Source organism: Manihot esculenta, chromosome 3, assembly GCF_001659605.2.
Source record: "Manihot esculenta cultivar AM560-2 chromosome 3, M.esculenta_v8, whole genome shotgun sequence".
In the NCBI taxonomy this organism is placed as follows: Eukaryota; Viridiplantae; Streptophyta; class Magnoliopsida; order Malpighiales; family Euphorbiaceae; genus Manihot; species Manihot esculenta.
Genome location: NC_035163.2, coordinates 17,299,657 through 17,368,731, shown reverse-complemented (window position 1 = coordinate 17,368,731; position 69,075 = coordinate 17,299,657). Strand labels below are relative to the sequence as shown.

Sequence of the window (69,075 nt, the reverse complement as noted above, 5' to 3'; positions counted from 1 at the left end):
GATCTTCAAGAGGTAAGTGTAGATCCTTATCTATTCTTATGCTTTAAATGAGTTTTGAGAAGGGGTTAAGGGTTAGTAATGTATGTTTTGGTTACATCTAAAATGTTAGGGTTTATATTAGTTTTATGATAAATGTATGCTATGTGTTGTTTTGTTGGGGTTTTAAGCTAGTTTTTGTACCCCTTATGCATGTGGGTGTGAGAATGCATGTTGTAGAAAGCTGGATGTGAGATTGGAGAGTTTTGGGGCTGAAATGCATAGGGCGGAATCGAGTTCCGCCATTCTGGAGAACCCAGGTTCAGCCGCCGAAGCAAGGTTCGACCGTCGAACCTGCCTGTGGATGCAGCCTTTGGCTGCCTAAACTGCCCCCGAAAGCATGGACTTTCGGATCTGGAGGGGAGTTTCGGCCGCCGAACCTTGCCCCTGAAAGTGCCTGACTTTCGGATCTGTAGGGACCTTCGGCCGCCGAACCTGCAGCCGAAAGTCCCCTGCCCAGCCTTCTTTCGCTTGTTTTGTGTACATGTTTTATGATGTTTTAGAGGTTTTTGGGGAGTTATTTAGAGTCTTGATAGAGTTATGTTTGGTCCCTCATTTGAGTCTACCTGTATAGGTTTGGACCCGAGAGACCGTAGAAGCCAGCAGTGAGTTAGCTGCTCCTTTGTCAGCCAGAGGTGAGTAGAACTAAACTCATTTATTGTTTTAAAAAAAATTAAATTTTAAGCATGCTCATGCATCATGAATAACATGTTATGTAATAGGTTGCTTGCATTAGAATTCACGAATATGATGCATTGCATAATTTGCTGTTGTTGTGGATGGATATTGGATGACTCACTAACCCTCGATATGACATGATATGATATGATGTGATATGATATGGAAGTCCAGGTGTGGCCTGCACTATGCCCCTGGCAATATGTAAGAGAAAGACCAGGTGTGTCCTGCACTACGCCCCTGGCACAGTTGGATATGTTATGATATGTTATATGTAAGAGAAAGACCAGGTGTGGCCTGCACTACGTCCCTGGCACAGTTGGATTATGTAGAGGGTTACTGGTGACATGTCCATCCTTGATGTGAATTGTTTGTGATGTGACGCATTTCATATGAGCATACGTTTATTTAAATTGTTTTTATGGTTCTGCTCACTAGGCTCTTGTAGCTTACCCCTTTCCCCTAACCCCCAGGGTTGCAGGTCAGAGATAGCACAGGAGGTAAGCAACGGTGATATTTATGTTGATGTAATAGAATGGTAGTGGACATGTATTATGTAATGGATTAGATTTGTGCTTTGCCCTAGTTTATGTTTTTTTAAATCTCTGTTGTACATGATCTTTATGTAAAAAGTTTTAATGATGAGTTATGTTGGAACCAAACTTGAGGCATGCGATGTTTACTATACTAGAGTATTTGATGAGGACTCTAGTGTGGATTTTATGTATACAGTTATGATGCATGCACAGGTCAGGTTTTGGTTCGTGAAATGTTCAAAGTTTTATGTAAATGTATGATCATGTATGGGATTTTATCAGGTACACAGGTTGTATAGTAGGCTTGCTACGGGTTCCGGCGACCTTAAGTCGACCTGAATCCTAGCGCCGGTAGCGGTCCGATTTTCGGATCATTACATTTTATTTTAGTTAATAGTACTCCTACTGCTCCTTTTTGTCCTTCTAGGGATATCAAACAAAGATATCTTATTTCTCTTTATCTTTTTTTGTTTATTTCTCAAGCCCTTTCTTACTTACTATTACATTCTCATGCCAGAGATCTCATTTAGGGTATCAAGGTCTTACGGTGTGCTCCAACAATTGTTGATGCTTTATTTTGCAGATGATATTCTATTGTTTGCTCGTGCAACAAGATAGGAAGTGAATAATTTTTTTCGTATAATACAGTTCTATACTATAACTTCCAGTTATTCGATTAATTTTCAGAAATCTCATATTCTATTTAATAAATATACACCTTTTGGTCTTAAACATGAGCTTCTTTTTAAATTTTACGTGCAAGAATTGTCATCTTCAAATTGTTATTTGAGTCTACTGATTCTTTTAAGATATTCTAGATAGCAGACATTGGCAATTGTGGAGAATAGAATCTGCTCAAAACTAAGGCTTCAAAACAGAAAATTTTATCACAAGCAGGTCAAGCTACAATGATTAGATTAGTTTTATTTGCTATTCCTACTTGATGCTATTTTTCATTATCTCAAGTAATTTTCAACAAAATTTATAGTCTACTGTCAAATTTTTGGTGGGATGGTGATGAGAAAGTTAGAAAATTACAATGGCTAGTTGGCAAAAATTCTATTAGTCAAAGTTTTAGGATGGTTTAAGATTCAAAGATTTTAAAAATTTTAATCTTGCGTGTTTAACAGAGTAATGTTGAATGCTTTTACATAATTCGTCTCGCTTATAGGTCAAGATTTTAAAAAGGTTGTATTTTCCACAATCTTCATTTTAGCAAGCCAGCTATAGGCACTGGGATTTAGCAAATTCTATAGGTTGGTTTCAAATAAGAACTAGGATGAATATAGAAGATGGTTAGAGTACTTTTAGTCAGATATGTGGGTGCCTAGGTTAGATAATTTTATATTGCTAATCCTGTAACTCATACAGAGAGCGTTAATAGAGTGGCAAATTTAATTTGTAACGACCCGGAAATCGGACCGCTACCGGCGCTAGGATTCAGATCGACTTAAGGTCGCCGGATCCCGTAGCAAGCCTATTATACCTCCTGTGTACCTGATAAAATCCCTTACATGATCATACATTTTCATAAAAAAAAACTTAAACATTTCCATGAAACCGAGCTCAACCTGTGCATGTATCATACTGAAAATATAAAACCCATACTAGAGCCCGCATCAAATGCTCTAGTATGGTTAACATCACATGTCTCAAGCTTGGTTCAAACATAAAACATATTTAAAACTTTTACATAAAGGTCATGTTAACAGGGATACACAAAACATAAAATAGGGCAAAGCACAAATCTAATCCATTACATAGTACATGTCCACCACTATTCTATTACATGAGCTTATACCAGCCTCTAGCCGACTTCCCGAGCTATTCTTGATCCTGCAAACCTGGGGTTAAGGGAAAGGGATAAGCTACAAGAGCCTAGTGAGCAGAACATAAAAACAATTTAAAAAACATATGCTCTCATGGAATGCGTCACAACACAAACAATACACATCAAGGATGGACTTGTCACCAGTAACCCTCTACATATCCAAATAATGCCCGGCCCTCGACGGAGCTCCTCAGGACTTCCTCTTAAACATAACATAACATATCTAACTGTGCCAGGGGCGTAGAATGGGCCTCGACCTGGACTTCCGTATCATATCATATCATATCGAGGGCTAGTGGGTCATCCAACATCCATCCACATCAATAGTAAAATTATGCAATGCATCATATTCATGAATTCTAATGCAACAACCTATTGCATAACATGGCATTCATGATGCATGAACATGCTTAAAAGTTTGATTACTTTAAAAACAATAGATTAGTTTAGTTCTACTCACCTCTGGCTGACGCTCGACTGACAAAAACGCAGCTGGCTCACTGAAGGCCTCTACGGTCTACCTGGTCTGATTCTACACAGGTGGACTCAAATGAGGGACCAAACATATCTCTAATAAGACTCTAAACATCTCTCCAAAAATTCTCTAAAATATCATAAAACATGCATTCAAAATAGGCAAAGGAAGGCTGGGTAGGGGACTTTCGGCGGCAGGTTCGGCGGCCGAAGGTCCCTATAGATCCGTAAGTCGGGGTCCTTCGGGGGCAGGTTCGGCGGCCGAAGGTCCTCCACAGATCCGAAAAGTCAGGGTCTTTCAGGGGCGGGTTCGGCGGTCAAAACTCCCTTACAGATCCGAAAGTGCATGCTTCCGGGGGCAGGTTAGGTGGCCAAAAGGCTGCCTCCCATGCAGGTTCGGCGGCCGAATCCTGCTTCGGCGGCCGAACCTGGGTTCCCCAAAATGGCAGAACTCGATTCTGCCTCATGCATTTCAGCCCCAAAACTCTCAAACCCTCACTCCCAACTTTCTACAACATGCATACTCACTCCAACATGCATAAGGGGTATAAAAACTAGCTTAAACCCCAACAACAATCACAAAACTCATCAAGAAAGCATACATTCATCAACAACCCAACTCAAAACCTATAACCTTAAATCTAGCCATATCATGCATTTTTAACCCTTAACCCTTTTTAAAACTTACTTAAAACATATAAAAAGGCAAGGATCTACACTTACCTCTTGAAGATCTAAGGTAGATGCAACCCAAGCTTGGAGTTGAGGAGAAACGGTCTCCCAAATTTTAAAATCTTGGATCCAAGTTTAAAACTTCAAAAACAAGCGAAGACTCATGAAAATTTGAAGGAAAAACATAAAATCATCAAAGGAAGGGCAAGAACTCACCTTTGCCCGAAAATGGAGAGAGAAACTCCCCCATTATCGGACTGGAGGCCTCTTATAGGTGGCTGGCCAGACCACCTTTTGGGGCTGAAAGAGAGCTCCCGCAGCAGCAGCATGTTCGGCGGCCGAATATGAGGTTTGGCGACCGAACCTGGGCTTATCCCTCAAAAACATTTTTCTTTCATTTTAAAACTTTAACTCAAAACCAATCAATAAAATCATGAAAAACATTTTGTAAAAACATATTTTACCCTTCTAAGAGGTTCCGGTATCCGAAATTCCATATTCCAACGGAGATTCCGTCGGAAGGTTAAAATTCCGACACTGGAGTCTAGCCGGGTATTACATTAATCATAATTAATCATAACATATTGGACCGGAATCATTAGCGGGTGAAGTGGTTATTCACTCATCAACAAGTTAGGGCTATTTTTTCTATTTTGGTAGCCTCTATTAGTACACCGAATTCTTTTACTTAGCATTATATATGAAATGGTTAATATAGTATCCAGTCCAGTTATAGGCAGCTTATGTGCATTTCATATACTCAACAAGAGATGTCTACACCCGCCTCTTCCTCTAGTATACACCCATGTACATGGAAATAAATATGGCCCCTTCAAGTCTCTCCAAAATTATAAATTTTCATTTTGTAACTTTTTTACAATGCATTACTAGTTTTTGTTAATTTGGTTCGGCGATGTGTCTTACATGATCCTAGGTACTCCATTTATCAGTATTCATCTGAAATCTTAGAACATATTTTCTTTTGGTGTTCGCATACTCGTGTAGTTTGGCTAATTGGTCCTTGTAGTTATAAACCTGATCCTATAGGCTTTTCGAGTTTCACCATATGGTGGGAATCATTACTATAAAGGTTTCAAATTGTAACAGAGGGTCCTCTATTACTAACATTGGTTATACTCATCTTATGGTATATATCGGAAAAAAATAAATAAAAATATTTTTTTTATTTGCACAGTCTGATCCAGTTGCAATATCACCATATTTTTTTTTTTACTTTAACTTACTTTAACGGAGTTATATTTTTATTGATTCTCCCACTAACCACATCGGTCTAGTTTAGTTGTTGTTTGTGATAATCTCTCTATAGGGTGTGTCAAACTTAATTATGATGTGACATGGATAAATCAGTTTCCTCTTCCTGCTATTATTGTGGTAGCTAAAGGTAGTGTAGAAAAGAATATGCATAGTATTACAATGCGGATATAATGTTCCTCTTTTGAGGTTGGAGAAGCATGTATTGTATTAGTAGCGGTCAAATTAGTGTATAATGCAGATTTTCATTCTATTGAATGTGAATTGATTCTGCTAGTATGTATAGTGTTCCTCACAATGCATCATCTTTAATACTGTGAGAAATTAGAATTTCGATTGTTAATAATATTTGTTTTTACATTTTATATGTTTTATTTCGATACGTTTCTTATTAAGTAAATACCATTGTAAATATGGTAGCTAAATTTTATTTATGAAATTTATTACCATAAAATTGACTGTAGTATTAATTGATAGATTTAGTTTTGTTATTGTAATAAAAATTATATAGAATTTGAAAGAATATTTAATTTTAAATAATTTTTATTGTAAAAATCAAAACTTAATTGGCAGATGAGAAAACGTCAAAACCTCTCTAACTATATTTTGGACTTTTATTATATTGAAAACCTTCGAACTATACTTATTTTTTCAAAAGGATTATTCATAATACACTTGAAGCATTTTATTTTCTTATTTTTTCTTTATTTTATAAGAAACTATCTTATTAATAAAAAAAAATCTTCTTATTTATGTAAGGACAATATCGATATTGTAGAAATTTTTTTATAGAGAAAGAATATTATTGATTTAAATACTGACCCTTTGTTTGAATATTAATTGTGTAAATGAAATAAAAAAAATTAAAAAAGAGAAATAAAGAAAAAAATTAAAAATCCTATTTTATTGTTTGGATATCTTATTATATTAGATGGAAAATAAAATTTATCTCTTAATTGAATTTACTTAATTGACATAAACTATTTCCTTTTTTTTCTCTTTAAATTAGAGAAAATAATTTGGATGAATGAAGAGAGGTCTCCTCTAGTTTATTCTACAAATTAAGAAAAATTCTCTCTATTTCTCCCTATCACCTAATCAAATAAAATGAAATTGGTTTAATTTTTTTGCATTAAACTCGTGTGACGGCTGAATATAAAATAAGAAACCGATAACGAGACCCAAAAATTAATTTATTTATTTTCTCTGAACAATAATCATTTTAAAATTCTGTATCCCAACGGGCAAAATTTCAAATTTTATAATAGGGAATTACAGAGGGACAATTTCGTCATATATTATATTTTGGGAGGTAGACTCTGCGCCAAAAAGTTTTTATTCCCAATGAAAAGCCGCTCTTTTTTGCTTCCTCGTTACAGCCAAAAAGGAGAGTCGTCGCCCTTTTTAACGCTGTTAATTCCCTAACCCGTCTGTTATCGTAACTCGTTTGGAACTGACGGTTCGATTCAATTTAAGGATCGAATTGAAATCAGTTCTATTTATGACGGTACTGATATAGTTTCGATTTATTTAGTCTTGATCCATTTTCGGTTTGATGTTATAACTGTTATGATTTTAATTCTGATTTTAATTCTTATTTTATTTTATTTAGGATTATTCATTTTAGTTAGGATTATTCATAATGCACTTTTTTACGGTTTTAATTCTGATTTTAATTAAGTGCAAATTCTAAACAGTTATTTGATTTCACTTTGAAAATTTTAAAATAAATTAAATAAATTATAAAAAAATAAATATAAATCTTAAATATTATAAATTAATATTTAATTAAATAAGTAAATTATATAAAATATCCCTATTTGCATAATATATAAAATAAAATAATATTATATTTGAATAGAAATAATATTTTTTATAAATAAAAAAATAAATTTAGTTATTTGATATTAATTTTAAATGGTATAATTTTATAAAATAATTTATTTTAGAAATTTAAAATCGAATTAAATTTTTTATTCAGAGAAAGAGAACCGATCATTCTGGTTTAAGATTTCGATCCGATTCATAACTAAAACTGATTAACCGATCCGGTTTCAGTTCGAACCGAACGGTGCCAGGTCTACCTCCATAAACGCCAATGTACTGTGAAACTGAAAACCAACGCAATGCTCGTATTACACGTGTGGTTGCATCATAAACCGTACACGTGTAAATGGGACCCAATCTGGCAGGTAAAACCCACCCGTGAGTGGAGAAATGACATCACGAGAAGGATAAAAATGTCAAAAAAAGTGAGAATGAAAAGAGAATCCAAAGAAACGGTTAGATAATGGATGATGAGATTCAAAACAATAGGGGCCTGTTTGTTTCTCTCTCTAAAGCTAGAGAGGGAGACATTCGTTTTCTCTCTAGAAATGTCTGTATGCAGCAGCTGCACATGGGAGCTTGTGCGGATGAGTTGTGGGCTGTTTGGTATTTTGTCAGTGATTATACAGAACATGTTATCCATTAATTTGTTTGATGCCTGTTCTTGCATCATCATGATCATCTGGTCGTCGATCAAGTGTAAGATTTTGAACCCCACAGCATGCTCACATAATGCAAATTTCTATTCACTAACACTTTTACACGTGTTGGTTTGGACCCTTTTTAATATGATTTCTTTAGTTAATTTTTACTTAATACTATAATGCCCCATCATTATTAATATTTTTTTAATTATTAATGCTTATAATTGTTGTGGAACTTACGTCGGATTTTTACAAATATAATATTTAAGGGCAAAATTATAATTTATTCCTTCACTTTTTTATAAAAATTTATTTTACCTCTTTATTTTTATTTTTATTTTATTTATTTTTTTTAATTTTTAATTTTTAAATAATTTAATTTTTATAAAATGAGAGAATATACATATTATTTTTTTAAATTTTAATTATTAAATAATTTAGTGTCTATGAGAAAATAAAGAGAAAAAAAATCTTTTATGGATCTTTCTTGAGAATATGAATGTTACTCTATTTCTATAAGAAGAAGCCTTATACAGTGAATAAGGCAAACAACACTATCAGTCTTTACTTGTATAAAAATAAGACATATAAAATAGAAATAAGTAAAGATAGTAAATATAGTAATTATAAACAGTAAGACGATAAGAAAATAAAGTAAGTACAAATTGATCTTATCACATTAATCCTTGTTAAATAAGAATGGAAGCAGATTCAACTTGTTAGATAAGAATTGGTGCCTATCTGCAAGCAAGGCTTTGGTGAAATAGATTTACTAATTGGTGTCGGATAGAAATATGACTATTATTGATTAATCCTTGTTGAACCCTCTCTCGGACAATGTGACAATCTATGTCAATATGCTTGGTCCTTTCATGGAAGACTAGGTTAGCAACAATATAGATTGCAGCCTTACTATCACAATGGAGTGGGATAGGGAATACAACTAGTACCTGTAAATCTCAAAAATATAAGTAATCCAGAGAATTTCGGAGTGGGATATGGAGTACAATTAGTACCTGTAAATCTCAAAAATATAAGTAATCCAGAGAATTTCACAACAGTGTTAGCCATAACTCTGTATTTTGTCTCAGCAGAGGACTTGGATACAATGATTTATTTTTTTATTCTTCTGGATATAAGGAAGAGCCCAGAAAGATACAAAAGCCAGAAAGAGACTTCTTGAAATATGTACAAGAGGCCCAATCTTAATCACAATAAGCTATGAGGGCTAAATCAGCAGTCACAGGATAGTAGAGACCTTGATGCAAGGAACTTTTTAAATATCTCAAAATGTGTAAAGCAGCCTTCCAATGAGACTGGCGAGGCATGTTCATAAACTGGCTAAGTTATTGCATAGTATAACTAATATCAGGCCTCATCAAATTAATATAGCGGAGCCTGCCAAGCAGCCTTATATAAATATCAGGCTCAGGCAGAAGGTCCCCACTGTCTGGGGTTAAATGTAATTCTTGAGGCAAAGGGGAAGATGTTGATTTACGGTACAACATACCAGCATCCTTCAAAACATTTGAAATAAATTTAGTTTGGCTAAGAACTGTTGCCTTAGAGGACCTTGCTATCTCAAGGCCCAAGAAATATTTTAAAGGACCTAAGTCCTTGATAATAAACTTAACATGTAATGTTAGGAAATTCAGAGATTTACTGCAACCCAAACACGCAGCGGAAAAATTAAAATATCTGATTTCCTTCTCGGGATCCGTGTGCTTCGTTTAATTTGAAAGGAAGGATAAGCTACTAACTTGTTAGACACGACGAGAAGATACAATCCTGGACTCAAGGTGCTGCTTTTTCAACGAACACCCGCTATAGTATCCACACGAACGTCTCTTATTCTTCTAGAGTGCTAGCTCTCTCTGATGGATATGCTATGTGTTTCAATCTGCAGCTTCAAAACGAATTCTCAAGAAACGTCTTCCCCACTATTCGCAGCAGGAGTTATATACGTTTTAAGTCTTTCAGTTTTTCCACACTTCTTTTCGCAAAAGAGTTGTGTGCGTAACCCACTATCACAATCTTACAGATGCTCTAATATCTTATGTGATAGTTTATTTTAATAAGGAAACCGAAGAATCTTTTATCTGTAACAGTTACAGATAAACTGCAGATCTTTTAAATATTATTATCTCATAATAATATTTAATATTAATAATAATAACATTTTTAATATTATTAATTATACTAATAGGCTTTTAGCCTATTAATATAACACATCAACAACGTTCTTTTGTGTGTGACCCAATAGACTCATATTAATTGGCAATAGGCCCAGTCCCACAAGGTCCATAAATCATAAGCAGCCTCTAGCTTGGCATTATGACTACCCAATTAATATGAGGATCGATAGTCCGATAAAGCTTATTAAATAGAACATATATTAATCCCTCTGTCACACGGTATCTAATTTGAACACAAGTCATGGTCAATGTCAAACTTATAATGTTCAAACTTATGATTTCTCGATCTCTAAGTAGACTGATAAATTCAAATGATATTGATCACACTATCAATTCATTTGAGCACGGCAATGCATTTCTCAGTCTCACTTATCGAGGGGCCCAGAAGATATCTCTCTCAAAAAGAGAGACAAATTCTATCTTGATTGTTCAATATCCTCTACATAATTTCTATTATGCTCAATCATAACCTTTATGATTGTCCGATTAAAGACAATGTTTGGTTATGTCAAAACATAATAGTTCTTATGTTGTAAACTATGACAATCTCAAGTCAAAGGATTAAGACATAACTACTTTGATATTCACTTCTGACAATAACCCATATAGTGGTCTCAGTGCAGGTCCATCGAATACTTTATTCTCTAATAAGTATCTATGATTATTGAATTATATCAACATATACATAATCATCTCATGATTATCAATCAATAACCATACTAGTTATATTTTATTATTATCAACATAATAATAAGTAACCAGGGATATTAATCATTATTATGTAACATGCAAACAAATAATAATGATAGTAAAAACCTCTTTTATATTAATAACCAAAACAACATACAAAAGGTCCAAGATAATGGTTTAGGGCAAATACACTAACATGTAAAGCTTGTTTATAGTGATTCAAGTTATTAATGGAACTCCCAATCAATATCACATCATCAAAATATATTAGAAGAGCAACAAACATATTGGCAGTATACTTAATAAAGAGGCAGTGATCATAAGATGATTGAATAAAGCCTAATGACTTAAGAAAGTTAGAGAATTCAATATTTCACTGTCTAGAAACTTGTTTAAGACCATATAAAGACCTTTTGAACAAACACACTTGTGCTGGTTGCGTCTTTTGATACCCTTTAGGTGTTGTCATGTATACTTCTTCATCTAAGTACCAATGCAGAAAAGCATTATTAATGTCCAGTTGGAAGAGGGGGCCATCGTTTGGAAGTGGCCAAAGCAATAAAGATTCTCATAGTGGTCAATTTTGCCACTGGAAAGAATCTATCTTTGTAATCTGGTCCTTCTATTTGGTTGCATCCTTTAGCAACCAAATAGGCTTTGAATCTATCAATGTCAAAAGAAGGTTTACACATAACTTAGTAAATCCATTTATAACCTATGGCTTTCTTTCCTTTAAGTAATTCAGTTTACTCCCAAGTTTGATTTTGCTCTAAGGCTAAGAGCTCCTATTTCATAGCCTCTATCCAATAGGGATCTTTAGATGTGTGAGCATAGATACCGGGCCTATGAATTTTAGAAACATTATAAATATAACTAGTGTGTGAGGGACAAAAAGAGAAAGAGGCATAATGTTTAGAAGTCCCTACATAGTTCTGCATATAGACAAGTGAATGTATAGTTCTAGCAAACCTCTTGGGGGGAGGCATGTTATCTTGGTTGAATGTAGGAGCAGCAGGGCTGCTGGGCTGAGGGTTGAAATCCATAACAGGCATAGGAAGAATGACATCTTCCTGAACATCATGTTCTTTGAAGGGAAATGAGTGCTCATAAAAAGTCACATCTCTACTAATAAAGAAGCACTTATCAACTATAATGTACAATTAATATCCTTTATGGCTTCCAGTATATCCAATTAGGACTGCCTTAATGGCTCTTGTGCCAAATTTATTCTTATATTTGCCTACATTAGTTGCATAGTAGAGACACCCAAATTTTTTAAGATGGGTATATTGAGGTGGATAACCATATAATCTTTTATATGGACTCTACCAATTAAGTTTCTCAGCAGGCAATCTGTTTATTAGGTAAGTAGCAGTGAGTATACATTCTGACCATAAGATTTTTAGGACATTAGATTGGATCTTTAAAGCTCTATCTATGTCAAGGATATGTATATACTTTCTTTCTACAATCTCATTCTATTAAGGAGTACAGGGACAAGATTTTTGGTGAATGATGCTCTTGTTAGTGAGCATAGTGATACAAGCTTGACTAAGGAACTCACTACCATTATCAATTCTGATGGCTTTGATTGAAACTCCAAATTGAGTTTCAACCATTTTTATATACTTATAGAGAATATCGAAGGTCTAACCCTTAAGACGCATCATAAAGGTTTATGTGGCCCTTGTATGGTCATTAACAATAGTGAGAAAGTATCTAGCACATGTAATTGATTCCTCTTTATAAGGCCCCCGTATATCAGCATGTATTAAATTAAAGGGGTTTTGAGATATGCTATTACTAAAAGGAAAGGGAAGTTTAGATTGTTTAGCCAAATGACAAACTTTATAGTGTAAGTCAGAGGTGTCCTTAATGTCTAAATTCTTAATGTGTCTTAGCTTTCCAATAAAAATATGACCTAGTTTATCATGCATATCAACTATAGACATAGCACATTGTTGTAAGCTTTCTTTATTGATGTCATTCATAGAAAGTATGGTATTTACAGATGGTATTAGAAAGGTAGCAACATTCATAATATGGTGCAAACAAGTATGAATCTCAGTAGGAGAGAAATTCAGCTGATTGAGTCTGTATAGACCTTTTTCTTCCTTTGCCACAACAACTACTCTTTTATTCAGATGGTCTTGTATAATGCAACAATTATGACATATTATAACATTGTAAGCAAAATTGTTCACTAGTTTACTAACAGATAGGAGGTTATAATGAAATTTAGGAATATAGAGAACATTATCTAGAGTAATAGAATTAAACAGGTTAACATATCCTAAATGTGATACTTGCATTGAAGTTCCATCAGGGAATGGGACAATAATACATTTATGTAGTTGTTCAAAGGAGATGAATAATGACTTATTTAAGGACATATGGTTAGTGACACCAGTGTCCAAGATCCAGTTAGCGTCACTATACAATTTAAAAGTGCAAGATTTGAGTGAATGAGATTTACCAATAAAATCCATGAGATAGGGTTTGGAATCACATCCAGATTGAGTAGAGGTACTAGTAGTGAAGGTTATACTACCTTTCATCAGTTTAGTCACTTCTTATTGTAGAGAACTTAGCATCACAGTAAGTTCATCAAATCTTTGTAGCAGTATCAGGAGGATCCAAAGGGTTATCATCTTCAATGTTGGATCCTTCAACTGTAGCTATAATCCTTAGACCTTTATGTCCTTTGTTAGATTGTCCACTAATCCTGGTTTTAGGCTTATATCAATTAGGATAGCCTATCAATTTAAAACATCATTCTTTTGTGTGCCTATCCATATTACAATAGGTACAGTAACCCTGTTTGGTCTTAAACCATTTATATTTCCCTTGTCCCTGTCCTCATGCTCAGTTAAGAAGCACAAGGGAGTCAATAGTCTCATTCATAGCCCCTAAAACTTCCCTTCTGAACTCAAACTTGACAACCATTTAGTATACTTTATTAACATATGGTAGAGGGTCCATCCCAAGGATCTGGTCTCTTACTGATCCAAAAAAATCATTGAGTCCCATTAGAAACTGCATTAGCTTGTTTCAATTTACTACCTCAGCCATAGCCTTGGAAGCCCCATAGGTATAGGGAGATAAGGTCTCCATATACCCTAGCTCGTCCTAAAGCCTCTTCAGCTTAGTGAAGTATACAGAGACGAACTTATTTTCCTTATTGATGAGTGATATTTTCCTATGTAATTGAAAGAGTATAGGACCATTGCATTCACCGAATCTTTCTGAAATCTCTAGCCAGAGATCTTTAGCAGAAGCAGTGTAAATGAAACCATAGACTAATTCTTTGGAGATAGAGTTCAAGATCCAAGATGTGACTATGAAATCACATCTTTTCCATTTTTCATAATATTCAGAACCTTTTCCAGGCGTCGAAACTATTGTTTCAATAAAATCTAACTTCTACTTGGCTCCTAGCCCTACTCCAAGATCCAAAGTTAGTTCCCATAAGAGGCTAAAAAAACTAAGACTGTACCTGGATGATCGGACAATTGGAGGCTAAGCGAGTCTTCGATTCCTTGTACCCTAACTTGTCCTTTGTTGACAATCATCACTGATGTCTGATCCTTGTTATTGTTTCCATATCCCAACATGTTTCTCTTTGAGCACTAGCACGATGTAGGTTTCAACTCAAGAAGAAAAATCGCTTGGGTTCAAACTCTAGGCTCTGATACTATGTGGGAGAACAGAGAGAAAAAGAAGAAAATCTTTTATTGATCTTTTTTGAGAATATGAACGTTACTCTATTTGTGGAAGAAGAAGCCTTGAATAAGGCAAACAATACTATTAATCCTTATTAGTACAAAAATAAGACATGCAAAGACAGAAATTATAATAATTACAAATAATAAGACTAAAAAAATAAAATGAGTACAGATTGATTTTATCACATTAATCCTTAACAATTTCTATATGTGGTAGCGTGTAATATTTCACATGTATGAATTAAATTGTTTCACTATTTGAAAATCGAAAAAGTAAATAGAATATAATTAAAGTTGAGTAGTAAAATAATTTTTCATGAAAAGATGGGAGAAAAAATTATGCATTTTGACATATTTAAACTTTATTATTTGATTCAATTAATTTTAAGACCCCTCACATTATTTTATAGATTTTTATATTATTTATTTATATTTTGTATATTTATTTAGTGTTTAAAATTATTTTTAAAATTAAAATTTCAGTTAATGTTTTTTTTTTATCTAATTTGATGCCATACTTATTCTGGATATTTATTTCAACTAATTTTAGTTTTAAATTAAATTATTTCACATTTTTTAGTTTCAATTTAGCTTAGCCTGAAAATGAAGAAAATTTTATTTAGCCCAAAAATAAGAGGGGCTTTTTCTTAATTTTTTATGCTAAATTAATTTTAAATAGAAAAGTTTAACTAATTCACAGAAAAAGTTGAAAGTGAAATGAAGTAAATAATACAAACAAGTAGAAAAAGTAAAAATTAAATAATTAACCTTTTTATTTAGAGAATAAGAGAATAGAAGTCTATATTATTAAGTTATAATCAAATAACTGAATTAAACTATTAAATTTGAGTTATTTTAGAAGAAATATGTTTCAATTTGATTGATTAATAATTTATAAAATATTTATTTTCGATTATCGTTTTGGTTACATTTTATTTAGTAACTAAAATATTTAATTATAATTTTATCAATAAAATATTTTTTTATAATTAGTGATATTTTAAATACTCATAAAAATAATAATTATTGAGAAATTATTTAAAAAATAATATAAAATTAAATAGAGTATAATATTCTATCTATATATCACTATAATATAAAAATAAAAGGTAGATAGTAATTTCAGAATAAAGATAGATAAAAGTTATAAAATGAAAGGAATATTATTTTTTATAATTATTATTTTATTAAAATAAATTATGTTTATTATTTTTATAAATAATTTCTTTGATAGTTTTTTCGTTGATTGCTTCTATAGATTTTTTTTTTGCTTGAGGGAGAGTTTAAATGTTTCGAGGTTGATATTTTGAGATCGTACTGATTTGTTCAATGATTACCACTCCTTTTAAGCGTTTTATTATGTGTTTTGATTTTATATTGATACGAAATCTATTTTTTTTATTATTACCGAGAGTTTTTCTTCTATTTTATTTTTTATCGTGTTTGATCCGTTTGTCTAGCACGATCAATCGCTACTTCACCTCTAGTATAAATTGTAATTATTTTTTTTATTTTGCTTTTAATGTCGTGATCTCGTAAATAAATTTTAAAATATTTTTACTTTTATTTAAAATTTTATAAATTCAATTTTTACCGATTAAATTTATATTTTCTGAATTTAATTATTGATTTAGGCCTATTAGATTGTTGATTTTCTAAATTTCGTGTACATTCATTATTGTAGGTTTTTGCCCTCATGGCTCATGAGACTTTTTACATATAAAAAAAAAATAATTCAAACAAATCAAGACATCATCTAGGATTTAGAGCACATTCTTTAAAAAAGATTATAAGTCATAAAATTTATATAATAAAGTAAGGAAAATTTTACTGTACAATCATTTTATTCATTAATTATAATGATTTTCATGTCATAATTAATTATTAAATTTTGTCCGAATGAAATGTTTATTTTGTTCAATCTTAATCTAACCTTAGAAATTTATTTTAATTTTAGCAACTAAATAAATAAAAAAAAAACTTATGTTCTAATAATAATAATGAAGTGTATAGTTAATGTAATTCAACTGAAATTACCTTTCTGAATCTAATGAAATTAAAATAATTTAAATTAATTAAAGTTAAATAATCATCGTATATATTATTTTTAATATATAAAATTATATATACAATAAAAATAAATAAAATATTTTATTTTATAATTTAGATGAATAAAAATACGGTAAATTTGAATGAAAATTTTTAAATAAAAGAACAGAGAATTTAAATTCACAATTGTATTTTAAATTAAATATTTTGAATATTTTATTTATAATATTAAACTCAAATGTAGAAACTAATAAAATTTGCTTTTACCCTTTTAGATGTTTGTCGGTGGGTGGGTCACCATTTTGGCTCAATGCATTGATTGCAAAAGAGTTGAGACTCATAATGATTGTTATCTCAATTTGTAGAATATCCAGCTAATTTCTATATTTTAAAAAATACGTTAACTCATTTTTATAGTTTCTTCATTCTGTTAGATTTTAATAATTTTCTTTTATTAAAATACATTCTCTTTATAGAAATCAAATTTCATCCATAAGAATCTTAATTTTACAGATAAAATTTATTTAAAATATTAATAATTAATAATTATTGTATATTTTTTATCAATTAAAATTTAATATTTATATCATTAAAAATAAATTGATAATGATTTCAATTAAAATAAAATTAAGATAAAAATTAAAAAAATTAAAAAATAATATAAATAATAATTTTTAAATATATTTAATAGTAAAAAAGAGTAATTTAATAATTTTATAAGTTTCCAACTATTTAAATAACCGTAAGGTGCATTTAAACAAATATTAAAAAAAAAGAATTTAATTAATAAAAAATAAAAATATAGAGTGAAATTATAATAAAAATGAAGTATATATTTTTTGACGATAAGTAAAATTATAATAAAAGTATCATGATAATTTTGTTAGTTTTTTTAATGATATAATTAAACGATAGTGTAGGATTGAAGCGATTTTTAAAGATTAAATTTTAATTGATAAAAAAAAAATATGTTGTAATTGCAATAAAATAAAAATTACAGAATTGTTTTAGCTATTAACATAAAAATTAAATATATACTATTGAATTAATAATTTATGGTATAAATAGATCAAATTAAATTAATTTAAAATTTTAATTTAATTTTTTATTTTTAAAAAAATCAGTTAAATTTAATTTTATTCGATTTTAGTTAAAAAAAATCAATAAAATTGAGATGAACCGATTAGTGAGTAATGAACCGATTAGTAAGTAATGAGTCAATTAATGAGTAATATTATGTTATTTTAATAATATAAAAAAATAGTCTCTGACCAAAATTGAAATATTTCAATTAAAATTTAAAATAATAAAAATAATGTGTAATAAAATAAAAAAAACTTAATTCATCAAATTAAACTAAATTAAATCGAATCAAATCAATTTGATTTGAATCAAATTTTTTTAAAAATTAATTTTACTCAATTTTTATAAATACTAAATATTTAATTTATTGATTCAATTCGATTAAAATCAAATCGATACAATATTTACCATTATCTATGAGCAAATTCAGCTTGAGGAGGTTTGGTTGAGAGACCCATGAGATGAGCACTGAATACCAATTTGTGGTGAGTTGAGAAGCATAGTGTGGATATGTATGATTATTACATGTATGCAATATTTGAAACACAACTTTAATAAAATTTTGATCCTATGGGACCTATTCATAATTCTCAATTTTATTTCTTGTATTTCCTTTTTTTTTGTAAAAAAAAATATATCTTCCATGAATTCAAAATTTTATAAAAAGTCGAAAATTCAAAAAAGTTAACTTAAATTTAAGGAATTATTTTCTTATAAATATTAAAACTTTGTAATTAAATTATTATGAAAAATGAAGTGTAAGAGACTAAATTACTTCATTATAATAGCACATTTAAATAGAATTATAATTTTAATAATAATAATAATTAATTAAAATTCATAATTGTTTGTTTTGCAAGAAAATCATGGAGCAATTCCACATGCTAATCATAGGTCATAGAATAATATTATTTGCTTCTTTGCAATATTTAGATATTTAGTTTCATCCACAAGAGGAAATTGAAAAAGTTGCATAATTGACTTAAAATTTGATAAAATCTTTCATTTAAATCCCTAAAAGTAAACATTATCTCAAAGATTAATGTGAATACCTTTTATAAAGACAACTTTATACCTAAATTTGCTCTTCCATTTGTCATCTTAAATTTGATTCTTGTAAAGATAGATTAATTAAAGTGAGTGTAAAGTTGAAAAAATCATTTTTTTTCTTTTTTTAAATACTAATATTCATAAAAATGAAATTCATGTCATGAAAATTATATCTGTGACTATACCTATTTTACCGATCCGTCTATCCCAATAATTTTACTAATTTTCGTTGACTATAGAATCATCAAATAGCAATCATAGTCTATTTAGGGTTGAGCTCTAAGATTTGATAATAGACTTAAAAGGCCACTTACTAATAATCGATAATTTATTTAGTCTTTTTTCACATTTAAGATTTAGAAAATAAGTAAAGTTTCGACTTTGAATATTTTCACTTATTTATTTTGAGATAGGATATTCATCTTGATAGTGATAAAAAATAATGTTATCTCTTTTATTCGATTCATCAATTATACTTAGTTTTTTTTTTACTTATTTTGAATTAAAAAAAAATAGTGTGTAAAACTTATTTTCACAGAAAAATAATAATAATTAAAAAAAATATTTATTTAAAAAGTTACGACGGTATAAAAAAAATATAAAGAAATTTTTAAGTATTATTAGTGGTGGGCAAGGGAGGGAGGGGGCATAATTTAAGACTTGACCTTTTAATTTGGTAAAACAAACGACACCACAAACTCACAAGTGCACAACTTTAATGTCTAACACCCCACCAACACCAATCAAAATATTGGAAAGTTAGGGGAGGAATAGGAATTGCCTTTATACATGGAAAAGTTTGGTATCTAATTTGCCTTTTTTTTTTTTTTTTTTTTCTTTTTTTAAAAAATTCAAAATGGGTTATGTGCATATATTTATATTTAAATATATGAAACAAGGATGGATGGAGTGGAGCCTTAACCTTTTATCCTTCTTTTTTCCTCCATTATTGTGTGATCTAGTTCTTTTGAAAAGTGCTAATTGCACAAAGCTATCCACTAATTGGATTAAAAAAAAAATTAAAGTCCCTACATGATTGGTGATAAATTTAACATAAAATGCTAAAGAACATAGAAAGTGAAGATCCAAATCTTGCACCGCATGCTGAAATCACCCCAGCAAAAGGACTAAGAGAAGCAGAGTGAAGGAGCAGCCAATATTGCTCCATGATAATCTCATTCTTATTTAGCTATTGAGGAATTGGATGCGTCTATAGTGGGCATTGGTAGAGTCTCTAGAGGTACCAACTATACTAAGCCTATAGTGCTCTTTGGCAATCTCATTCTTTAGCTATTGAAGGACTGAATGCATCTTTTGTAGATATTGATAGTGTTCTAGATGTACCAATTGCACAAATCCAACGATCTCATAAGTCAGTTAAAATAGATTAACTTTAGCTAATATGTCTCGCTCATATAACTCATAAAATGGACAGGTAAAGAGGAGAAATCAAACCTCTTGATTTCAAATTAGAACATGCAAATTCAAAAAAAAAAATTTTATTTAGAAGTATTGATCTACCGTAAAAATACTAAAAATAATCTATTTACAATTTTATTTCAAAAACAGGGACGAGAGACCTACTCTTTATTACTGGCGGATGAACATGTAAGGAGGAGAAATCAATTTAGGAGAAACCAAACCTCTTGGTTTCATATTAGAGTATGCAAATTTGAAAAAAAAAAAAACCATTTATTTAGAAGTACCAATTTATCTTAAAAATATTAGAAATCATCTATTTACAACTCTATCTCAGAGATAGGGAGGGAAACCTACTATTTAGAACTAGAGAGAGACCATTACTTGTCCAAATAGAGGGGAGCAATTAAATTGATTGGCAGAATAAATGGACATGTAAGGAGGAGAAATCAATTTAGGAGAAACCAAGCCACTTTGTTTCAAATTAAGACATGCAAAATCAAAAAAAGAACATCTCTTGAAGTATCTGCCTACAGTAAAAACACTAGAAATCATTTATTTATAATTTCATCTTAAAGATAGGAAGGAAAATCTAGAGAGACCATTGTTTGCTCAGATAGAGAGGACCAATCAAATTTATTGACAAAAAAAACAGAAGAAAATTTTCAAACATAAAGAGAATTCAGAAAAAAGTTGTTATTTTTTTAGAGTTAGGCAAAAAAAAATAGAGCCAATCAACATTAAATTGTAAAAAACAACATATAAATAACTTGATTTTGATTTTGATTGGCATTGATAATGCTGCCATTGAAGTTTGAGAATTTCAATATGGGGGTGGATAAATAACTTGATTTTCAAAAGATTAAGATATGTAATTAAAAACTAAAATATATTAATAAAAATATATATGAAAAATCACAAACCTATAAGTTATATGAAATTGGCCTATTTTATTTTATTTTTTTATAAAAAATAAGATGATTTTATTACAGATCCTAAATTAACCAGAAACAATATATAACAAATAGTCCAAAAGAAAAATTTTAAATACTAACTCAAAAAAGACAAACAAAAATAAAGCCCATAAGCCCAGTCTACTAAAAAAGAAAGGGAAAACTATTGTTGAAGACCAGCATCGCTGTTGTGGTCTCCTCCTTAGGTATTAAGCAAAGTCATTATTACTCATTTGGGTATAAGGAGAAAATTAGAAAAGAATCCCAAAACTTAAATTCTTGATGATTGTGAAAGGAACTATAGATCATGTGAAGCAGTCAATCTCAATGCCTGGCAGCCACCACCAATGCCTACTAATTCAGCATTAAACATTGACCACTTATATTTATTTGTTGTCCATCTTCTGAAGTTTACACAAATTAAGTGGGATGAGACAGCTAGAAAAAGAATAGGCAAGTCCAAACAAACTACCATCAATATCCTCTCTCATTAATTCATTCAACAATACTTTTTATATATATAGATAGCATTCCTTGGTAATAATAAGACAAACTCAAAATCCAATACAAGATTAAGGATAAAATCAAATATGTAAAAAATAAGAAAAATAATAAAATTTTAAAATATCTGAAACCTTAAAACTCATCCATGAGAATGATCCGTTAAAAATTCAAAAACTATCGCAATCAACACCGCTTTTCCATAGACCTCCGGCTCCCTAAACATGTACAAACCCTCTAAAGGCGATAAAAATGAAAACCTCTCTAACTAACTACATTCCTATTCACATCTTGGTCTGAAAATCTTTTTTAAAAAAATAAGAAATTTTCTAAATATAAACATTCAAATAAAAATGATTTATTTGGTATATTTATAGTGAAGTCCACTGCCTCTAAAGCAAGTCCAATACTTGCCCCAGCTGCTTTATCATAGAAAACTGAACAGAAGACTGGAGTTCGATGCATTTTTCATCACTGTGAAGAAGGAAGAACGACAGAACACAATTGGTTGAGTCTTCGTATGTTGCTCTAGAGGATGCCGCTAAAGAATTCATATGTTGACTCCAATATGCATGGTGGAGCCTAATCGAGTATTAGATGGTAACAAAAAAAAAAGATGCAATGAGAATGTGTTGTCTGAAAATCACATAACATATAACATCATCAAAAACTCAAAATTTGTGAATGTTGAACAACGTAGAAGATTTCTAATTAGGTGGATTCAAATTTTTAGAATTCTAATTAGACTAGATTATACGGATTTTATTTTTATTATAAATATTTCTAAATTAGATTGATTTTTTATATCTAAATACTCAAATCTTGTAGAGGTCAATTCAATTAGAATAGAATAAAAAATTCATTCTAAAATTCTTAATGGTATTATTTGATACAAGTATTTTTAGTATTGTTCACAAAATTAGAGTTTTTATAGATCAAGCTTCTAGACAATATTAGTGAGGGAGTTTTTATAGGTCAAGCTTCTAGGCTATATTAGAGAGGGAGTTGATCGACACCTCCCATACCAGGCGAAGACCCATCGATTTTCTGGCCTTTTCTCGACAACGCAGCGCTATTCTGGCCGCGCGCGCCACCACCAGTTTTGACGCCCTTCTCCATATGCTGGTGCATGAGTCACTCTCCGACACTTATCCGACGGTGCTCTTTTCCACTGATCTCCCCATCACGTTGCACCTCTGACTTGCCCAAACTCGTACTTTTTTGCCCAGTGAATAGTAGCTTTTCTCTGTAAACAGTAAATTTTTCCTTTTTTTGATAGAAAAAAGTTTTTTTTTTCTCATTGAAATGGCAGATAAGAATGTGACTAGTGTGAGTAATGTAAGGACTTCTAATAATGCTTTTGTTTCGTCTCTTGATACTACTCTATGAATTATTGATTCTGGTGCAAATAGACTCTTCTAAAGATTTCTTTAATTATCTTCCATATCTACAAAAAGATACTATCAGAATAGCATATGGTTCCTTCACTCTATCTCTAAAACTATCTCTGAAATCAATTTTATTGTTTGTACTCCAAATATCAAGCTATCCTCTATTTTTCATATTTCTTGTTTTTCTGTTAATATTTTATCCATTAGTTGCTCTCACCAAAGTATTTAACTGTAAAATTGAATTCTTTCCTGATCATTGTATTATTCAGGACCGTACGATGACTTGTAGTTGTTGGAAGGGAATCTGAGTTTGAATTCACCTCGGACTTTTTTTGGAAAAAATCAAGATGTCAACGAGGAAATTATACAGTGGCATCGACGGTTAGGACACCCATCTTTTTTCGATTTAGAGAAACTTTATCTTGATTTATTTTTTTAGATTTAGTGTGATTCTTTAATTTAAGATGCTTGTTAGTATGGTAAGCATACAGAAACCTCTTATCCCTCAAGTAACAATAGGAGTACAATCCTTTTGTAATTATCTATTCTGACGTTTGGGGAACTAGTCAAACAGTCTCACTGTCGGTTCGTTATTTTTATTAACTGCTACACTCGTATAACTTGAGTTTATTTGATAAAGACAAAGAATGATCTATTTTCTTATTTTCAATCTTTTCATAATATGGTTTGTACTCAATATGACACAGAGTACATGGATGGTCATTTTTCTACTTATCTGGAGTCTAATGAGATACTACATCAAACTAGTTGTCCTTACATTAGTGCTCAAAATGGTATTGCTAAAAGAAAAAATAGGTACTTGGTGGAAGTAGCCAGATCTCTCATTTTCACCATAAATTTTCCAAAAACCTATTAGAAAAATGCAGTCCTAGCATTAATAGCCTTTAAAAGTCTTTTAGAGATGCTACAAGGTAAAAATACTTATACTGTTCCACCAAAAGTATTCGGGTGCATGTGTTTTGTTCATATTAGGACAGGTGAAAACCTCGATCCAAAGGCTCTTAAATGTGTGTCATGTGTGAATTTTAGCTAAAAATAAAATAAAATAAAATAAAGTAAAATAAAATAAAATAATGCCATGTGTCAAATTTATTTCTAGTCAAAATTAAATTAAAGATTTGCTATAATTACAATAAATTTAAAAGTTAGACTTTTTGATCTAAAATTAAAAGTTTAAGCTATAAACATGAAAAAACGTAAAGCCAAGAGCCGATGGGCCCATTTTATATAAAGGTATGTTTACGACTTGATTTGTTTGATCACAAAGTTTATGGACATGTAAACAAGTCAACAAGTTTGCAACACAAGTCTCTGATAAGGTCTGAAGCAATTCAATTGCCTAAGAAATGTTTTTGTTACAACTCAAGTTAGGAGTATCCATTCACATGTTTTCAAGATATATCTTAACAATTCAAATTGTATCTTCATTTTCTATCGCCAAAACAACCTACGTATGTTTTTCATATTTTGATGACCAGAAGCATCTATGGAATTGAGATAAGCCAAAACAAGGATCCTTGGAAAATATTGTTAACGGAATGAGATCCAGATGACATCTGCAAATTGGTAAATAACATGAAAGTTGATTTGAAGAATTAATTAAAGCAAACAAATAAGAAACAAGTACTGAAAACTTTTATATACCAAGTTATTCTATTGTGCACTCAGTTTTACAAGTAGGTATCACACAACAGGAAAACTGTAATCTCAAGAAATCTGAATTTAACAATATAGATTCAACACTATTAGCAGATAAGTATACAAAGAGGACAAGCCCAAACATAACTTAGATCCGTCAAATTGTCTTACTTGAAAAAGAATTATATTTTTATGATCCAGTACCAAGCCTATGCCTGTGCAGAATGCATCTCTCCCAATCCTCTTTTTCTAGTCAACTTGTACAATAGACTACATGGTACAAAGACAAACTTCATCAGCAAGTACTTGAAAAGTCAAATGATTATTCACAGTTTCACTTTCAATCAAAGCAAAAACTAAAGGATCTGTACATGTTCAATAAGGTCACAGATTCCTGTATCACACTAACGAACTTCAACTTAGTGGAAGCAATCGAGGAGCTCTAGAATATATAATCTCAATTTATACTCTCTTCTAACAAGTATACATTCCTCTTATGTACTTTAAGATATCTTGAAAAAAGGAGTTTGGGCCTTCTCAACATTCTTTTTTCCCATGAAAAAACAACCAGAGCATAAAATAGTAGTTTTACTCAATAAACGAAGTAAAAGTATTCTGCTATTTAAAGTTGATGTAGATGAGAAATACATATTGTAATACCCGGCTAGACTCCGGCATCGGAATTCCTACCGCCCGGTGGAATCTCGAATATCGGAAATCTCTAGAAGGGTAAAATCATGTTTTTATAAAATGCTTTAATGGATTTCATGGGTTTAAACAAGAAAGAAATTAAGTTTTGAATGAAAATAGTCTTGAGAGGAAGACTCAGGTTCGGCCGCCGAACATGCATGCACTTCGGGAGTGCTTTAGGCCCCCGAAGGCATAAGTGAGGGAAGTCCAGGTTCGACCGCCGAACCTAATGTTCGGCCACCGAACATGGCATACATGCGGAGGCACGTTAGGCCCCCGAAAGTGGCCTGGCCAGCCACCTATAAAAGAGTCCCCTTGTCCGAATGGGCGAGCTTTTCTCCCCATTTTTGGCCAAGGTGAGTTTTCCGCCGTCCCTCGCCGATTTTGAGTCCCTTCCTACAAATCTTTCATGATTTTCATGAGTTTTCACTTTGTTTGAAGATTTTTGAGCATTAAAGCAAGTTTGAGGCTTGGAAGACTCAGGAGCTCTTTTCCTTGGTTCTCCAAGTTTAGGTCGTCTCTCTCGATCTTCAAGAGGTAAGAGCCGATCTTGACCTTATGGTATGTTTTAAACAAGTTTTAAGTTGATTCATGGGGTAGAAAGGCATGTTTAAGTTAGTTGAGCTTTGTTAGGTTTTATGTGATTATATGGACAATGTGTGTTGGATATGCATGTTTGATGTGTTGTAGTTGGGGTTTAGGATAGTTTGAGACCCCTAGGTGTTGATGTATGTGTGTATGCATGTTTTGGTTGAGTTGGATGCATGATTGGAAGTTTGGGAGGCTTTGGGAGCTTGTTGAGCCGAGTTTCTGCCCTTTGGGAGAAACCAGGTTCGGCAGCCGAAGAGACTTTCGGTCGCCGAACCTGTCTGTGAGGCAAGCCTTTCGGCTGCCGAAGCCTGTCCCCGAAAATGGACTTTCGTCTCTGGAGGGCACTTTCGGCCGCCGAAGGTGCCGCCGAACCTGCCTGACTTTCGTCTCTGGAGGGACTTTTGGCCGCCGAACCTGCCGCCGAAAGTGCCCTGTGCAGCCCTCCTTTGCATGTTTCCTATGATTGTTTTAAGGTGTTTTGGGGGGTTTTTGGGGAGTATTTTAGAGTAATGTTCATGAATGTTTGGTCCCTCATTTGAGTCCACCTGTGTAGGTTCGGACCCGAGGAACCGGGGACCCTAGCAGTGAGTCAGTCGCTTCAGAGTCAGTAGAGCTTCAGCCAGAGGTGAGTGGAATAAACACTTATGTTTTAAAGAAATTTAATATTGATTTGAGCATGTTCATGCATCACGAATGCCATGTGATATCTTAGGTTGTGCATTAGAATTCACGAATATGTTGCATAACATAATTTGATGATGATGTGGATGGATGTTGGATGATCCTTAGTCCTCATTATGATACGATGTGATATGATACAGTATGGCATGGTATGGAAGTCCGGTTGACCTATTCTACGTCCCGGCACTATGTAAGAGAAAGACCGGTTGACCCATTCTACGTCCCGACACTTTGGAATGTTATGTTTAAGAGAAAGTCCGGTTGACCCATTCTACATCCCGGCACCTTGGAATGTAGAGGACTATTGGTGACAATACCATCCTTGATATGACTTGTTTGTGATGTGTTGCATCTCATGACAGCATAAAATCTAAATTGAATGTTATTATTCTGCTCACTGGGCTTTATAGCTCACCCCTCTCCCTTAACCCCCAGATTTGCAGGTACAGGGTAGACCAGGAGGTCAGCAGGAGTAGAGTTATGTTGTATGCAATAGCTAGAAGTGGACATGAATGTGATGTAATGTAAAAGTATAGATAGAAATGTAATGCAATGAGGTTTATCGAGGTTTATAGTTGTGCTTGACCCTAGTATGTTGTAAATCCCTTTGAGTACATGATTTTTTTTTAATGATGCTTTTGTAACCAAACTCAATACATGTTATGTCACCCTATTGGGGCAATGATGAGACTCCAAAGAGGGGTTAATGTTTATGATTATGTTTATGCATAGTGCATGCACAGGTTGAGTTTGGTGAACGAATGAAAGAATGAATGAATGTAAGGAAAAGTTCAAAATTTTACGTATGTGTTGATCATGTATGGGAGAAAACAGGTATACAGGATGAATGTTTGGCTTGCTACGGGTCCGGTGGCCTTAAGCCGATTTGGATCCTAGCGCCGGTAGCGGTCCGATTTTCGGGTCGTTACACATATCTAAGCTAGAAAATTCCAATCTTTACCCTTTATCCTACTTATTACAAGTTGAAGTTGATGAACAAACAGATCACTGATCCAGTAAAACTAAAAACTGTGTTTCACTACATCCACTTATGGTTTTAGTAATAAATTAGAAACCAGTATGTAAGCCTTAGTGATCACAAAACAGAAATTGAGTTAATTATCCATAGAGCGTTGGAAATATCAGCAAGTAACTTTCTTCCCATTGTATTAGAAATACAGCTCTCACCTTTTTTAGTCTCTGTCTAATGAGAAGCTTGATTGTTTATCTGATGAATATAAGTTATATTTGAGAGTTATTTCTATCTAGTAGTTTTTCTTATAATCTCCAGATCTAAATTTGAAGGCTTGAAGCTGAAGGATGTCAGAAGTTGAACTCATATACTGTTTTTCTTGGAAGCATGGTTCAAACTCTGATTCCAACTGAAAAAGAATTATGGAAAAATCAGGTCATACAATGCTCGTGAAGAAAATTTTATGTGATCTATCCAGAAATGTAACAAGCTTATGTCTCGAACTAGATATATCAATTGTCACTTCATAGCAATGTTAGAAGCGGGAATCAATATTACTCATTTAGTTTGTTATGTCTTATGGAAAATCTCTCAGGCTCATTCATGGCACACTTACTCTAGGTATCTGAAAAGAGTATCAAAAGGTGTTATATAGCAATAATAATTTTAACAAACCAGTCTCAGGAATTTATCCTAAGATTAGGGCTCTGTTCGTTTAGCGAAAGAGATACTTTCGCTGAAAAAAAAATGAAATATTTAGTAGTTGTTTGGTTGGCGGTACTCAAAATTGAAGCCTGGATCACAGGTTACAATAACTAAGAGAAAAAAAAGGAATCAAGAAGCAAACACTAGAACTAGATATGCACTCAGTGGCAAATAACAGAATCAAGAAGGCTAAGTATATCTGGTAACAAGAGAGGAATTTATTTTTAAGGTTTAATGAGTATTAGAGTATGTATGTTATGGACCTGGATCACGGATAGCATCATGGGATGATGGATAAGGAAATAACTCATTAGAGGAAACTCTTAAATCTCACAATTTTAGGAATAATGGAGAGATTAAATCCATAACAAATAGATTATGTTTATCTATTAGTTTTTTATCTTTATTATCTTATCTTATTTATTAATTACTTGTATTAGACTTCTATTTCAATTAGAAATCCTATGATTGTATGTATCTCCATTGTATAAGGGTAGGGTGAGCATTTGTTCGGTTCGGTTTAAAACCGAACCGAATAAATTGAAAATCAAAATTTTAGTATTTCTAAAAATCAAATCGAATTGATTTTGAGCACAAACCAATTTGAATCGAACCGATCTGATTTGATTCGATTCGGTTGGACTTCTTATTTTTCATATCTTATTTTTAGTATTCTAAAATTTAATTAAAATATTTCAACTTTAATCATGATCTAATCTTAATTTCAAAATTAATTCGGTTCGATCAGTTTGAATTGAATATTACTCACCCTATAGAAGGGGTTTATTTTTTTTTTTCAATAAAATAAGTAGAAAAATTACACACAAATTAAAATCTAAGAATCTCTCATTAAGGAGTTTAAGGTGTTAAGAGCTCCCCATAATGAACTCCTTTTCTATTTATCATCCTGTGACGCGATCCGTGACTCGGGACCATAACACCTTAGTATTAGAATAATGTGTCATGGGAGATCAATTAAGTTTACAGCAATGTGTCGAATTTTCCTCGCGTGATGAAGAGAGAGCACAAAGGAGTTACTTTTGATCCGGACATCGAGTTTGAAAAATATTAGTTAATTGACAAACTGTCCTAAATTTGAAGTTATATGGGAGTGGCTGTCCTAAATATGAAGTGATATGGGAGTCTATAAATTTTTTTGAGGATGCATATTCTACCTTTAAGCATGAGGACAATCTTGATAGACTGAAAATAATTGATAGATTCCCATATAACTTCAGATTCAGAACAATTTTGCCAACTAATGAACACTTTCCAAACTCAGGTGTCTAGATCAAAAGCAACAACTATGTGCTCCTTTTCATCATGAGCAAAAGTCGACTTTGACATTTTAGGGCACCACAGGTATTTTACCAAAATTTTATTGACCACTACTTAATCTATCTTGGTTCAGGCTTGTCCCCTATTAAAGGGTTGGACTAATTTGGAAATTTGTTGAGCTAAGTTTTTCACACGTGCATCAAATCACTGCATAAAGGAATTTAGTTTCTCTTCTAGATTTGTTGAATCACCTATAACGACCAACTTTTCTTCGCTTTTTCTGCGAAGGTTAAATGCTTAGCTATAGCATCAAGCAAAGCTCGTATCTCTTTTTGCTCACGACATTATTGTTGATATTGTTCCTCGGATAATTGAATATAAAAATCCAATTTTTGTTGTAAACTACCTTACTCTAATACCAAGTTATTATGGTCCTAAGTTACGAATCACATCACAGGATAATGGATAAGGAAAGGACTCATTAGAGAGAACTCTTAATAACCGGGACACATTAATGAGAGAGCATTAAATCTCATAGTTTTGAGAATAAATTCTACTTGTTCTATTGAATAAAATTAAACCTCTTATATAGTAGAGATCCACACAATCATATTTTTTAGTACAATCTCTTTTTCCAAGAGAAAAATAATGTTATAGATAACGGATAGATTAAATCTATAACAAACAGATTATGTTTATCTATTTGTTTCTTATATCTACTATCTTATCTTATCTCTAGTATCTTATCTTATCTTATGCGTTTGTTGATTGTCCGTATATATGCTGTAAAAGATATAATTTTATTCAATAAAACAAGCATAATTTATTCTTAAAATTATGAGATTTAAGACTACTTGCACAACTATCATCCAGTGAGGCCACCCACTACTTGGGTTGGGACAGTAACAATGTAATGATGAAAATTTTCCTGTGCTAAATATATGACAAAAAAAAAGCTGCTAAATCGTGTTGCATATCCATGCATAATCCAGGGAATTTTCAAGGACAGCAAGACTAACTCCTTTATCTCTAACATAAACAAGTAACAACCCTACCTTTGTGGTTATGTACTCCAGTATCTAGTCTTTTTAGCAGAATTTTTTTTGGGATACATAATATAGTAAATTGAATATGCTCTTGCACACGTATAAAGAACAAAAAACAGGGAAATTGCATTGTCAAAAAGAATCTAAAAAAGAAGCCATAGAGCAAGATCAATATTTTATAAGCAGAATAGTACCAATTAAAAAGAGAAAAAGCACAAGAAGAAGAACCCACATAATCAGATTCTAACAGCTAAAATCCATCACCTAATAGAGCAATTTCCCCCATTAGCCAAAGGATTACAGGCTCCCATAATTACCAAATAATAATAATAATAATTGTAATAGCAGTTAAATAAAAATCAAATGAATATATAAAAATCAAAATTACTAAAGGGAAATCAAAGTCCAAAGGAACAGAAAGAAAGAGTTACTGTACACAAAGGGGAGAAATTGGAGAAGGAAGACCCATCATCAGTGAATTAATCAGAGTGAGAGTCGTGGTAGTAGTAACCAAGATCAAGGGAGGAGGAAGAAGAAGAAGAAGCAGGACCATGATGAAACTGAGGTTGATCATCATCACCAGATGAAGAGTAGTAAGAGTAAGGGTAGAATGAATCAGGAGAAGGAAGGCACAGAAAAGTCCAAAGCCAAAGAGCAAAACTACCCAATTGCTGGAGAGGAAAGCAACAGATGAGATCAAGAAGCTGGTGGCTGCTTAGACGGTCCTGGAGTTGAATGCGAGTTATTTGCTGCCATGCGTCGGCTGATATGTGAGCAACTGAAACTATTATGGAGCTGCTGAACACCATTGCTTCTCTTTCTTCTTCTTCTTCTAACGATGATGATGATGATAATTATTCGTGGGTTCGTTTCTCTGTTGGCTGTTGGCTTTGCAGCATTTTTGTTAGCAAAATCAATCTCTGAACAGAAAAGTAAAAGAGAAGGGCTAGAGTGCTAAAGTTGTTATTATTTCTTTTGAATTTATACTCATCAGCTATTTAGTTTAGATGATTGAAAAAATAAAAGTATTCTTCATAAATTAATATGAAGAAATAAAAAATAATTTTAATGTTAATTACATTTTCTTTTTAAAAGATAAAATTTAAATATTTTCGAATATTAAAAATTTTAAAATATTAATAATTGAGTTTGTAAATAGTTGATGATGGATAATTAAACCCATTAAAATTAAATCTGGTAATTTTTATTAATTTTTAAATACAATTATTTTTCTTATTTTGTTCTTTATTACATTACATTAGTTTTTTAAAATTTATTAATTAAAAATTTTTATGTCTTCAATTTATTTTTTAATATTAAATTTGAGAGTGATCTATCCTCTATTCAATGTTAACAAAGAGAAAATAAATAAAAAAATATTTTCTTTCCTTTTCTTTCTCCATTTCTCATAAATGAAGAAAGTGAAACCAAGGTAGTTGGGTTAGATAATAAGTTGGGCCTGAATTAGGAGCTAATTCTTATAAAGCTATATTCGTAAGAGTCAGAATTCTGTGAGTTGAGTGTAAAATTGAATCTAATTAAATAAATTAAAAATTAAAATTTTAATATTTATAAAAATTAAATTGAATTAATTTAATTTGATTTGATAAATTTAAATTTTTAATAAATTTTTTTATTTTTTATATTTTATTTTTAATATTTTAAATTTTAATTAAAATATTATAATTTTAATATAATTTAATTACTATATTATTAAAAATAATATATTATTATCACTAATTAATCGATTTGATTTGATTTTTTTAATTTTTTATTAAAATTAATTGAAATTTTTAAAATTAAAAATTAAATCGAAATAAAATAAATAAAAAATAAAACTCAAATTTTAAATTAATTTAATTAGATTAAATTTTTTAATTTAAATCAAATACTATTATATCTAACTTCGTCAATCACAAAAAAACTATTTCATTATTAAAATTTCTAAAAAATCTTTTTAAAAAATTCAATTTTTTATATCAATTTATATTTTACATTTTATAATAATTTAATTTCTCTAATTTTATTATTTGAGTTACTTAAATAAGAGTTGGTTTTTTAATTTATAGTCTATTTAATACAAAAATATTTTTAAATAATAGAAGAAATTTCATATATTAAATTTTTTAATTAAATTTTAGAGTGTATATTCTAAATTATTATTATTATTTTTGTTTACAGTTGAATTATTATTATTATTATTTTCCTGTATATTGCAAATTTTAGAAATGCTGGCAGTCGGCTACTACACAGCACATAGATAAAATACGAAAAGCAGCAGCAGCAGCAGCAGCCACAGCGAGAGGGTGAGAGGCAGACACCGCAGATGGAGGCTCTTAAAGCCTGGACCCTCTCTTCTAAGCCCTTTCGCCACCTCCTCCACTTCGCCTCTTCCACCACCAGAACCAGGCCTTGCTACTCTACTCTGGTTCTCCGCTCTTCCACCAAACCCTCCGCTCCCGCATCCACCTCCTCCAGGGTCGCTGGTCGCAACCGCAGGTCATCGTCCTCCTCTTCTTCTTCCTCCACATCAGACCGAGAGGCTGTCCGGGCCATTAGGCTTAAAAAGGTTCTAACAGTTTGATTCTCCTCGTAGTTAATATCTGATTTTGTGTTCAAATTCGTCCTCATTTTATGCATAGGACTCAACTTTGTATCAGTAATCAGGCTCTGTTTGGCTCCTGAGAAAATTGAGCTTTGTGGGCACTTCTGTTGTATGGAAGAAAATTTTGCTTATTTAGTTATCAGATTCATTCGTCCTGTGGTTCTCTCTCTGTAGTGCATTGTGGGCTTTGGATTGTAATGTGGTTGATATTAGATTTTCTACCGCAGTTATGTTATACAGATCAGACATTATCATTATGTGGGAAGTGGGAGCATAAAAGAATTTAGAATTTTGGATAATAATATTTAAAAGGTTTTGGATTAAATGACTAAGTTTTTTTTCTCAGTTTTTGATGTTAGAAACTTTTCGCCTCTTATTTCACAGGTTGAAGAATTGAGAAGCAAAGGCCTTGAACCCTACGCCTATAAGTGGGATAGGACTCATACGGCAAATCAATTACAAGAAATATACAAGCATCTAGCCAATGGTGAAGAGTCAAGTGATGTGAGTGATCCTGTGTCTATAGCAGGCAGAATTGTTGCTCGCAGAGCATTTGGAAAGCTTGCCTTTTTGACACTAAGAGATGACTCGGGAACCATTCAGGTTGGCCTTTCACTTGCATTTGCTAATGTCTCCAATGATTTGTGATTTGATACCACTTTAGTTTAATGCATCATTCTTCTTTACTAAATGCGTGGTTTATATTCATATCAATGGTGTTTAACAGAAAAACTAATTTGAAGTCTAATTTTTGGGTTATTTTGCTCTTCTGATTTTCTACTCATGTACATTTTGTTTTTCCATTTATGTTTTGAGTAATTTTTAATTGGTCTCATACTTGGTCATAACATATTTTACTTCTACTTTTAAATAGTTTATATTAATGAAGATGAAGCCCAAAGTCATTTGGGCTTATTTTTAAGATGCCTTCTTTTGTGCTGCTGCATGTCATAGTCTGATAGTCAAGACTATCATCTTACTAGAAAAGCTTGAGAAAGCTATTTGACTTGGCAAATATTATCATCTTCATGTGGAGCTCCTTTTTCCATTAATCACTTAAGCAGCTTCATGATGAAGTAGTTGGTTTTGTTTAGTAGCTGATGCTGTGTTATCTACTGTTGCTAAATATATTAACATGATGTGCATAGTCAGTTTAGATGATGCATGGAAGTGAAGGCTATTTTCATGAACCTGGACATGGTGATTATTAGTTGCCTGTTGGTTATACTTTTTTACTGCTGAGTTTCATTGTTTCTTTTGGCCCATGTCTTATTCTTGTTTCTAATGACTTCAGAGAATTGCCAGTTACTTTTAATTAATGTATCAGTATGAAATTCTTATTTGATGGTTTGAGCTTACTATTGTTTGATCTTTCCATGCTTTTCCTTCTTAGTCTGATGAGATAAGTTGTAGTTGGATTCCCAAATTCCTTTTCACCAAACGGTGATGTTCTTCTTAGTTTAGCTTTCTTTTCTTGTAGCTTTACTGTGAGAAGGAAAGGCTCTTAAATGGTCAGTTTGAGCAATTGAAGACGCATGTTGATATTGGTGATATATTGGGTGCTAGTGGTTCAATGAAGCGAACTGAGAAAGGTGAACTTCCGAACATGGAAATAATTTGAGGGAGTTGAGCATTCTTTGAATATTTTTTGTGTAGTTTCCTTTATTTTTTCGGCTTGGGGTGCATTGGAAAATGGAGAATGTTAGACTTCCTGAACTCAGCAAGGCTGCTTATATTAGTTCTGACTATGATCTAGCATCCTTTGTTCAAATGTCATTTGCATTCCTGGTTTACCTTTCAGGTGAGCTTTCAGTTTGTGTTAATTCTTTCACTATTCTTACAAAATCCCTACTTCCGCTGCCGGACAAATATCATGGCCTAACTGATGTAGATAAGCGTTACCGCCAAAGGTGACTTTTGTTTTCTACTCTTAAACCTTTTCATTAAATACTTAGCCTGAGTTGTATAATGGCATATCAGATTACCTTTTACAGGACATCTTTTTCTGAAATAAAAGTTACATGCACTTTGTACGTGTTTGTATTTAATTGTTTGCATTTTTTTAAAATTTTTTTGAGATTGTCACTTATCTTCTACAATAATTGTTTTCAATGTTAGATATGTTGATATGATTGCAAATCCTGAAGTTGCTGATGTCTTTCGTAAAAGAGCTAAGGTGGATTATCTTCATTTCTCATCTTTTTATTGTTTTTTGCTTTACTGTTTTGTTGAACTTAAATTTTTACAACTTTAACTTTCATGATTTTCTGTATAGTTCAATCCCTTTTTTCCATTATATTTCTTGATCATGACATTGAGCTTTAGACCTTAATGAAGATTAGGTTAACTTTAAATCAAGCAATTAAGTTCAAAATTTAATAGTGTTAGAATGTTCCTAGAATATTCTGTTATCAATTTGGTATAGTAAAATGGAAAGAACTAGAAATTATTGCTTTATATTTGAATTATGAAAATAACATTTTTAATTTAGACCCAGATTTGTTCATTATTACAAACCCAAAGCACACAAAAAGAAAAGGCTTCATTCAGAAGATGCAAAATACATGACGAAAAAAAGAGTCAATTCCAAACAAACGAGAGCCTATTAAGCTGAATTGGGAAAACTTTATACTTAGGAAATAAATTGGTTCCAAATCAAAAGATTATTCATTTGTTTGAAGAATCATATATCCCTTGGTGTTCTTTGCTAAACCTGTACCTAGAGGTGGCGAAAACCTGGTGGCAGGATTGGAGTTTTTGGGGTGGGGAGAGGGCAGTGGTGAGAGATGGATGTGGGGGAGCAGTGGTGAGGAGAGGCAAGATTGAACAAATACAAAAAACATGCACCAAGCCGTTTATGTTAGGATCCCTGGCAGGAAAGATGAGTATGCATAATGTGCGACTGGGTGAGAGCTATTCTCCACCGTGCCAAGCCATTTTGGCAACCAAGTCCATCACCATCACTGCCTCTAGCAGTATCTATATCCTTCTCATCTCCCTTTCCTCTCTCCTTGACCAGATCAACCACAGGAGAACACTACCAGAGCCATGGCTGTGCTAAACCTATAGCAGCTGGGTTTAGGATTTAAGGGTCAATTCTAGGATATATGATTAGACATTGGTGTTAATAAATTGGGTTTTCGGTTTTGACTTTTGAATCTTGGAGGCAGAAGAAGTATGGGTAGATTTTTTATTGGCTTTTTATTTTTTTTATAAAAACAATTAACTAAGAATTTTTAAATTAAAGATATTACTTTTTAAAATTTAAATATAAAACAATAATTTTTTAAAAGTTGTTTCTGTTTCACTTTACAATTGATATTAGAATGTTTTAACACACTTTAAAAGTTGATGTTGATTGCTTGATTTAAGAAACTAAAGGGTTCTAATTGAATAGGGAAAAAACAACCTGTGTGGAACTGTGACCCAACGTCAGGACTGAATTGATCCTTAAGTCTACCATAATCACTTTCTATCACCATGCTTTATGGATGTTTTGAGAAGATCTTTACATTGTCTAAATCTCAAACTCTGTGTGGGGACCTCAGCCCCCTTCGGTTTTCTGCTTTTAAATACTCTCAAGTCCCAACAATTTTGATCACAAGAAATTTTGATCCTCGGGTTGAGACCGCATCAAATCTGTTATCCTTTTGCTTCTTATGGTTTAGTAATAGAATAATAATTATCTTACCTCTCTTTTGGCAGATTGTTTCTGAGATTCGGAAGACAGTGGAATCATTAGGTTTTGTTGAAGTTGAAACTCCAGTTCTACAGGTTTCTTACCTTCTTCATAGTGCCTTTTGTCTTAACATCTTTTTGTCGAAGTGGGTATGTTCATATTTGGAGCAAAAATAATATATATTTTTCTTTTCCAAACTAAAGTTCTTTTTTTTTTGTATTTGATTTACATATTTCACTGGAGCTTTGAACATAATTAAAGAGCTTCCATTGGGTTTTCTTTTCATGAGTAATTGCTAATATCCTAGCTGCCATCATTTACAAAGGCAAAGTGACAATATTAGGAAGAGATGGGATTTGAACCCCAATGTTGTTGGAGGGGTTTTTAAGGAAGTATTCTTATGCGAATCAGTTGCAGAAGTGCTCAGCTTGATAGATCATTGGTGCAGTTCATTGCTTTGATGTAATCAGGGTTATTATTATACATGGCATTGTAAATACACTTGAAATATTTGTGGAGAGGAAGGGTCACATAGTACTAAGTCCATGTTCTTATTCTACTGTACCCGCTGTGGGAAGTGATTTGTGATTTTATTGGTTGCTAACAGGTTAACCAAGACATCGAGTAAAGATTATCCAATAAAAGATGTTTGCTCTGAATTTACTGCTGAAAACTTAAACGTTTGATGCTTCATATAGATCATCTAAACTGAGTTGAGAGGGTGTATATATGTTATCTTGTCCCAACTAGTTTTTTCTTTTCCCTAACAGTTTTTTTTTATCATTCTGCTAAACGTCAAGAATATCTTCATCACTTAGACATATTTTTTGTCTGATCTGCATTTGGAACATGGCTTTTAATTTATTTTTATCTACTAGGGAGCAGCCGGTGGAGCAGAGGCTAGACCATTTGTAACATATCATAATTCTCTTGGGAGGGATCTTTATCTGAGAATTGCAACTGAACTTCACTTAAAGAGAATGTTGGTGAGGTTTTATTCAACTTTTTTAAGCTTTGAAAATTAATTCATTAATGCCTTTTCTCTTCCTTCTTTCTATATATACATCAGAATTTTTATTTTGTTTTTGTTTTTACCTTTTTATGTGCAAAAGAACATCCACCTTCTCATTTGTGGAAGCCTTTAGGTGTAATGTTTTGTCGTTTTAGGTGTTTTTTTGTAGGTTCCTCTCTTTGTTGAGTTCATTTGAGTGTGGGTCCCATATTATGGGTCTTGCTGGTTATTACTTTGAAAATACTCAAGTAAGCTTTAATCAATTAAGGATGGCTATATGATCATTTTCCTCCACTCTGTCTGGTTTGAGCTATCTATTCATTTCACTTAGAAAGATCAAGGGCCACAATCTTTTTCACTACTCCTAGTGGTTTTTTTTTTCACACTAAGTCTTTGTTGTCTTCATTCTACATCTTTCTGGCTGTTAGAGCCTTTCGGTGTCCTTATTAATCTTGAACATAAAGATTCTTCCTTGAAGAATTTTGGAGAATTTTAAGAGTATTCTTGTATTTTTCTCTTAATATTTACAAGGATTTACATGCCTATTTATACAGAGAGGATTACAACTAAAAATAAAACAAATAATCAAATAATTACAATGATAATTAAGGATCATAATTTGTGTCTAGAATCAGTAATCATTCAAATCATATTACTAGAAATCAACAAATAAGTCAAACCTCCCCTCAAGTTGGTGCATAGACGTCACATGCCCAACTTGCAAATCACATTATGATAGGATTACGAGAGGACCTATTGTTGAGCCCTTGAGTAAACACATTTGCAAGCTGTCCGATAGAGGTCACATGAATTAAACTCAAGACACCATATGTTAATTTTTCTTCAATGAAGTGCCAATCAATCTCAATGTGCTTTGTTCGGTCATGTTGAACTGGTTTTTGTGCTAGATCGATGCAATTTTGTTGTCACAATACAAAGTTATCTTATTCTCTCAGCTAACCTCAACTCTTCTAATAACTTCTGCAACCACAAAAGTTCACACACGCCTTAGGCCATTACTTTGTATTCTGCTTCAGTATTTGATCGAGTAGCAACAATTTATTTTTTGGTTTCTTTCCACAACTGTACAGTAGTCGGAGGTTGATCTCCTGTCATCGGTAGATTCTGTCCAATCTGCATCTGTAAAAGCTTCAACTCAGAGGTGATTGTGTTTGGAGTAAAGAAGCTCTTTTCTTGATGCAGATTTTAGGTATCTCCATATGCGAAAGACAGCCTGTATATGAGTCTCTCGAGGATCATGTATGAATTGGCTGATGAAGCTACCAACGTAGGCTATGTTCGATTGAGTGTGTGAGAGATAAATCAATCTCTCAACCAAGCTCTAGTATTTTCCAATATCCACGGACTCATTAGTTCTTGCTTGTATCTTGTAATTACTTTCAATGGGAGATTCTGCTGTTTACACTCCAACGTATCAGTTTTCTCCAAAAGATTCAGAATGTACTTTCTTTGGGAGATAAAGATCCATTTTTCTGATATGGCCACTTCAATACTTAGGAAATATTGAAGCTTCTCTAGATCTTTGATTTCAAATCCTTGAGCCAACAATCTTTTTAGTTGAGCCATTACCACTGTATTATCAACATACATAATAAAACATACATAATAAGAAGGGTGATATTATCTTTGTGATGTTTAATAAACAAGGTGTAGTCAAACATTACTCTGTTGGTAACCAAAATATATTATGACTTTGCTAAGGCTTTTTTTAATTTGCACATCTTTCTTTGTGTTTTCTCGTTAGCAAACCCAGGAGGAATTTCCATGAACGCCTCTTCCTCTAAGTCTCCATGGAGAAATGCGTTCTTCACATTAAAATGCTGTAAGTCCCGGTTCAAGTTGACTGTATAAGATAAAGTCCTGATTGAGTTTATTTTTGCAACTGGGGCAAATGTCTCTTTATAATCGACTCCATAAGTTTGGGTGAGACCTTTAGCAATCTATCTAACCTTAAACCATTCAATTAGACAAGGTCCTATACCTCATTCTTGGCCAGTGCTTTCATCTCTTCAATCATTGTGCCCTTCCATTTACGATCTCTGAGAGTTTCTTTTCAATCCTGTGGAATAGACACAGAAAATAAACAAGGCAAAAACTCTATAAGAGGGAGACAATGAATCATAAGAAATAAAGTTTGAAATAAGTGTTTGTTACATGTTCTGACACCTTTTTTTTATGCAATGGGTTTATCTAAATTATTGGAGCATTCAAGAGTTGAGGATAACTCAGTAATAGAAGAGGAGAAGGATTCTTGACCTTGAGTAGATTGTTTAATAGCTTCTTCTGTCTTGTCTCTCCTTAAATACCTCCTCAAATCTGGCTTATCTAAACGTCTAATTATTTCTCCTTGATCAGACGTCCCCTCCTGTCTACTAGAACTCTCCCTTTGAACTAGACCATTCAGAATCATAGAATTAGGGATGATGTTTTTTTTTTTTTTTTTTATTGTTCTCTTCCTGAAGAGGTGGGTGGGTAATACTGAATTAGGGTTTAGTTTCTCTGAAGGTAACATACAAAATACGTTCTAGATGGAGGGTGACAACCTGTATCCCTTTTGTATCGGAGAATATCCAACAAACACACATTTAAGGACCTTTGAATCCAACTTTTCTATCATCCTAGTATAGACAACAAACACACTCAAATACTTTTGGTGGAACAATATATGAATTCTTTCTTTGCAGAACCTCTGAAGGACTCATAAAGTCAAGGGCCTTGAAGGGCATTCAATTGATAAGATAAACAGATACAAGAACTGCATCTCCCTAATATGCTTCGGGCAAGTTCACGGTGAACAGAAGAGATCAAGCTACCTCCAGAAGTGCCGGTTTTTTCTTTGAGCAACTCCATTTTGTGCACTAATATAGGAACAACTTGTCTGGTGTACTATCCTATTGGATTCCAAATAAGCAGAAAATTGACTATTCATATATTCTCTTCCATTATCGGTTCTCAAAATTTTTACTTTAGCATCAAATTGAGTATAAAATCATTTTGTGAAAAGATTGAAAATAAAAAAAAATGATTTTTTAGCTTTAATCAAATATACTCAAGTCATCTTAGTATAACAATCAATAAAGATTATCCGATAAGGAGATAGTTTGAGTAGGTCTCCAAATATCAGAATTAATATTTATAAAAGAAATTTGGCATTTATTATGATTCAAAGGATATGAGTTTCTAGTGTGCTTAGCATACTCGCAAGTATCACAAAATAACCAATTAAATCGAGTTCTAGCAAACAAACTGGGATAAAGTTTTTCTAAGACAAAAAAGATGGATGTCCTAACCGCCTGTGCCACTGTATTATTTCTTGATTGGCATCCTTATTCTCTTCAAAACAGGCTTGAGATACCATAGAACTTGGATCACCTTCCACAGGTATAAGCCATTATGTAGTCTGTTGAATCCCACATCGGTTGTGGAAAGAGGTAATGTGCCCTTTATATGAGCTATAGGCACTCCTCGCGTGAAGGGGTGTGTTGAATCCCACATCGGTTGTGGAAAGGGGTAATGTGCCCCTTATATGAGTCATAGGCACTCCTCCCTCCTAAGCTAGCTTTTGGGGTGAGTCATAGGCCTAGCCTAAATTTAACACAGTCTACTGCCAATTCTCTTTCCTGTGTGAAGGTGTGTGAAGGTGTGTGAAGGTCCTGAAATAACACAATGATAATTTAACATTGGGTGCACAAATAACATAACTTGTTACGGATATAAAAGTAAAAGAGATATCAACAATTATGACATTGTGTTCTAACCATAGAAAAGGAAAATAATTGAAAAAATTTTTAGAAGAGCCTGTCATGTGCCTATTCGCATCAGGATTAATAATCCATGGGACAATATCAAGAGGAGAACCATTACCTTCACAAAGTTAGATATGGCACCAGATGAGGACGAGGTATCAATACGAGATAAGAGGCTTGAGACTTTGAATTTCATTAGAGAAAAGGAACTCAACAACAATTGTCTTCTTAGAGGGCTCCTCTACAGTTTCTGATAAATTAGTTTGACCTCTAGTGGGACAACCATGTAACTTCCAGCAAGTCTCCCTAGCATGTTTTGGTTTCCCACAATAGTCACAATGCAAGTGGTCTTTCTCAGAATTAGGAAGCTGCGGGGTGCTTAAACTAGTAGGTAACTCAACCTTTTCAACTGGTGCAGTATAGAGCATAGCATGTCGGCGACTCTTCTCTTGTTGAACATGGGCATGTGCCTTTTCTAGTGAAGGAAAAGGGTTTTACCCAAAACTTGGACTCGAATTAGATCATATTCATTATTTGGGCCTATAAGAAAATCATAAACCTACTCTTTTTCAATCATTTTTCGCAATTTGACCAGTACAGTCTGCCTTGAAGTGCGCTGATAGTAGTCAAGCTTCTGCCATAAGCCACTTAGCTCAGAATAAAATTGGAAGGAAGACGGTCATTTTTCTCTGCTTAGTGCCATAGATCTTATTCCGAATATCATAAATCTAGGCATCATTCCTAATCTTGGAATAAGTCAAGGACAATGCCTTTCATATCTTTGCAGCAATATCAAATAATAAATAGGGTTTAGAGATATGAGGTTGTATGGAGTTAAGCAATCATGTCATAACAAGACAGTTATCTGAGTCCCATTGAGGGAAATGTGGATCACTCTCATCCGGTTGCTTTTTTTTTACTAGTGATATAACCCTGTAGTCCTTTAGCCTTGATAAACAACAAACATGCTCGACCAAGCAAAATAATTGTTTTCATCAAGTTTTATTGGACTAATTTGCAAGGAAGGATTATCAGAATTAGGAATTGATATTTTTTTTTTACCTTTTGCTATGATAAAAAGAATGAACCGTGAAAAAATAGGAGTTATCCAAGGTTGTGTATAAAAGAGAGCCTAACCATGAACAGGTCGAAATCGGCGCATGCCTTGGGAAGGAGATGTGCGTGAGCCTCACGAGTGTGGGATTTCGGCGTCACGGGATAGTCGGTCGGCGACTCTGCGGGTGGCGGCGTTGAGATGAAAAGAGGCCCCTAAATAGGGCAGTACCAAAATAGTAGATCCAGTGTTTGGAAATCCTAAAAGGAAAAAATTAAATTGAAATTCTAAAATCAGCAAAAAATTCTGATACTACTAAGAATTTTGGAGAATTTTATAGTATTTTTGTATTTTTCTCTTAATTTTTACAAGGACTTACATGCCCATTCATATATAAAGGATTACAACTAAAAAGGAAACAAATAATTAAATAATTACAAAGATAATTAAGAATCCTAATTTGTGTCTAGAATCAGTAACCAATCAAATCATATCACTAGAAATCAGCAAATAAGTTAACATTCCTAATTTCCTATATGCTGTAAAGAACTGAATCATTTAGTCCACTAACTCCTATCTCGTCTTTTGCAAGTTTTACATGTAGGGCTTCAGTTTTGAGTCTTTTTTTTTTCCTCCCAAATTTATGAGTTATTACTGGACTGCTTTCTTCTATGAGCTTGATTCTGAGTAAAAGGCTATTATATAGTTTAAAATCTTGGACTCAAAGCCAAGATTAAGAACTTAAAGGTTATAGGTTTGAGAGCAACAACTTCATGCAAGATTGTTGGGTAGGACCGTCTCTAGAGTTCCATACCCTAGATTTTGCTGCGTGGGACTTTAAGTCTTATTTTTTTATCTGACTTTTGAATGCCAAGCCATAATGATTTTGTTCCAAAGTTTTTAAAACTTTTCCTGGTCCAAATATTTTATCCATTTCATTATGTATTTTGTTTGGGTAAATTACACTTTAGTCCCTGAATTTTAACGTAATTAACGGATTGGTTTTTATATTTTTAAAATCGAACACTTAAATCCCTATATAATTATTCCGTTCAAATTGGAGGTCCTCCTATTCATAATTCCGTTAGTCAAACGGTTAAAAGGGGAATAAACATATTTCAAATACCTAAAATACCCCCATGAACACTTAATCCTTATAGGTGAGAATTGTATATTGTATAAATTACACTTTGATCCCTAAGTTTTAGCGTAATTGACAGATCAGTCTTTGTATTTTTAAAACTAAATTCTTAACTCCCACTATATTTAATCTGTCTAAAATTACATTTCTTCAATTTACTATAGACATTAGTTCAAAGCTAATGGATAGTCAAACTTTTTCTGAAAGTATAATTTCTTCCTAAAAATTCTCTACAAAAGTTTACAATTTACTTAAAGGTTACTCGGTGTCACTTAAAAATAGCTGAAATTATAAGTATTTTCTAAAAATTTTGAAGTTATAAGTATTGAAATATTTTAATGAATGAAAATCGATGAACAAAAAGTGTTAAAAAATTAGTTAAATGAGATATTATAGATAAAAGTTGATGGGGACTTAAAGTGTTCTTTCAAATAAAAATTAAAGGATCAAAATGTTTAAATTGTAAAAGATGAGGACGGATTGATTATAGAGGGATTTAAGTGTATGATTTTAAAAATATAGGAACTGATTCATTAATTATGCTAGAATTCAAGAGCTCAAGTGTAGTTTATCCATTTAAGGGTAATAAAGACATTTTCACATTTTTAATGGCAAAAATTGATGGAGGGGCCTTTAATTTGAACGGACTGATTATAGAGGAATTTAAGTGTTTGGTTTTAAAAATATAAGGATCGATCTGTTAATTATACTAAAACTCAGGAATCAAAGTGTAATTTATACATTTTGTTTTTATCAGACTTTGATGTTGAATAAAGTATTGCCTCCTAGTGTTTTTTTTTCTCCATTAGTAGGGTTTTCTTTTTTTTTTTTTTGGTGTTTTGATTGGCGCCTTTGTTTATATCCTCTAGAAGATCTTTGTTCTGTAACAACAGGTTGGAGGATTTGAGAAAGTATATGAGATTGGCAGAATATTCCGAAATGAGGGCATTTCAACTCGTCATAATCCAGAGTTTACCACAATAGAGGTAGTCTCTTTGAGATTTGATGCCTACTCTATGTTCACATTATAAATTTCATACATTTCATCCTAACTTTTTATTTTTACTTGGTGGAACTCTGATCAATGTTGTTACTAGCCTGATCTTAGATGTATGAAGCATTTTCAGACTACCAAAGCATGATGAACATGGCAGAGGAAATTGTCACTCGCTGTGCTCTTGCTGTTCATGGGAAGCTTACTATTGAATACCAGGTCCTGGTGCAGTGCCTCTATAATACATCAAACGATTTGTGAAGAATTGTTTCATGTCTTGGTATTTGTTAGTATCTGAAAGTGATTGCTGGTAGGTTGACAAAAAGCTTGTGGAAATACATTATTGCAGGGGATAGAGATTTGTCTGGAGCAGCCTTGGAGGAGGGAAACTATGCACAATCTTGTAAAAGAGGTCACTGGGATTGATTTCAGTGAGTTGAGTAATAATCTAAAACAAGCTAAAGATGCTACTTTGAAGACACTTGGATCTGTGCTTGAAAATAAAGACAAATCTGCCATCGAACTGTCCCCTTCTGTTGGCCACCTCCTGAATGAGGTAAATATATTATCACTGATACTATGTACTTCCATGTAGAATTCTCTAACTAGTTACAGCCTTGCAGGCTGTTGGTTTTATTATAATGCTGACACTAGATTGTTTCTTATGGCATACTATTGTTTGCTTTCCATTTTGTTAGTACTTGTTAATTGCTTCTCCAAATCTCTTAAGATTATAATTTACTTTAATGTCCAGGTTTTTGAAATTGTTGTGGAGCCAAAGCTTGTGCAACCCACATTCGTTTTGGACTATCCTATTGAGATATCTCCTTTAGCCAAACCACATCGAAGGTAAACAAATTTCACCCAGAACAGAATTTCTTCTTTTTCCATTGTTCTGAAATCTGTTGGTATTTGTTGCCAAATGTTGACATTTATTCATCTTTTTTGGCGTCTCATTCAAAATTTTCCTCTTAATTCATGATTATCTTGCCAATGCCCAATATACTGGAGTGATTCCATGTAGGAGCATCTCTAGTTGCTCATTTCTTCTGCATGTCTGATTTAACTTGCACATATCGGTCCCTTTTTTTTTTTTGGGCAGAATACATCTTTACATTCCTGAATTGTTTCAAAAAAATTCTTGACCTCGTGCTTCTAGTTAATAGGTAGTGTGAATCTTCTAAACTATTCTTGGACCAATTTGAATGTATAGAGGAGAGTTAAGTATAGGAAATATGAGAAGAGTTTCAATTGTAGAATTTATACATTGTGCATGATTATTGTTGTTCGATTATTGTCTACTAATGGAGAATGCAACAACTTAGGGCTTGTGATACATGTCAGTGTGATTGTGTTTTATGTTACCTTGCTAGGATTGCGAGGTAATCTTAATTCCACTTTTAAATAGTTCAGTAGTTATATCATGAGGCATTTTCAAAATTCAGGATACTACGAGGATTTTTTTAATAAAGTTTTCGAGTGCAAAATATGTAGTTAGCCTTTTCTTTTTTCTGTTATCTACATTACATTAGATATAGATTTGCCTCTATTACTAAAATGCAATGTTTTAAAGATGAGGTTGTGAAACCTTAGTATAAAGAAAAAAAAAGGCTATAAGTTGATGAGGTGAATAAAGAAATGCTGCTTGCTTTATGCATGAAGCCCTTGAATGCGTCTCTTTGGATTTCTTTTTTCTTTATATTTTTTATCTTTTGGTAAGTTTATTGTTCCTTCACAACAGGCACATAGGCTTGACTGAGAGATTTGAACTCTTCATCTGTGGCCGTGAATTGGCCAACGCATTTTCTGAATTGACTGATCCTATGGATCAGGTAAGTATTTTCACAGTTTGTGATGTAAATTTTGCATCCTACACTTAGGAAAGGGAAAATTTACAATTTTGTTCCTAGGTTATATTACTAATCGTGAAATGGTTCCTGAATTTTGAAAATTGAACGATTTAGTCCCTCAGTTTTAATTCCATCACCGTAGAAAGTTCCTCTGTCCATTTTAAATTCAACTTGCCGTTAATTTCAATAGTCTAAAGAGAGAGCACACATTTAGTGACAAAAATCCCCTCCTCTCCCCCTCTTTCACTCTCCCTCTATCCATTCCTTAAGCAATTTCATTGTTTCTAATGTGTTTTATAAAAATAAAGAGAAAGTTATGATCTTATTATTAGAAATGAGAATAGGACATTTACATACAAAGTGAATACGTTGAAGGAATGAATCTCCCAGCAGTTGAGTTAGAAAGATCCAATCGCTTCTGTCCGGCATTTGATGTCCCAAATCACTCCACATATCACCCAACCTCTTTGCCATCCTCCTCTGCTTTACCTTGCTCTTGCTGCTTTGTTTACTAGGACTATCATTAGCATTTTGTCCAGCACCTGGTATGCATTTTGTGACTGCTCTACTTTATTAATCATCAAAACAAACATAGCAAGGGAAAGCTCAAAGCTATTCCCAATACAACTAGTAAACGCAAGCAGCACCAAAGCAAAAGTGATGCCAATTGAAACTTAAAACCAATTGTTAAGGAACTGTCACCGTGGCAACCAAATGCTACTGCTTTTGCACTACTACTTTCCTTGCTTGATAAGTTGCTATTTCTGTTGCTTACAAGGGTTGTTATTAACATTTTATCTAGCACCTGGAGCAACTCACTCCTTGCTTTATACCCATCTATGACTTTCCTTGCTCTGCTTCTGTACCATCATGGACAATAGAGTGCAGTGCAGAGGCACCTTAATCTCTTGGTGAATCTTATCAGTACTCTGACCTGGAGGCTTGTATTGTGATATATCTTGCCTCAAGCTTGAAAGAGATCCCAGTATGATTCCCCAACATGAGCTGATGGACCCATACGACTCTCTACCACTGCGCTCTTAATGGCAATGTCAATCATAACTTGCTGGGAAAATCTAATTTTACCAAGATTAAGGAAACCGATATGGTGAAAAAAAAAACATTGGTGATCATACAAAATTGAAAGCACAAGGAAAGAACATAAGATCAGAATACTAATAAAAATCATAATGACTTGGAATAGGAAGGGCTAGTCAATTTACCAAAATCTGATGTTAAAACAGCCTTGCATAAATACAAAACTCTCTTGCTCACCATCTTTATTCACTATGAAAAAAACCACCTCTGCTGCTGGATAAATACGAGCAACAGGACTGAGAAAGTCAAATGTCTTCAGAAACTACTACAATTTTGATGGAGTCAAAACTGAGGGACTAAATAGTTCAATTTCCAAAGCCAAGGGACCATTTCGTATTAATAGTAAAACTCAGGGACAAAATTATAAATTTTTCAAGGGAAAAAGCCCGTGTAGACAAGGAGTCAATGTGCTATTTTGAGTTCTGTCTTTAAAGTAACTTTTTGTTGCTAAACTGATTTGTTATGGTTCTATCATTATCGATATATATGTATATATTATTTTTTTCCCTGTACTTTTTCTGCAATGCTGGGTTGTCATTAGTTGATGTACTAGAAAATGGCAGTGATATTTTTTAAAATATTTGACATGCTCTTTCCTGAACCTCAGAGGGCACCTCAATGGGTTTGTTCTCTCTAATGATCATTGCTGAAGCTTTGACTAGTGTTGGGACATATAAATGAATGATCAATTTGCTGAAGCTTTTCGTCTTGCTGTATTTAGCCTTCTTTTTGGTTTGCTTTGTATCAGATGGTTCAGATCCTTTAACTCTTATCTTTTTTAGTTGGTTGGAAAAGTAGGGGTGTTCATTTGGTCTGTTTAGAAACCAAACTGAAAAAACTGAAAACCAAAAATTTGAGAATTTGCAAAAGCAAGCAAACTGAATTAACGGTTTGTTTCAGTTTGGCCCTTTTGGGCTTTTAGTCTAAAAAATGTTTTTTTTAATCAATTTGAAATTTATATCATGTATAAGTTTCTGGAAAGGAAAATGATTATGTGATTATTTTAAAAGTAATTAGTCTGATCACGTTTATATTCATGCATTGCCAAATTTTCTTGGGTACAATTTATACAAAATGAGAATAATTGAAAAGTGACCTCCATACAAATATCTAAAAGATAACAATGATTTCTCTCATAGTTTGCATGTATAATATATTAAAACCCTTGTACATGCACTTTTCCAAATCGAAATGAACATAGGGAAGTATCTGAAACAAGAATATCAGAGCTGGAAGGAAGGGATCTGATATGCTTTACTAAATAACTCAAGACAAGAACTCTAGAAACAAAGAACTTACAAGACAATTTCTCCCAACAGAAGAACTCTGCCTTACTGAGAAACACTCAGGAATCAGAAAACAAAATACACGATAATCGCTTTCCTATTCCTTATTCTCTATATATAATCTTCTAGCTACCTCTTCACATGATACTTCACCCATTGCCTTCATTCTTGCTGTAATGGTTTGTCCACCTGTCCCTTAATTGATTCCTTAATTGATTTCCTTGATCTTCTAGAATATACCCTCCATGTGGATTTGACCCTTCCATTATTTCCTTGTGTGGTCCCCTCTTCCCTACCAGCTTGTATTTGCTTATCAGTATCATTATATTTTTATCTTCTTCCTCTCTCTCTCTCTCTGTTTTTTTATTTTTTAATTTTATTTTTTTAACCTTAATGACCAAACTGAATAAAGTGAAAAAGCCAATTGCGTCTGTTTGGCTTGCTTGTTTTAGTTGGACCTGAAAAGTCAATAGCCTTGATGGTAAAAATCCATAGGCTTTGAGCTTCTATTTCAGAGGATGAAATAATAGAAGGGTGTAAAAGACCTCCCACTTGGAGAATAGTTCATGATATGGTTGAAACGCGGATACAGGCTAGCTTTTTTTCTTTTTATTTGTCTCGTTATTAAACTGAAAAACTAGTAGCGTGTTTAGTAAAGGACTGTTGGAAATGGTCCGTTGACCATGTGTAAATTGTAAACCTTTGCTTTTAGCTTTGGTGCTCCTTGAAATTCTTCCTTTGGCTGATTAGTTAAACTTTTGGATTAGAAGAATGTAGCATGTTGATTGGACAGTTTTGAAGTGTCAATAAACCTAATTCCCAAACTTGAACTTATGGGTTCACCGATTGTTATTTTGCTGCTGTTCTGATGCTATCTTGTATGCCTCCCATGTACTGCTATTATCCAAATTGAGGCAGAGGCAGCATGCATCATATTTACATGAATCGTGCATCTCTCTCAGTCTCTCTCTCTGTCTCTCTGATCTATTGATTGTCTCATTAGTCTATTAATATGGTCTGTGTTAATGGCCTATGTGAACTTCTACAAACAAATAAGGGAGCCATGTGGGTGGCTTAGCTTTAGTGAGACCCGTAATTCACACAGGACTGGGCTGTGACCCTACATTGCTTCCCTTTTTGTTACATTCTGAATCTTGTAACCAGGTTCGATAAAGGGTTGTTAATGTTTAATTGTGGCAGAGGGGACGCTTGGAAGAGCAAGTGAGGCAGCACAATGAGAAGAGGGCAGCAGCTATTTCAGAATCAGAACGGGCAGAAGAGAGCAAAAATGAACATGAGGATGATTCATATGAAGTCACACTTGATGATGACTTTTTAACTGCCTTGGAATATGGAATGCCTCCTGCTTCTGGAATGGTAATAATCCTTCTAGGATTGCATTTTTCTTTTCAAGGATTATGTGAACGTAAAGGAATGTTTTCTATTGAAAAATATGCTATTACAACCAGCTTCAAATCCTCTGAAAATATGATAAATATTGAATTTGGTTTTCATTGCAGAAAGTTGTTCTTGACTATCAATATATTATTAGATCCTGAGTTGTCCACACACATTGCTCATTTTAAAATGAAAAGTTATGTTGCATTTTCATGCTTGCTGATTTTGCTTGAAGCTTTTTCAGAAGTAACATCAGGCACAAAAAAATATGTTCAATTTTTCTTGATGTTACCATGTTAGATTCAAAGCAGAAGATATTTTTTATAACAAAGGATATTGTTAGAGTATGACTCTAACAAATCAGGGATTTAGGAAGAAAGGATTGAAGAACTGGAAAGAGGAGAAGATTAGGAGAAGAAGAGAAGGATTAGAGAGAGAGAGAGAAAGAGAGAGAGTAGTTGTATTCATGAAACTTCATTGATTACCGCAGGTTCTCTTTACTGATATTTATACATCTCCTACTGTTATAGTAGAGTAGTTACAAGTGGTTACAACAGAAACTATCATTCCGCCTTTCTAACTACTTAACTACCCAAGATCTTTCCAGAATTCCTCTTCTTCTTCCTAAAGTATGTAACAGATATCAATTTTGAATTTCTCAATTTACATAAACTGTGTAGTAATAAGATTTTTAAGCCTTGATTGTTGTATGAAATGATTGGAGGGAGTTGAGTCAAGGTTTAACATATGAAAAGACATTCATGGTCCTGACAAGTTAAAATGGTAGATGCTTTCGCATATATATTATTCTATGCAAATCAAATATTAATGGAAAGATATTGTTTTTTTAGGGACTTGGAATTGACAGGCTGGTGATGCTTTTGACGAACTCTCCTAGTATCCGAGATGTTATTGCTTTTCCTGTGCTCAAGGTTCAGCAATAGGTTGCAATAAAAACCTGGTGGATTGTCTCACTTACTTTGGCAGTGGGGTTAAATATTGTTCAAAGGAAAAAAAAACTTTATCATCTCATTCAGGATTTGTTTACTTATTATTTTACCTCTTTTTCTTTCAGTTAGTTGCTGGGGAAGCACTGGGTGGGGTTTGAGTTCCTCCATATGAAATGAAATTTTGGCTTATTTAGCAAGGCTTTTTATTTTTTCCATAGACTTCAGAAATGCAGTAAGCCTGTTACAATTTATGTTTGCCCTTTGGCATTTTTGGAGGTTTCTCTCCCATTTAGATCAAGAATTTCCGTGATCAAAATCTTTGTATAACATTCTTCCAAGACTTTTGCTCTTAGTTGAAAAGCGATCAAAATCTCTTGCATGCATAATTAACTTTCAGCTTAACAAAACCCATTCACTCTCATCTTTTCTTTCTCACATAAAAACACTATTTTCTCTTTCATTAATTGCTTCATTTTTTTCTTCTCCCTCGGAAAATCCAAAATTTCTTCTAAATTCTCCTCTTTTTGTCCCTATAATTTCCATATACTTAAATAATATATTACCTTTATTTTAATTCCAACTTTGAGTTTTGATACTCAGTTCTCCCCTTTTTGTCTCTATAATTTCCATATGCTTACCCAATAATACATGACCCTTCTTCTAATGTTATCTGTAATATCAAAATAAGAATTATTTAGTCTCTATAAGTTATGAGAAGTTTAAGTAGTAAACAATTTGAAAGGATACGGACTACCTAATGTATTTTTAAAAATAAAGAGAGTATTAATCCAAAATTTATTAAGAAATTTAATAATAAAATAAATTAATTAAACCAATTAATTGAATCAAAATAATCGAATTGATTCATTTTTTCAGTTATAACAAAAAAAGTCCATCCCTAAAAAGACATTATGTGAGAATTTAAAATGGATATTCTTTTAATCCAATCCAGAGTATAAATGAATAGGAATTTTAAAAAATTTAAGACTAATTCATCAAAAAATTTTTGAGCTGAAGTAAAATTTAAGTTTAATTTATTTTAAATCAAGTGGAATATTAATAAATTGAATTTGTTTCATTTAATAAATGAACAAACTGACTTTTTATCAAATAAAATAATTTGATTTATTTATAATTTTAATAAATTTTAATTTAAAAATAATAAATTTAAAATTAAATAAATAATTATATAATTCAGCTCATAAACTTGTGAACACACGAATTTTTGAATTTAATAAATTGAATATTTAACTTATTTATTAAATGAATCTAAAAATTGGGCTTGAGTTAAGTTGAATTTTCAAATAATCTACAAGAGTTTAGTTTATTTATAGCCCTAATTTACCCCTTACAAATCTTTGTGAAAAAATAGGATGGTTTAATGTGCATTTTCTCTCCCTCCCCTTTCTCTACAAATATCTTTCTAGTTTTTAGCCTTGAGGAGGAGGCTCAACAGTTTCTTGGTCATTGATCCTCTCCTTCTCATTTTTTTCCAGTTAGTTTTATTTTTAAGATTTGTCTTTCATGGTTTCTGCTTTTATCTCCTGACTTAAGTTCCTTTGGCTGGCGTTTATGCTCGATTCCCAAATGATCCGACACAGGTCTAATCCCCCTACGTCTCTTCTGTTGTGGATGTTGCAGATCTTGCCTTGCCTGGCTTTGGTGGAGTTAAGTATTGAAAATTTTAGGCTTTCCCTTGCAATATGTAGGATCCTTTCCGGCAGGCTTAATAAAGGACCGTTGAAGACATGTTGGGTTGCCGATTGGTGTTTCCAGGTCACATCTAAGTCTTTGCTTCTACTTGGGCTTAGGCCTTTGTACTATATTTCATTATCAATGACTTCATTAAAAACAAAAAGGAGCAACAAATAATGAATGGCAGTATTAATTTTAAGGTTAAATTATTTTTCATTCCATATATATATCTCTTAATAATTAAAATTCAATAATTTAATTTTGTCCAATTTTCCATTAGCTATTTATTTAAAAAAAAAACCCATATCTGTGCAAGTGAAGAACCAAGTATTTAAATTGTTTTTTGAAATTTACTCACAAAATGATTTGAAAAAATTTTAAATTATAGACTCAAGATATACCTTTATTTGAAATAAAAAATTTTACAAAAATTTATTTATTTATTTTTATTAATTTTTGTTTAAAATTAAAAAATTTATTTATTTTAATTTATAATTTTTTTTAAAAAAAAATGAATTTATAAATAATCATTTAATTTTTTTTTAAAATAAAATCAATCATACTAAATAAAAAAATAATATCAGTGATAATATATATACCTCATTCAGGAGGTGGCCAACAGAAGGGGACACTTCAATGGCAGATTGGTCTTTATTTTCAAGCACAGATCCAAGTGTCTTCAAAGTAGCATCTTTAGCTTGTTTTAGATCATTACTCAGCTCACTGAAATCAATCCCAGTGACCTCTTTTACAAGATTGTGCATAGTTTCCCTCCTCCAAGGCTGCTCCAGACAAATCTCTACCCCCTGCAATAATGTATTTCCACAAGCTTTTTGTCAACCTACCAGCAATCACTATCAGATACTAACAAATACCGAGACAGAAACAAGTCTTCACAAATCTTTTGATGTATAAGATTAGGCTAGTAACAACATTGATCAGAGTTCCAACAAGTAAAAATAAAAAGTTAGGATCAAATGTATGAAATTTATAATGTGAACATAGAGTAGGCATCAAATCTCAAAGAGATTACCTCTAGTGTGGTAAACTCTGGATTATGATGAGTTGAAATGCCCTCATTTCAGAATATTCTGCCAATATCATGTACTTTCTCAAATCCTCCAATCTTTTGTTACAAATAAAGATCTTCTAGAGGATATAAATAAAGGCGTCGATTAAAACACCACAAAGAAAAAAAGAAAATCCTACTAATGAAGAAAAAAAACACTCGGAGGCAATACTTTATTCAACATCAAAGTCTCATTAAAAAATGGATAAATTACACTTTATTCCTTGAGTTTTAACGTAATTAACGGATGGATCCTTATAATTTTAAAATCGAATACTTAAATCCTTCTATAATCAGTCCGTTCAAATTAAAGATCCTTCTATCAATTTTTGCCATTAAAAATGTGAAGATGTCTTTATTATCCTTAAATGGATAAACTACACTTGAATTCTTGAATTTAGAATAATTAATGGATTGAGTCTAGTATTTTTAAAATAGTATACTTAAATCTCTCTATAATCAATCCATCTTCATCTGTATAGGACTGAAAGAGTATCATATATGGACAAAATACTAGTTTAGTGCTCTCGCTGCACACTTTAATAAAAAATATTAACTAAGACTTTAAGCAACCTAAGTATCTAGGAAAAGTCTCATCAGTCAATACTCCTCCTTGGTATTTTTGCTTGATACTCCGAGCTTCTTTCTTAGTTCTTCAAACTTGTTCTTGGATAATGTCTTTGTAATTATATCAGCAAGTTGTTCATCAGACTTGCAATGTAGTAGCTTGATCTTTGAATTTTCTGCTTTCCTTAGGAATGAAATTCACCTTGATGTGCTTAGTTCTCCCATGCTGAATAGGATTATTTGTAATGGCAATGGCTGATTTATTATCACATCATATAATCGTAGGTTCATATTGCTCAATTCCCAAATCCTTCAGTAGCTTGCTAAGCCAAATTGATTGATTTGTAGCACCAGTAGCTGAAATATATTTAGTCTCAGCGTAGATTGAGCAACCACCTCTTGCTTCCTTGAATTCCATGAGAAATGACCCGAACCAAGAAAAAAATATAGGTTGAAGTGCTCTTTAAATCATCAATACTTCCTGCCCAATCACTGTCCACATAACCTTCAAGTTTGACATTTTTCCTCTTTGAAACCACAAGCCAAATTTAGTAGTACCCTTCAAGTATTCAACACCCTCTTACCCGAAACAGAATGTAATTGACTAGGAGAGTGCATGAAACTAGACAAAAAGCTTGCTGAATACATTAAATTTGGTCTGGAAGCAGTCAAATATAGCAAACTACCAACCAAACTTCTGTATAGTGAAGCATCTGCTGGTTCAGCTCCATCATCTGTGCTAAGTTTCTCATTCACAACAAGTGGAACGACCATAGACTTGCAATGATCCAAATTGAACTTTTTCAGCATTTCAAGAGCATATTTCCTTTGAGACACAAAGATACCATCAACACCTTGTTTAATTTCCAGCCCAAAAAAATAACTTATAATTCCCAAATCTGACATTTCAAATTCAGATTGCATTCTCGACTTAAAATAATCCAATAACTGAGAATCTTCACCAATCACTAATATATCATCAACATAAAGTGACACAATCATCTGAGATTCATCTCCAATATTATTCACATACAAGGTTGGCTCATTCTCACTCCTCCTGAATCCATTTTGGATCAGATATAAGTTAATCCTTGCATACCAATCTCTTGGAGCTTGTTTCAGGCCATAAAGAGCCTTCTTGAGCTTGTATACTTTGTCTTCTTGATCCTCTACTTCAAATCCTTCAGGTTGCTGCACATAAATCTCCTCATTCAGCAAACCATTCAAGAATGTAGATTTGACATCCAAGTGAAACACTTGCCATCTATTTTGGGCTGCCAAAGACAACAATAATCTGATAATGTCATGCCTAGCAACTAGAGTAAAAGTATCTCCATAATCCACCCTTAGTTGCTGAGCATAACCCTTCACAATAAGCCTAGCTTTGTACTTGAAGATAGAGCCATCTGGATTTACTTTAATTCTGTAAACCCACTTCATACCAATTGCATTTCTACCCTTTGGTTTGGAAGTTAAATCCCAGGTTCTATTCTTTTCAATTGCTGCAATTTCTTCTTTTATGGCATGTTGCCATTCTTTAGCTTGAGAAGTCTCTTCATAGCAGCTTGGTTCTGCTACTGCCACATTACACCTCTCATAAATCTCAAAAGAGACTTGAATTTAGGAGCACATATTTCATTATCGAAATTAGACTCCTTTTCAGATTCTGAATCAGAATTAGACTCGTTTCCAGATTCTGAATCAGAATTAGACTCGTTTTCAGATTCTGAATCAGAATTAGACTCATTTTCAGATTCTAAATCTCCATTGCTAGAGCTTCCAGAAATAATTTTTGGCTGCAAAGAGTTTGCAGCTCTAACAATTTGCTCTTTCTCAAAGTCCCAGTAGGCTCCTTCATCAAACTTCACATCTTTATTAACAACTACTTTCTTGGTTTTCACATTGTAGATCTTATAACCTTTTGATGAAGTTGCATAGCCCAGAAAAATACCCAAATTTGCTTTATCATCCAGCTTTATCCTCTTGATATCAGGAATAAGCATGTAGCAAACTGATCCAAAGACCTTCAAGTGGCTTGCAGAAGGCTTGCAGAAGGCTTTGACCCAAACCATACTTCAGCTGGAGTTTTCCCTTCTACTGCTCTAATAGGAAGTCTATTCAACAAGTACACAGCTATGTAAATAGCTTCAGCCCAAAACGTCTTTGGTACCTCTTTCAACATACATCTGGCCATCTCAATAACTGTTCTATTCTTCCTCTCAGAAACTCCATTCTGTTGAGGTCAATAAGGAATTGAAAGTTGATGTTGAATACCAGCATCTTCACAAAATTTATCAAATTCTTTTGAGGTATACTCTTTACTGTTATCGGACCTTAAAGTTTTAAGGACACATCCACTTTGCTTTTTCAACTAAAGCTTTGAATTTCTTAAACACATTGAAAACTTGACTCTTGCTACTCAGAAAATACACCCAAGTCATTCTAGTCAAGTCATCTATAAACAAGGTAAAATACTTGTTTTGGCTCAAGGACGACACACTTATAGGCCCATATACATCAGTATATACAATCTCCAATTTTTTCAGTAGCACTCTAAACTTGATTCTTAGGAAATGAGTGTTTACGTAATTTATCAAATTGACAACTAGAACACACCCCATCACAAATAGAAACAACAAGCATGTTTATAATCATATCATGAGATTGCATAAGCTTCAAAGAATTCAAGTTATAGTGCCCATATCTTTTATGCCACAACCGAGATTCATCTATAGCAACTTTACATGCAGATTCAACACCATTATAAGACATTAGAGGAAAGCTATTACCAATCATTCTAACCTCCACAACTTCAGAATTATTTGAGTCATAAATAAGACATGAAAAGTCTTGGAAAGACAAGGCATATCATTTTTTTCATCATTTGAGCAACACTCAACAAATTCTGATTTAGTTTAGGAATGTAGAGAACATCAGAAATATACTTGGTACCTTTCTTTGTTTGCACAACAACGGTACTCTTGCCAACAGCTTGAACTATCTCTCCATTTTCCATCTTCACAGTACCTTTTACTGATTTGTCCATGGAGACAAACAAGATTTTATCTCGAGCCATGTGACTTGTACAACCACTATCAACGAACCAAGTGAGATTATCAGCAACTCTACATGACTGAGAAGCCATGAACAAATGATCTTCTTGGTGCTTAGGTTGATCATCGATGAAATTAGCTTGCTGATTCTGCTGCTAGTTTTGAGCTTTCCCTATTTGATTCTGCAATCTTTGGAAATATGACTATATTTCTTACAATAATGATATTGCACAGGTTTTACACCATTTTTATGCTAGCAATCCTTCTCCAAGTGATTTGTTTTTCTACAGGTTGGACAAGGTGGAGATTTGCCTTTTTTTGCAGCACCACTTCCATTTTCAAGTTGCTTGCTCTGTTTTCCCTTCTTGGATTCCAACACCTGCTTTTCTTTCTGTTTTGCAGCAAATGCCTCCTCAGAAGCATCTTCTTGTCTAAAGAATCTTCTTTGCTCAGTAGCTTGCAAAGAATCTATGAGCTCAGGTAGGGTGATCTTGCTAAGATCTTTAGAGTCCTCCAAAGATGAGATTTTAGACTCAAATCTCTTAGGCAAGCTCACAAGAACCTTCTTTACAACTCTTTTATCTGATAAATCTTCACCCAACAATATGATCTTGTTGACCAAAGCCATCAATCGATCTGTGTACTCTTTCAGAGTTTCAAATTCTTTCATTTTTAGAACCTCAAACTCCTTTCTCAAGTTGAGAACAATCATCTGCCTCAAGCTTTCACTTCCTTGGAACTCCTTCTTGAGTCTGTCCTAAGCTTCTTTTGCAGATTCACAAGCCATGGTTCTTGTGAAAATGACATTAGAGACAGAGGCATGAAGACATGATAGAGCCTTGAATCCTTTAACACACTCTTCATTATGAGCTTTAATTTGAGCAACAGTAGGATTATCTCTCAAGAGAGTTGGTTCTCAACCAGTTTCAGTCACCTCCCATAGGTCAAAAGCTTTGAGATAAGCCTTCATCTTCACAGCCCAAATCGCGTAGCCTTCTCTAGAAAATACAAGTGGTGAAGGAGCAGAATACCCACTAGAAGCCATCGTTATGCACTCTAGTGTTTAAAGGTTTTTAATGAAGGGGATTCTCACTTGTTTTCTCTCTTTTAAAGGCCATTAAAGAACATAAGGGGCTCTGATACCACTGTTGGGAGATAGACCAAAGAGTAGATAACTAAATACTGAGATTAGATATTTAGAACTAAAAACAGATATCTAAAATCAGTGACAAATTGAGACAGAAAACATAGCATTTGAGAAACATCTCTAACTCTCTCCTTCTCTACTGAGAGACGATCATTCAATGATTATATAAACAAAATGAGACCGATTACACAGATTACAAGAGAGATTAGCAACTCTCACAAGTAAAATAAGAAAGCATGGCTAAAGTATGGTGATTTGTACTATAATCAGCTACCTAACCTTTTTCATCATTACATCTACAACAAAAATGACTTTAATAAAAAATATTAACTAAGACTTTAAGCAACCTAAGTATCTAGGAAAAGTCTCATCAGCCAACAATTATTTTATCTGTAACGACCCGAAAATCGGACCGCTACCGGCGCTAGGATCCAGGTCGGCTTAAGGCCGCCGGGACCCGTAGCAAGCCTGACATGCAACCTGTAAACCTGTTTAATCCCATACATGATCAACAACATACATAAAAATTTAAAACCTTTCCTTACATTCATACACCAAACTCAACCTGTGCATACACTAAACATAGTCGTAATCATAACCATGACCCCTCTGTGGGATCTCATCAATGCCCCAATGGGCGATACAATATATGTTGAGTTGGTTGACATAAACATCTAAGATCATGTATTAAAAGGGAGACCTTACACATAGAGTCAAGCACAATCTCTAATTCTCAATATCATTATTACATGACCTAACTATATAAGACATTACATTACAATTTCGTCATGTCCACACGCTATCTATTACAAACACATGACTTCATTACTCTTGCGGACCTCCTGGTCTACCCTGTACCTGCAAACCTGGGGGTTAAGGGGAAAAGGGGTGAGCTACAAGAGCCCAGTGAGCAGAATAATAAAACATTTATATTAAAGGTTCATGGAATGCGTCACATCACAACTAATCATATCAAGGATGAACTTGTCACCATTTAGCCCTCTACATATTCCAATCATGCCAGGGGCGTAGTGCAGGCCACACCTGGTCTTTCTCTTATACATAACATAACATACATAACCAATGGTGCTGGGGGCATAGTGCAGGCCACATCCGGTCTTTCTCTTACATAGTGCCAGGGGCGTAGTGCAGGCCACACCTGGACTTCCATATCATATCATCACATCATAACATATGAGGGCTAATGGATCATTCAACATTCATCCACATCAACAACATATTATGCAATGCAACATATTCGTGATTCTAATGCAACAACCTAAAATATCACATGGCATCCGTGATGCATGAACATGCTCAAAACTAATTTATTTACTTGAAACATAAGGAGTTATTCTACTCACCTCTGGCCAGCTCTGACACTGACTGAAGCAGCTGACTCACTGCTGAGGTCCTCGGTTCCTCGGGTCTGAACCTACATAGGTGGACTCAAATGAGGGACCAACATACCATAACATGACTCTGAAAACATCCCCCAAAAACCCTCTAAAACACCTCAAATCATCCATGCAAAAACATGCGAAGGAAGGCTGGACAGGGCACTTTCGGCGGCAGGTTCGACGGCAGAAAGTCCCTCAAGAGCCGAAAGTCAGGCAGGTTCGGCGGCCGAAACTCCCAGACAGAGACGAAAGTCCTCTTTCGGGGGCAGGCTTCGACAGCCGAAAGGCTTGCCTCCCAGGCAGGTTTGGCGGCCGAAAGTCCTTCGGCTGCCGAACCTGGTTTCTGCCAAAGGGCAGAAACTTGGTTCCTCATGCATATTGTGTAACGACCCGAAAATCGGACCGCTACCGGCGCTAGGATCCGGGACGACTTAAGGCCGCCGGGACCCGTAGCAAGCCTGACATGCTACCTGTAAACCTGTTTAATCCCATACATGATAAAAAACATACATAAAAATTTAAAACTTCTCTTTCATGCATTCTATCATACGCCAAACTCAACCTGTGCATGCACTGAACATATACATAAACATAAACTTGACCCCTCTGTGGGATCTCATCAATGCCCCCAATGGGTGGCATAACAAGAGTTGAGTTGGCTAATCATGGACATCAATAATATTAAGATCATGTTTCAAAAGGGATTACATTAAACTATGGTCAAGCACGCTTCTAACCTCAAAATCATTACATTACATATCCAACCATCATTATACAATCCGTCATGTCCACATTCTAACTATTACATACATATGACTTCATGACTCTTCTTGACTTCTCTGTCTAACCCGTACCTGCAAACCTGGGGAATTTGGGAGAGGGGTGAGCTACTAGAGCCCAGTGAGCAGAATAGTAAAGCATTTAAAACATATGATAACATGAAATGCATCACATCACAGCTAATCACATCAAGGATGAATTTGTCACCAATAGTCCCCTACATGGTCCAACTGTGCCAGGGGCGTAGAATGGGCCTCACTGATCTTTCTCTTACATTACATAACATAACATGGACCAACTGTGTAATACCCGGCTAGACTCCGGTATCGGAATTCCTACCGTCAGATGGGACCTCGGATGTCGGAAACCTCTAGAAGGGTAAAACTATGATTTTATGAAATGTTTTCATGTATTTCATGTTTTTAAGTAAGAAATTAAATGAGTTTTTGCATGAAAAGTCTTTGGAGGAAAACCCAGGTTCGGCCGCCGAAAGTCAAGTTCGGCCGCCGAACATGCATGCGTTTTGGAGGCACGTTAGGCCCCCGAAAGCATGAGTGAGGGAAGTCCAGGTTCGGCCGCCGAACCTCATGTTCGGCCGCCGAACCTTGCATGCATGCGGAGGCACATTCGGCCCCCGAACGTGGTCTGGCCAGCCACTATAAAAGGGTCCCTTAGCCGAAAACGGGCGAGTTTTTCCCCATTTTCGGCCAAGGTGAGCTTTCCGCCGCCCCTCACCCATTTTTGATGTTCTTCCTCTAAATCTTTCAAGATTTTCACTTGTTTTCCCTTGGTTTTGAAGATTTAAGCTTTTGAAACAAGTTTTGGAGCTTGGAAGTCTTGGAGCTAAATCCCTCCATTTTCCGAGCTAGGGTCATTCTTCCTCTCGATCTTCAAGAGGTAAGCTTCGATCTATACTTCTTTTATGTTTTATGAAAGTTTTATGCAAGTTGATGGGGTAGAATGCATGTTTAGGCTTGTTGTTAGGTTTATGGGTTTATGTTGTGCTTTGAACAATGTATGTTGGAAATGTGTTGTTTGAAGTGTTGTAGTTGGGGTATATTATGGTTTGAGACCCCTAGGTGTGATGTATGATGTGTTTGCATGTGTAGAAACAAGTTTATGCATGTTTTGAGGCGTTTTGGAGGCTGTGGACACAAGGGAGCCAAGTTTCTGCCCTTCGGCAGAAACTCAGGTTCGGCCGCCGAAGTGACTTTCGGCCGCCGAACCCCCTTGTGGAGGCAGTTTCGGCTGCCGAAGCCTGCCCCCGAAACTCAAGTTTCGTCTCTGTCTGGGAGGTTCGGCCGCCGAAAGTGCCGCCGAACCTGCATGACTTTCGGCTGCAGAGGGACTTTCGGCCGCCGAACCTGCCGCCGAAAGTGCCCTGTTCAGCCATTTCTTGCATGTTTTCATGTGATGTTTTCAGGATGTTTTAGGGGGTTTTTGGGGAGTATTTTAGAAGTCATATTCAGGTATGTTTGGTCCCTCATTTGAGTCCACCTGTGTAGGTTCGGACCCGAGGAACCGAGACCCCCAGCAGTGAGCCAGCTGCTTCAGAGTCTCTTCAGAGCTAGCCAGAGGTGAGTGGAATAAACTTTAAGTTTTAAAGCGAATTAATGAAATGTTTAGCATGATTCACGCATCATGAATTCCATGAGATATATCAGGTTGATTGCATTAGAATTCACGAATATGTTGCATCGCATACTTTGTTGTTGATGTGGATGAATGTTGAATGATCCATTAGCCCTTTTATGTCATGATAGCCTATGTGAGTCCAGGTGTGCCTGCTACGGCTCTACGCCCCTGGCACTATGATTGATTATGTGAGTCCGGGTGTGCCTGCTACGGCTCTACGCCCCCGGCATGTACAAGTAAGAAAGATAGGGGCTAAATGGTGACAAGTTCATCCTTGTTGTGAAATGTTTGTGTTATGGCGCATACATGAAAGCATGATTTAAATTGATGTTTTATTATTCTGCTCACTGGGCTCTAGTAGCTCACCCCACTCCCTTTATCCCCAGAGTTGCAGGTACAGAATAGATCGGGAAGTCGGCTAGAGTGAAGTTAAGTCATGTATGTTGCAGTAGATAGTAGTGGACATGAACATGATGTAACGAGTATTTATGACCATGTAATGTAATGAATGATTGATGATGTATTGAGGATTATAGTAGTGCTTGACCTAGAGGTGTGTGAATCCCCATTATGTACAGAGTGTTTAATGAGTAATGATGTTAATGACCATGATTATCCAAGCTGATATGTATGATGATGATACCCCATTGGAGTATTTGATGAGGACTCCAGTGTAGGGTTTATGTATGATTTTGTGCATGCACAGGTTTTGCTTGGATAAGAGAAAAGAAAAATTTTTACAGATCATGTATATGTTATTATGTATGGGATTCCACAGGTTTACAGGAGGTATGTAGGCTTGCTACGGGTCCCGGCGGCCTTAAGCCGATCTGGATCCTAGCGCCGGTAACGGGTCGGATTTCCGGGTCGTTACAGAGTGGTATCAGAGCCCTAGGTTCATATGGTCGGACCTAGAGTGTCGGGCTCATAGATGTTCTAGAAGGTCAAGCACACTAGGAAAATCATGTCCACTAGGATAGGATGTAGAGTCCTGTCTATATGATGTTATGATATGCCATGATGATATGCATGTGCATAAATGCTATGATGTGATGCTATGTATGTGATGAGGGTTCATGTGTTTCCACATGAACCATATGATGCTAATGATTGCTTATGTTATGTGCTGTTTTTCAGAAGATAGAATGAGAGGAACTCGTCGATCTGCACGATTGACTGGAGTGCCACCTCAGGACGAGGGCGCTGATGTCCGTCCTTCAGCTTTGCCTAGGGCAATGTCCAGTAGGTCCAACAGAGACAGAATAGCTAGAGACCCTAGAAGGTCTTTGGATCTGGGTAGAAGCAGATCAGTAAGGGGAACAGTGCAGGGAGGAATGTCTGAGGATATGGAAGTAGATCAGAGGAGGGATGGCAGTCTCGGTGTGAACATGCCGGAAGAGGGCATGGGAGAATCAGAAGGAGGCACTCAGGCCTCGAGTTATGTCCAGCCACATCACTACCCACCCTATTCACACCATCCAGGGTATTCGATGGGAGGTACATTGGATTACCCCAGTTTTAGCCCTTATCCTCCACACATGCCATACCCACCTTACTACCCACCATACTCTCAGTACCCCACGTACCCACCTCCACCTCCCCATACCAGTACAGCAAACCCTACCCCAGGGGATGTTGCACCTCCACCGCCACCAGTACCTACTGTCCCGGAAACACAAGTACCCAAACCTACCTCATCTGGAGGGAGCAAGGTCAAGATGACCGATTACATGAAGTTGGGTGCTCCTCAGTACAGAGCAGGTGATGACCCATTCGAGTATCTGAACAGGGTCAAGACTATTACAGATGAGATAGGGGCTGATGACAGTAGAGCCATTCAGATGGCTGGGTTCACACTGGAGTGCAAGAAGGCACGTGGTTGGTTTAAGAACTATGTGAACCCGAGAGCGGACAGTATGTCCTGGGAGGAGTTCGCAAATGAGTTTGCAGGATGGGCTTTCCCTGAGAGCTCTAGAGAGCAGAAGATAATAGAATTCGAACAGTTGAGGCAGACTGAACAGATGAGTGTGGAGGAGTACACAGACAGGTTCCTGGAGTTGTTGCCATATGCTGGGCAGAATTTGGACACAGATCAAAAGAAGTCAAGTAGATATATTATGAGGCTGCACTCCAGGTATTCCTCTTTGATACAGTCAGCAGAGAGGGAGAGTTTCCATGCCATAGTGGATATGGCTAGGAGAATGGAGGCTTGTGCCATCGTTCAGGGGAAGGTAAAACAGTCAGTGGCACAGTCTTCTAGTTCCAAGACCCCAGGTGGGGAAAGATTAGACTCTTCTTCTCTGAGTGCAGCAGTTGCAGGCAGTAAGAAGTGGGACAGAGGCCACAGAAAATCTAAGAAGAATAAGTTCTGGAACAAGATCAAGACAGGTCTGGGTTTAGGCAGTGGCTCAAGCTCTGGCGCAGAGGTTACAGCATGTATGAGATGTGGGAGACCACACAAGGGAGTATGTCTGGCGGGGACAAACACATGTTTCAGATGTGGACAGGCGGGTCATTTGGCTCGGGATTGTCCTAGAGCAGCCTATGCAGCACCGTCTCAGCAGACAGCCTCCGGCAGTGTGGTGCAGCCAGTAGCTCCAGCCGCAACACAGGCCAGTGGCAGAGGCAGAGGGAGAGGGTCAGCCTCTTCATCAGCAGGATTCAGAGGTGAAGGTCCTTCAGCTCCGGCACGGATCTTCACTATGACTCAGCAGGAGGCCAATACATCCAACACCGTGGTGGCAGGTAATCTCATCATTGGTTGTTCTGATGTGTATGCCTTAATGGACCCGGGTGCATCTCATTCTTTTATTGCTCCGAGAGTCGTGGAGAGGGTAGGATTGATGGTCTCTGGGTTAGAGTGTCCCCTATGGGTCAGTGGACCCAAGTGTGACCCGTCAGTGGCAGAGGCAGTCTGCCAATGTAGTCCAGTTTTCATAGAGGGAAGATGCCTTTCCGCCGACCTCGTGGTTCTAGACTTGACAGATTTTGACGTCATTCTAGGGATGGATTGGTTATCGACCCATGATGCTACCTTGGACTGTAGAGACAAGGTAGTCAGATTCAGGGATCAGGATGGGTCAGAAGTCGTCTTCAGAGGAGACATGAGGGGTACACCTAGAGGTCTGATCTCAGCTCTTCAGGCTCGTAGGTTGCTTAGGAGGGGATGTCAGGGGTTTCTAGCTCATGTGAGGGAGTTAGATAGTCATGTCAGAGAGCCCGCCTCAGTGCCTGTGGTGAGTGAGTTCTTAGATGTTTTCCCAGACGAGCTGCCAGGGTTACCACCTGCTAGGGAGATAGAGTTCGAGATTGAGTTAATGCCTGGTACCAGACCGATCTCTATCCCTCCCTACAGGATGGCACCCGCTGAATTGAAAGAACTGAAGGAACAGTTGCAAGAGCTGGTAGATAAGGGTTTCATCCGACCGAGTACTTCACCTTGGGGTGCTCCGGTTTTGTTTGTGAGGAAGAAGGATGGATCCCTCAGACTTTGTATCGACTACAGACAGTTGAACAAGGTCACTACCAAGAACAAGTACCCTTTGCCGAGGATTGACGATCTATTCGACCAGCTAGCAGGAGCAGGTTGTTTCTCCAAAATAGATCTGAGATCAGGGTACCATCAGTTGAGGATAAGGAATGAAGATGTACCGAAGACAGCTTTCAGGACCAGGTATGGGCACTATGAGTTCCTTGTGATGCCGTTTGGGCTGACCAACGCCCCTGCAGCATTCATGGACCTCATGAACAGAGTATTCAGTCAGTATCTGGATCACTTCGTTATTGTCTTCATAGATGATATCTTAGTGTATTCCAGAAATGCAGAGGAGCATGCCCATCACCTGAGGACAGTTTTGCAGACCTTGAGAGAGCATGGCTTGTATGCCAAGTTCTCCAAGTGTGAGTTTTGGCTTAGGAGCATATCATTCTTGGGGCACATTGTGTCAAAACAGGGTATTGAAGTAGACCCCAAGAAGGTTGAGGCTGTAGCTAACTGGCCTAGACCCACCACAGTGACCGAGATCAAGAGTTTTCTGGGTTTAGCAGGTTACTACAGGAGGTTCGTTCAGGACTTCTCAAAGATTGCTGCTCCTATGACCAAATTGACAAAGAAGAATCAGAAGTTCATATGGACCGATCAGTGTGAGGAAAGCTTTGAGGAGCTTAAGAGGAGGTTGACTTCAGCACCGGTGTTAGCTCTGCCAAAAAGTGATGATGACTTCTCAGTATATTGTGATGCGTCCCGTGTGGGACTGGGTTGTGTGCTAATGCAAAATGAGAGGGTGATCGCTTATGCTTCTAGACAGCTGAAGAAGCATGAGCTGAATTACCCCACACATGACCTAGAAATGGCAGCAGTAATCTTTGCACTCAAGATGTGGAGGCATTACCTTTATGGGGTAAAGTGTGAGATCTTCACAGATCATATGAGCCTGCAGTACATCCTGAGTCAGAGAGAACTGAACATGAGGCAGAGGAGATGGGTAGAGCTGTTGAGTGACTATGATTGCAAGATTCAGTACCATCCGGGTAAGGCGAATGTTGTGGCAGACGCCTTAAGCCGGAAATCACTCGGCAGTCTATCCCACATTTCAGCAGAAAGGAGGCCGGTGGTGAAGGAGTTCCACAGACTTATGAGTGAGGGATTACAGTTGGAGTTGTCTGGCACAGGTGCCTTAGTGGCTCAGATGAGAGTGACACCCGTGTTTCTGGAGCAGGTAGCTCAGAAACAGCATGAGGACCCAGAGTTGGTCAGGATAGCCAGAACGGTTCAGTCAGGCCAGAGTAATGAGTACAGGTTTGATGATAAGGGGATCCTCCGCTACGGGAACAGATTATGTGTGCCAGATGACATTGGTCTGAAGGGAGATATTATGGGGGAAGCCCATAATACCAGGTATAGTGTTCACCCTGGAGCCACCAAGATGTATCAGGATCTGAAGAGAGTGTATTGGTGGCCAGCTATGAAGAAGGACGTGGCACTGTTCGTGTCAGCCTGCGATGTGTGTCAGAGGGTGAAACTAGAGCACCAGAAGCCGGCTGGAATGTTGAATCCACTACCGATTCCAGAATGGAAATGGGAGAATATAGCTATGGATTTCGTAGTGGGGTTACCGGCGACGTCCAACAGATTGGACTCCATATGGGTGATTGTGGACAGACTCACCAAATCTGCTCACTTCATCCCTGTCAGGAGTGGTTACTCTGTGGACAAGTTGGCGCAGGTGTACGTAGATGAGATTGTCAGACTGCATGGGGTCCCGGTATCTATAGTGTCAGATAGAGGGCCCCAGTTCACCTCCAGGTTTTGGCGGAGTCTGCAGAACGCTATGGGTACCAGATTAGACTTCAGTACTGCCTTCCACCCACAGACAGACGGACAGTCAGAGAGGACCATCCAGACAATAGAGGATATGCTCAGAATGTGTGTGCTAGATTTTGGCGGTTCTTGGAGGCAGCATCTACCTTTGGTGGAGTTTGCCTACAATAACAGCTATCATGCTAGCATAGGGATGGCTCCATATGAAGCTTTGTACGGGAGGAAGTGCAGATCACCAATCTGCTGGGAGGAGGTAGGGGAGAGGACTCTTGCGGGTCCGGAGTTAGTAGAGCTTACCAGCAGGGTGGTACCCATGATCAGAGAGAGGATCAAGACTGCTGCAAGTCGGCAGAAGAGTTATGCAGATATCCGCAGAAGACAGCTAGAGTTTCAGGAGGGGGATTTGGTTTTGCTCAAGGTGTCTCCTATGAAAGGAGTGGTTCGGTTCGGGAAGAAGGGTAAGTTAGCTCCACGGTACATCGGTCCTTTCGAGGTGCTTCAGAGGGTCGGTAATGTGTCGTACAAGCTAGACTTGCCTGCTTCGATGGAGAGAATCCATCCGGTTTTCCATGTTTCTCTGTTACAAAAGTACGTGTCAGATCCGAGCAAGGTTCTTAGTGAGCCTGATGTAGAGATCCAAGAGGATCTCACCTATGTAGAGCAGCCAGTGCGGATTCTTGACACTCAGATCAGAAAGCTGAGGAACAAGGAAATCCCGATGGTAAAAGTCCTTTGGAACCACCACAATATTGAAGAATGCACCTGGGAGACACGGGAGTCCATGCTCCAGCAATACCCCCATCTGTTTTGAGGTGAGTGTTAGTTGTTCTATGTGTTGTATGTTATGATTGATGCCATGCTTTGTATGTTAGTTGAGGAACATTCGGGGACGAATGTTCTTAAGGGGGGGAGAATGTAATACCCGG

General features: G+C 34.8%; 2 protein-coding genes across 3 annotated transcripts; one reads left to right on the top strand and one right to left on the bottom strand.

Annotated features, from left to right (window-relative positions):
* Nucleotides 1–31,128: 31,128 nt before the first annotated feature.
* Nucleotides 31,129–31,458, bottom strand: LOC110611545. Its single transcript, XM_021751934.1, has one exon. The coding sequence runs from the start codon at nucleotides 31,456–31,458 to the stop codon at nucleotides 31,129–31,131; it is 330 nt and encodes a 109-aa protein (XP_021607626.1).
* A 1,434-nt stretch (nucleotides 31,459–32,892) lies between these two features.
* On the top strand, nucleotides 32,893–51,799 carry LOC110611306 (lysine--tRNA ligase, chloroplastic/mitochondrial). 2 transcript variants are annotated; one of them, XM_021751545.2, is made up of 15 exons: nucleotides 32,893–33,218; nucleotides 33,639–33,857; nucleotides 34,735–34,846; nucleotides 35,056–35,164; nucleotides 35,373–35,430; nucleotides 36,960–37,028; nucleotides 37,812–37,919; nucleotides 44,801–44,893; nucleotides 45,016–45,120; nucleotides 45,251–45,457; nucleotides 45,656–45,750; nucleotides 46,643–46,733; nucleotides 50,336–50,512; nucleotides 51,385–51,477; nucleotides 51,609–51,799. In XM_021751545.2, exons 1-14 carry the CDS (start codon nucleotides 32,976–32,978, stop codon nucleotides 51,475–51,477), a joined length of 1,779 nt encoding a protein of 592 aa, XP_021607237.1. In that variant the 5' UTR covers nucleotides 32,893–32,975; the 3' UTR covers nucleotides 51,609–51,799. The 2 variants fall into 2 exon arrangements, with proteins under 2 accessions (XP_021607237.1, XP_021607235.1); XM_021751543.2 differs by having other exon boundaries at nucleotides 51,385–51,494.
* Nucleotides 51,800–69,075: the final 17,276 nt, after the last annotated feature.

What these genes read in the sequence shown, in the direction of transcription:
- LOC110611306 (XM_021751545.2), top strand. Translation starts at nt 32,976, where the DNA reads ATGGAGGCTCTTAAAGCCTGGACCCTCTCTTCTAAGCCCTTTCGCCAC. An exon ending in GGGCCATTAGGCTTAAAAAG is followed by an intron (nt 33,219 to 33,638) that starts GTTCTAACAGTT and finishes CTTATTTCACAG; the next exon opens with GTTGAAGAATTGAGAAGCAA. An exon ending in TGCCTCCTGCTTCTGGAATG is followed by an intron (nt 50,513 to 51,384) that starts GTAATAATCCTT and finishes TTGTTTTTTTAG; the next exon opens with GGACTTGGAATTGACAGGCT.
- LOC110611545 (XM_021751934.1), bottom strand. Translation starts at nt 31,458, where the DNA reads ATGGTGTTCAGCAGCTCCATAATAGTTTCAGTTGCTCACATATCAGCC.